General features: G+C 55.9%; 18 protein-coding genes across 18 annotated transcripts; 9 read left to right on the top strand and 9 right to left on the bottom strand.

Moving 5' to 3' along the window:
- Nucleotides 1-8,874: 8,874 nt before the first annotated feature.
- Nucleotides 8,875-10,602, bottom strand: PHYSODRAFT_529593 (hypothetical protein; the record flags this gene model as incomplete). The annotated part of the gene is made up of 1 exon (XM_009539502.1): nucleotides 8,875-10,602. One exon carries the CDS (start codon nucleotides 10,600-10,602, stop codon nucleotides 8,875-8,877), a length of 1,728 nt encoding a protein of 575 aa, XP_009537797.1.
- Nucleotides 10,603-11,282: 680 nt separating this feature from the next.
- Nucleotides 11,283-13,367, top strand: PHYSODRAFT_529901 (hypothetical protein; the record flags this gene model as incomplete). Its single annotated transcript, XM_009539501.1, has 3 exons — nucleotides 11,283-11,514; nucleotides 11,576-12,249; nucleotides 12,324-13,367. 3 exons carry the CDS (start codon nucleotides 11,283-11,285, stop codon nucleotides 13,365-13,367), a joined length of 1,950 nt encoding a protein of 649 aa, XP_009537796.1.
- A 1,268-nt stretch (nucleotides 13,368-14,635) lies between these two features.
- PHYSODRAFT_353035 (hypothetical protein) lies at nucleotides 14,636-18,322 on the top strand (the record flags this gene model as incomplete). Its single annotated transcript, XM_009539500.1, has 1 exon — nucleotides 14,636-18,322. One exon carries the CDS (start codon nucleotides 14,636-14,638, stop codon nucleotides 18,320-18,322), a length of 3,687 nt encoding a protein of 1,228 aa, XP_009537795.1.
- A 301-nt stretch (nucleotides 18,323-18,623) lies between these two features.
- On the bottom strand, nucleotides 18,624-20,082 carry PHYSODRAFT_319613 (hypothetical protein; the record flags this gene model as incomplete). Its single annotated transcript, XM_009539499.1, has 5 exons — nucleotides 18,624-18,758; nucleotides 18,841-18,944; nucleotides 19,022-19,652; nucleotides 19,749-19,829; nucleotides 19,954-20,082. 5 exons carry the CDS (start codon nucleotides 20,080-20,082, stop codon nucleotides 18,624-18,626), a joined length of 1,080 nt encoding a protein of 359 aa, XP_009537794.1.
- Nucleotides 20,083-20,436: 354 nt separating this feature from the next.
- On the top strand, nucleotides 20,437-22,518 carry PHYSODRAFT_251900 (Leishmanolysin metalloprotease M8, Zn-binding site; the record flags this gene model as incomplete). The annotated part of the gene is made up of 1 exon (XM_009539498.1): nucleotides 20,437-22,518. The coding sequence occupies one exon, from the start codon at nucleotides 20,437-20,439 to the stop codon at nucleotides 22,516-22,518; it is 2,082 nt and encodes a 693-aa protein (XP_009537793.1).
- A 374-nt stretch (nucleotides 22,519-22,892) lies between these two features.
- On the top strand, nucleotides 22,893-24,863 carry PHYSODRAFT_251852 (Leishmanolysin metalloprotease M8, Zn-binding site; the record flags this gene model as incomplete). Its single annotated transcript, XM_009539497.1, has 1 exon — nucleotides 22,893-24,863. The coding sequence occupies one exon, from the start codon at nucleotides 22,893-22,895 to the stop codon at nucleotides 24,861-24,863; it is 1,971 nt and encodes a 656-aa protein (XP_009537792.1).
- An 885-nt stretch (nucleotides 24,864-25,748) lies between these two features.
- Nucleotides 25,749-27,242, top strand: PHYSODRAFT_530709 (hypothetical protein; the record flags this gene model as incomplete). The annotated part of the gene is made up of 1 exon (XM_009539496.1): nucleotides 25,749-27,242. One exon carries the CDS (start codon nucleotides 25,749-25,751, stop codon nucleotides 27,240-27,242), a length of 1,494 nt encoding a protein of 497 aa, XP_009537791.1.
- Nucleotides 27,243-28,532: 1,290 nt separating this feature from the next.
- PHYSODRAFT_405736 (hypothetical protein) lies at nucleotides 28,533-31,525 on the bottom strand (the record flags this gene model as incomplete). Its single annotated transcript, XM_009539495.1, has 5 exons — nucleotides 28,533-28,961; nucleotides 29,052-29,180; nucleotides 29,247-30,380; nucleotides 30,446-31,269; nucleotides 31,363-31,525. Coding segments are annotated over 5 exons (2,679 nt in total), but the record flags the coding sequence as incomplete, so codon positions are not given.
- Nucleotides 31,526-31,629: 104 nt separating this feature from the next.
- PHYSODRAFT_341187 (hypothetical protein) lies at nucleotides 31,630-32,064 on the top strand (the record flags this gene model as incomplete). The annotated part of the gene is made up of 3 exons (XM_009539494.1): nucleotides 31,630-31,785; nucleotides 31,868-31,933; nucleotides 32,008-32,064. 3 exons carry the CDS (start codon nucleotides 31,630-31,632, stop codon nucleotides 32,062-32,064), a joined length of 279 nt encoding a protein of 92 aa, XP_009537789.1.
- A 166-nt stretch (nucleotides 32,065-32,230) lies between these two features.
- PHYSODRAFT_307050 (hypothetical protein) lies at nucleotides 32,231-33,811 on the bottom strand (the record flags this gene model as incomplete). Its single annotated transcript, XM_009539493.1, has 2 exons — nucleotides 32,231-32,967; nucleotides 33,181-33,811. 2 exons carry the CDS (start codon nucleotides 33,809-33,811, stop codon nucleotides 32,231-32,233), a joined length of 1,368 nt encoding a protein of 455 aa, XP_009537788.1.
- Nucleotides 33,812-34,014: 203 nt separating this feature from the next.
- PHYSODRAFT_251825 (hypothetical protein) lies at nucleotides 34,015-35,450 on the bottom strand (the record flags this gene model as incomplete). Its single annotated transcript, XM_009539492.1, has 2 exons — nucleotides 34,015-35,220; nucleotides 35,376-35,450. The coding sequence occupies 2 exons, from the start codon at nucleotides 35,448-35,450 to the stop codon at nucleotides 34,015-34,017; spliced, it is 1,281 nt and encodes a 426-aa protein (XP_009537787.1).
- A 353-nt stretch (nucleotides 35,451-35,803) lies between these two features.
- PHYSODRAFT_450696 (hypothetical protein) lies at nucleotides 35,804-38,785 on the top strand (the record flags this gene model as incomplete). Its single annotated transcript, XM_009539491.1, has 4 exons — nucleotides 35,804-36,056; nucleotides 36,162-36,280; nucleotides 36,323-38,542; nucleotides 38,585-38,785. Coding segments are annotated over 4 exons (2,793 nt in total), but the record flags the coding sequence as incomplete, so codon positions are not given.
- Nucleotides 38,786-38,816: 31 nt separating this feature from the next.
- PHYSODRAFT_251823 (hypothetical protein) lies at nucleotides 38,817-39,713 on the bottom strand (the record flags this gene model as incomplete). Its single annotated transcript, XM_009539490.1, has 2 exons — nucleotides 38,817-38,831; nucleotides 38,943-39,713. The coding sequence occupies 2 exons, from the start codon at nucleotides 39,711-39,713 to the stop codon at nucleotides 38,817-38,819; spliced, it is 786 nt and encodes a 261-aa protein (XP_009537785.1).
- A 112-nt stretch (nucleotides 39,714-39,825) lies between these two features.
- Nucleotides 39,826-41,038, top strand: PHYSODRAFT_565850 (hypothetical protein). The gene is made up of 2 exons (XM_009539489.1): nucleotides 39,826-40,144; nucleotides 40,218-41,038. Exons 1-2 carry the CDS (start codon nucleotides 39,835-39,837, stop codon nucleotides 40,994-40,996), a joined length of 1,089 nt encoding a protein of 362 aa, XP_009537784.1. The 5' UTR covers nucleotides 39,826-39,834; the 3' UTR covers nucleotides 40,997-41,038.
- Nucleotides 41,039-41,854: 816 nt separating this feature from the next.
- PHYSODRAFT_307047 (hypothetical protein) lies at nucleotides 41,855-43,147 on the top strand (the record flags this gene model as incomplete). The annotated part of the gene is made up of 1 exon (XM_009539488.1): nucleotides 41,855-43,147. The coding sequence occupies one exon, from the start codon at nucleotides 41,855-41,857 to the stop codon at nucleotides 43,145-43,147; it is 1,293 nt and encodes a 430-aa protein (XP_009537783.1).
- A 108-nt stretch (nucleotides 43,148-43,255) lies between these two features.
- On the bottom strand, nucleotides 43,256-44,551 carry PHYSODRAFT_530768 (hypothetical protein; the record flags this gene model as incomplete). The annotated part of the gene is made up of 1 exon (XM_009539487.1): nucleotides 43,256-44,551. One exon carries the CDS (start codon nucleotides 44,549-44,551, stop codon nucleotides 43,256-43,258), a length of 1,296 nt encoding a protein of 431 aa, XP_009537782.1.
- Nucleotides 44,552-44,975: 424 nt separating this feature from the next.
- Nucleotides 44,976-45,212, bottom strand: PHYSODRAFT_530627 (hypothetical protein; the record flags this gene model as incomplete). The annotated part of the gene is made up of 1 exon (XM_009539486.1): nucleotides 44,976-45,212. A coding segment is annotated over one exon (237 nt), but the record flags the coding sequence as incomplete, so codon positions are not given.
- Nucleotides 45,213-55,117: 9,905 nt separating this feature from the next.
- PHYSODRAFT_463680 (hypothetical protein) lies at nucleotides 55,118-55,381 on the bottom strand (the record flags this gene model as incomplete). Its single annotated transcript, XM_009539485.1, has 1 exon — nucleotides 55,118-55,381. A coding segment is annotated over one exon (264 nt), but the record flags the coding sequence as incomplete, so codon positions are not given.
- Nucleotides 55,382-67,102: the final 11,721 nt, after the last annotated feature.

Raw genomic sequence — 67,102 nt, 5'->3', positions numbered from 1 at the left:
GGTGCAGTTTGTCGTCGTGCATCTGGAGCAATGTCGAGCTGAGTGCCCATTCGTTCGCGTAAAGCATCACGTGCACGTCCTTCTTCTTATCGAAGTGCCGAAGGATCGGCGCCGCCGCCACCTTCTGCTGAAGTGCTTGGAGGCTGCGGCGGGCTACAGCGAGGTCACTCCCGGGCGCAAAGTCGTCGTCCTTGAGCTGGTACAGCGCGGCTCCATAGACTGCGAAGTCTTGGATAAACCGGCGGTAGTAATTCAGCGCTCCGAGGAAGGACTGCATTCCCTTTTTTGTCCGAGGGAACGACAGCTTCGTGATTGCGTCCAGTTTCTTGGGGTCTGCGTGCATCCCATCTCGCGAGATCTCGTGAGACAGGAAATCGACGCGTCCTTGCACGAAGATGCTCTTGGTGAAGCTGACGCTGGTCCGGCACTCCTCAAATCGGCTCAAGAGCCGGTCCAGCGTGGCAAGACAGTCTTCGAAGCTCTCGCCTCCGAAGCATATGGCATCCACAAACGATCGGCGATCAAACACCGGAACCAGTGACGAGTCGTCGGGCTCGTTGGTCGCAAACATGTCCGCATCCGGGCTGTTGATCAGCAGCAAGACAGGATCTAGTGCCTGCGAGTCATCGTGGGCGGCTGCAAACTTCGTGCGGGACGCTGCGGAAGGGTTCTGCAGGTATCCCGACGACTCGAGTCGTCGGAGACGTGCTGATTCGGCTTCGGCAACTCCCATCCGTTCCGCAAACGCCTTCCAACCTCCCTTCGGCTGGACATGACCCCACAACGCGTTGTCGATCATGCGCTGGTAGATCATCGGCGCGTTCTTGAGGCCGAAAGGCATGCGAAGCCACTCGAAGTGTCCCAGCGGGCAGACGAAGGCCGAGATCTTGCGCGCTCGTAGCGTCATCATGATGGCCCAGAATCCACTCGCAGCGTCGAGTGAGCAGAACCAGAGGTATGCTTCTAGGTCGGTCAACAAGTCATCGACGAGTGGCATGGCGTATTCCATGATCGCTGTGATGGCATTGACCAGCTTGTAGTCGATGCACAGCCGAATGTCGATCCCGTTCTTTTTCATGACAATGACGATCGGCGATGCCCACGGGCTGTCAGAGAAAGACACGAGTCCAGCCTTGAGCAGCCCCCTCAGCAGCTCATACAGCTTCTTGAGATGCCATAGTGGTATCCGCCGGGCTCGTTGCTTGATCGGCGCGTGACCTTGCACGTCTATGCCACAGACCACCCCATATGCTGGTGGTGGTAACGCATTACCGCTTGCGATCATAATTGGCTCATGGTTCTTGAGCACCTTGATTAGATCGTCCTATCGTGTCGCCGACAACTCGGGATTCCGCACATTGTCTGCGTCGTAGTCCAGAGTGGTCGTAGCTGCTTCGGACAAGTCAAGAAGGAACGCCAGCTCGTGCGCGTAGTCTTCCAACCCGATACCAGCCGCGAGATGCTCGAACGAGTCAGCGGCGTCATCATTCGCGGTCTCTGTACCTTCTGTGCTCAAGACCCGCAAGACACACATGAACGCCTGCTCGAGTCGTGTCAAACCGGCCTCGATATCCGAGTTCGAGCAGGATTGAGTCGTCGGGACTTCATCCTCAGCACTCTTTGACTCCGTAGGTTCGTCCAAGCCGGTTCCCGACGACTCATCTCCCCCAGCAGGGCGCTCAGACGTTTCCAAGGCAGCTGCTTCCACTCGAGTATTGAGGGTCACCCCTGTCGAGTCGTCGACGGCTGCAACTACCCGTTGCGCAACTTCTTCTGGTGCGGATTCTGGATCATTGCCCACTGGCAAGCCGTCAGAATCTTCACCTCCATCACTGTCGGACGACTCCGAGCTGTGCTCGTCTTGAGAGTCTTAGGGAGGCCGTCAGAGCAGCCCTTTTGGAGTGGGATACTCGGGTCGATCCACTGCCGACGGCTGGGCAGCTAACCATTGAGCGTAAAGCTCGGCTTCCCACTTGAGCAGCGTCTTATCGCGGGCGGCCTCGTAGGCAAGGACTTGCCATTCCCTATACTTGTCAGAGTCAAGCCGCACATATCCCTCAGACTTCGGCAACGACCCGATTGGTACCCACACCACGAAGGTTGTGTGAGCCGGACAGACCGTGAGCCGGTTGTCAAGGTTCGTCAGTCGGATCCGCTGCGGATGTCCCTTGTGGAACCACTTCACCGTAGGGACGAGCTTGTCGGTCCGTCGGATCCACGGCACGTGAGTCGTCGGGGACGGACGTTTCCGTTGCATTCGGAAATCTTTCCATTCTCGGCCGGGAATCTGCAGCACGTCGACCGGGCCCCGTGGACATGGACCCCTTCGGCCTCGTCGACCATGTTCTGCGTCTTGATCAGCGGGACCATCACTTCGTCCGGGAGCTTGGCCGCCGCGTTGAAGAGGTCCAACCGGATCCCAGCCGGGATCATGAAGTCGGTGCCTAGCACCACGTCGACGCCTGCGTTGTGGTCGATGATCCACAGCTCAAAAACGTAAACACGCTCCCATCCGAGCGTAATCTTCACAGACGCCCTCCGAGTCGTCGTCGCCTTGCCCTTGGTGATACCCTGGACTTCCATACACCGACCATGGTCTGGAATGTCCTTGATTCTCAGCCGGTTGGCGTACTTCTCGGAAATAACACTGACGTTCGCTCCAGTGTCCAGCAGGATCCTCGTTCGCGAGTCGTTGACCGCTCCGTTCATCAGCGTCCTCATCCGTACTCGTCGGTCGAATTTCTGCGCCGACCACCATCCCATACGCTCTCCGGGTAGAAGGCGTACCTCCACGTCGAGGCGTCGGCGCGATGTTTCCTGCACTGCACTCGTCACCCAGTCTTCGGCAGTGTCTTCAATCACTTCTTCATCACTCTTCTCGCTCAAATCACCTCCACCGAGGCTTTCGCCTCTCTCCTTTTCAAATTCCGTCGTGTTCACCCATGTACCTCGTCCTTCATCCGACCATTCGCACTTGCCCACAAAAGCGTAGATGCACTCCGCTTCGACGGCAGGCTCGGCTAACTGTGGCAGCCCGATTGGGACCAACCCAGTTTCAGTTGGCGGGCTGCCTAGTTTAAATGTTCCGTGAAGAGGACGTTCTGGAGCTCAGGAGTGAGGTCCTTCTTGTCCACCTTGTTGCGGACAAGCTTGGTGAGTTCTTAGAACACTTCGCATCGGCCTGCGTCGTGCACTTGTTTGCACAACTTGCAGCGCCGGTTGCAGAAATGGGCCGAGTGGGAGAGGCCACCACAGGCAGCGCAGCGACCGTACTGGCGTCGTCGATTGTCACGGCCATCTCGGCTCTGGTATCGGTTGTCCCGGCTGGGTTCCCGACCACTCTGATCGCGTCGGGAAGGCCGATTGTCGAACCTGGCGTACGTGCCGTCGGTTGTCGCGCGTCGTTCGCTCTCGTTCGCCGCAGCCACGTAGTGATCGCTGTCATCCGTTGAGTAACCATCGTGTCCGCCTTCCTCCGAGTACCACGAGTCATCGGAGCCTCGATCACTGGCGGCGTCGCTGTCATCGCTGAACTGCTGGCGCGTACTGACGCGTCCGGTCGAGGTGCTCCTGGCGTCCCGTCCTTGCAGTTCAGCGACTATGTCTTCCACTGATGCGTCAGCCAGGGTCACGCAAGGAACGTTCCTAGAGTCGTCGCGACGACGCTCATAATCTCGTTCGCGTCGATCCCCACGGCTGTGGCCAGTTCGCAAGTCATTGCGGCGGTACCCGTCTCGGGTGTCTTGGCGGCGCCGGTCATCTCGGCGACGCGAGTCATCAGGACGCCTGTCATCACGCCGGCGGGACGGTTCCTGAGCCTTGGATCGCGACTGCGAAGACTCGCGCGAACTCTGTCGCTCTTCAACCTTCAGCCTTTCGATGATCATCTCCTCCAGCCCATGGATGTCCTTGATCCGCAGAGGAGCGAGTCGTCTCTCCAGCTTACGGTCGCCGCAAGTCTCCAGGAAGCGCTTGACGTGGTCCTACGCCTTGCGGCCGCCGTTCTCGAACTGGACGCCTGCGTTGCGGGCGTAGCCGTTGAGTCGGTTCAGGTAGTCGCAGACGTGGTCCTTGTCGTCGCGCTTGGCAGAGTAGTGTCGGGTTTCCGCTGACTGGCTGAACTGGGAGCAGTAGTAGCGGATGAAGGCTTCGCTCAGCAAAGTCCAGGTTCGCTTGGTCTTCTTGGTCAGTTGTTGGTGCCAGTGTACCGCGCCGTCTCTCAGGTGGAGCTCGAAGGGTATGCACCATTCATTGAGCGGCGCGTGTGTACCTTTCATCTCGTACATAAACGCGCGCAGCCACTGCATCGAGTTCTCGCTCCTGTTGCGAGCGCCCGAGAACGTCGGGACCTGTCCCAGTGGTCGGTGCATCGCCACCTCGAGCCTCAGCGTCGAGTTCACTGTCTCTGCGTCGCTCACCTCTCGGATCTGTCGCAGATATTCGTCCATTTGTGCACCTCCGTCTCCCGTGAAGTCATCGTCGCCATCAGATGAGTCGTCGGCCTAGCGGGACTTGCGACTTGAGCTCCGTCCGGTGCTTCGTAGACTGCTCCTAATCACTCACGAGTCTTCGGCACCACGCACAACTCGTTCAGTACGAGTCGTCGCGGGTGGAGTGACCATGTGGGAGTCTTGAAAGTACGGCGATCGCTCGCCCGACGCACTGAACACTCCTCCAGTCGCAGCCCGGGCTGAGTAACTGCACTCGGTCTTCTTCGGAGTTCGCGGGAGCGGGACGCGCGCTGGGTCAGCGCCGCCCTTGTTGGTGCGAGCCGCCTTCGGCTGTTCCAAAGAGAAGGGGGTCACCCCGAAGGCTGTATACAACTTCTTCTTCCATTGCCAGAGCTCGGCTCCGGCTTCCGCAGGCAGGAAACTCTCCAACCCAACGCTTTCAGGAACGTCACCGTGTCCTTCGCCACTTGCTCAATTGTGACCGCATTCACCGGTCGCGCCAACTCGTGGCTCAGGTCTGCCCACACCGCTTGGCGGATCATGCGCGGCTCGAAGGGTCGACCCCATTCGCTCGCACGCATTGCTTTAAAGCATCGGCCGAGTACCTTGTTGGCTGCCGGCGTGTTTCCATTCATCGGCGGTCGGTTGCCCGAGGTTTGCTCGGATACTTGAGTCGTCAGCACCGGCGATCGTGAGTCGTCGGCGCTATCTTCAAACTCTTCCATGTCATCATAGCTAGCTCAGGGCCATCCACATCATCCAGTTCGTCCGCGAGGTTGCACGAGACGGGAGGCGCGTCGTCTACCAACTCGCTCGCGAGACTGCGCGCCAGAGAGCGCGAGCCCCCGCTGTGCCCCGCGGACATCACTGCATCTTCCGGAGTCTCGGGTGTCACCACCGCTGGCGCAGGCGCCTTCTCCTCCAGGTAATCGTCGTATTCTTCATCCATTTCTTCGTCCTTGGCGTCGGATCCAGTCATCGACTCGTCGAAGCTGACGTGGCGCTGAGCAATCGGGTCGAGTTGCGGCGTGATCAGGGCCGTCATCGAGTCGTCGCCTCGCGTTCCGCCGGACTTCATCGGAGTTGCTGGTACCGCCGATTGAGATCCTTTCACCATCTTCTTCTTCTTCTTCTTCTTCTTCTCAGGTGTTGCTCGTAAAGTCAGCTGACCTGTAGTAGCACGAGACACAGAAGGTCACACCAATCCCGGGTCGCGGCACCAGTTGTCGTGTAGGAACACGCACTAAGTTATATGATAGCACACTTTCCCCACCAACAACACCCACCAAGTCCCAATGACTCAATGGGCTTGTAAGGGTTAGAACCTGAAGGCCCAGGAACGTTCCATTGCACCTTGTTGATGTTTCCTCTGTGCACCGTGTTTCCGCTTTGTCAACTGACGGAAACCTAGCGTCACCAGCCACGAGCAAAGGCTGACACGCTCTCACACACAATATAAACCTCGCAGGCCCTCAGGAAGGAAGTGTCCCAGCCAGTCACGGCTTGATACGAGGGTTCCGGAGCTATACTCCGACGGGAAGGATAAATGGAGTGCGCTCTCGCTCCTCCACTACACGGCGATGACTCGCCCTTCGTATACACGGCCACTTCTTCACTACTCTTGGCCTGACCACGGGTAAACGCACGCTACGATACTAGCAGGCGCGTCCACCGACAGTCATAATCCTACCAACAGGTTTATCCAATTGCTACGGGAACTCACCGATAGCCCGGACGTCTTCCTTGAGTGGTTGGGAGGAAAAGCTGTTTTGTTCTTGTTGCCCAAAGGGCTTATCTGTTCTATCTTCTCTTTCCTATGGTTCAATACAAATATCTAGTCTAGCCGTGTCCGTTGTGGATCTTCCAGGTAACCACCGACCCTTCAGAGCCTCCTCGACGCCCCAAGAGGCCTCTCGATGACTCTATTGGACGATGAAGGGGTTCCCTGACTTGGAGCAGTCACCGGGGCTCGAACGGTCGTCTTAAGTGCGGATCTCGGGTCATAGTTCGCTGTAGGTTCGGATCGTACTTGAAGTCCTGGATCTCGAACTTGGGTGTCGACGAGTCTTCGGCACCGGTCCAGAATGGCCAATCAGCATCCGCCGAACATTGCTGAACATGTCCCGACGACTCGGGTCGCCACTGAAGCTTGGTCGTCAGCTCGATTCTCGTTTACCGCCAAATCACTACACCACACTAGTACTAGCTCGAATGAAGCGGCTTCGGCGCTGCGAAGAAAGCTGGAGAATGAGTGGTGCTTGAAACCCTCAAAGAAAGTGGAGGTGGTCATCTGGACCACCATTTTTCTGTTCGTGACTGAAAGACAGCAGGCAGAGCCTGCAACTCGTTTTCATGTTGCCTGCAGAGGGTGTCGCGGTCATCGCATCACCCTGTTCACGCTGTCGGGCAAAATCTCACAGACAAGTGCTTTCAAAAATTATGCGCGACTCCCTCGAATCGTAGCGCCACCTTAGTACTGTATGACTGACGTAGGATATCTGGTTGTACATGGACTCGTAGAATCGCTTTCGAAAATGTTGGAGTTTTCACCCAAGTCCGAGGATATGATAACTTGTCCTGATTCAGGCGGTTGCCGCGCTCCGGTAGGTATAAGCTTATTGGTACCAGAACGAATGGCTCACTGGACAGATGCCCGATTGGAGAAGCTCAATCAATCTACTGCAGGTGTTGCTCATAGTAATCCAAAGTTTGACACTGAAGCAGTCGCTTGGCGTTTCGGCTGGTTTGCAGCGAACAAGCTGTAGGTTGCCGCCAGCCAGCAATGCTGGCCAAACATATCCACGGTGAACCGTGCAAAGCTTCGAACAGCCCCAGGCACTGACACGGCGAAACGATGCACGCTCTCAAGATGGTAGTAATGCCGGGTAGAAATGCGAAAAGCTGCACTTTTGTAAATTCTGCGTCACGTTGCAGGGGCTTTCAAAGCCGAAAGTTGATCCCGAGGCGAAAATCTCGCTGATAGAGCACTGCCAGGTGGCGCTCAGGAAGGGAGTCCTTCAAGGTGGTAGCCCTTCTGTTTTGGCGGTTGGTCTAACGGTGGCTACATCCTGACAAGATTCTTACGCCTCGGTGCAAAGCTCACACAAAGCTCAGAGAGCATTTGTTGCTCGCTCGTAAGCTGCTAAACTTGGAGCGGCGACAAAGTGCACCATGATACAGTACCATGGCTTGGCTTACCTGCAGCAACGGAGCGGCAGTGCCGCACATAATAGCTGCATTAATTTTTCATAATTTACATGTATTATCAATATCACGTGAACGAAACTGTCAAGACCTGCAAGCGCCGCTAGCCTTGCGGTACATGCATCTTTAAAATGTCCTCTCGCAACCGAGAACTGAGCAACACCTCAATCGGATACTTATACATATTTCTTGATCAAAAGTTTTAGGTTTGTTAAACAAGTGCCAAATATAAATAATAATGGTATGTACATGTACTACTTAAAAAGTAAGTATGTACAACACAGCGACTACTTTTTATTTTAAAAAAATAAAGTAGATATCAAGCGCTTTCCCGAAGTGTGTATTAAGATGCCTAATTTTCAAGTGTGAAGGAAGGCATTGATAGCGTCGGTATTTAGTGTTCGCCTGTACTCGGAAGATAGGTAATTAACAAAATTTACAAACCAATCAGACGATGAAATCGGGAGTATCTCACAAGCTGTGAGTCACAGTGTGAATTCATCAGCTGCAACCACTGTACAGCTCAAGTTTTCCTGTGGAATCCGCTCGGGGAATAGCGCAAATAAAAAGTAGTCTGGATGACTGCTTCGAGCGTGGAAAGGAAACTCCTGATGTCACGACAATGGGGGAGTTATAAAATCTTATTTTGACTCTATTGGTGTCACACTATTATACTCATGGTGCACTTCAATGTACTTCTCTGGCCCACATAAGAAACAGCACTTCGGTTTTCTGGACATAACTTTTTACAAAACAATCGTTTGGTGACTCGCAATACCTCAACCGAAAGCTGCGCATTTGCTCCGTTTCACGCTATGATTTAAAAAAATCTAGCAGCAGAAAGAAAAGAGAAACAGCCTTTTATCTGAAGTCCGTTTTAGGCAACATTTAGGTTTTTTAGCGAGGTGCCGTCAAAAATTAGCGATATTAAAAAATAAAATATCACCGTAATCGCGAGTGACTGCATTACCCTTTTGTTCGGTTGTCGATGTTGTAGCGCCTGTTGGAGACGAGTTAGAAGGGCTACGGTTTTGAGGTTTTTCTACGCGATTATCTCGACATGCGCAGACCCATTTATTTTGGCCAATAGTAAGATGAAACAGTTGATTATACCCAATCATATGTGACATGTGGTTCACATCAAATTGAGGTGTAATGCCGAATGTTGTTTCTTAAGTGGGCCAGAGAAGTATTTACTTGACATATTATTTTCTAAGTTTCAACGGCGCGCATGTACTTCGCGGCGCACTACGGAAGCTGCAGCGATTGAAAAAATATTGGACAGCACCATGTGGTCTAGTGATCCCGCCATCGACGATGCACCATGCTCCACGACGCTGAGAAACGCCGCCTTCAGTTGAAGCGGTGTCTTGTAGCGCAGTACTTGCCCGTGGAACGGTTTGATCAACGCCGCCGCAGTTTCGTCAGCCTCAGCAGATAACAGCGATAGATACACACAAGTCAGCGTGGTATTAGTCGAGACAGCACGCTGAAGTCCGTTCCAAACGTCCACCTCGGTAGGATCGTGACCGATGACTTCAAGTTGAAGCATCTCCAGGGGCTTGCTGCTCGAGTTCAGCAACAACGATGACAACTGAGCGCCAACAGTAGGGGTAATGCATTCCACGAGAACACCCAGCCTAGCTATATGACAGCGGCCCTCTTCGTATGCTCGCAACAGTGGCGACAAGTCCGTCATCAGGTTGCGGGTCACGTTCAACTTCGCCAGATTCGGACAGACATGAAGAATTGTGTCCAAATCTTGAGAATTTAACCCACACGCCGGAACGTCCAGTGATACCAGGGATCTACCCAGTAGCCGCAGCAAAGCCACCATACCGTTGCTTTGTTCCTCTGCCCCCCGATAAGTTAAAGAGTGCAATCCGGGTCGTACTCTTGCTCCAGACAATTTCGACACGCACGATGGCTTAGATGTTTCGTACCTCACAGCGCTTCTAACCACCCAGCCGAAACCGTAGCCTGGAATCAAAATGCATAACCAATCAACCAGCCGCACCATGACCTCGTACTCAAAGTCATTCGCTTGAAGTGTCCCCGGCAGCAACTGGGGCCATGCCGCAGAATAGCCAGGATTCGTCCACGCTTGAGACCCGCCCAGCAGCCGAACGAAAAGCCGCTCATTCGGAGGCAGTTCACACTCTTCGCACCCTTCACCCTCAGGCAGACGCCCGTCCTGCAAAAGCACCAACGTTCTCCCGGGATGAGGCGATTCTAGCATTGCTACAAGGGCCTCCATGTCCTCAATTTGCAGCTGCAATCCAGAGACATCGAAGTGTTCCAGTGCAGAGCCCGAGTCTACGTGGAAGACAGCTAAGAAGATCCACGCCCACAACAACCGAGAGTTTGAATGCGCACCGCGAGTCGTGTACCCCACGGACAGTTTCGCCAGAGGCGATGAGTACCGAAGCGCAGAACAAAGAGCTGCCATGCAGTTGCCATCGACCCCCACTCGGGTCAGGTCCAATGCCCTGAGGGGCGATGACGGCGCCAGCACTTGTCTAGTGAACACCTGGAAACTCTGGAGCCCCGAAGGATTTCTCAGCGAGTTGAAGTACACCCCGGGCAGCATCAGATTGCGGATCGTTGACGACGGGAGCGTGACCAGCTTGGCCAGCAGCATCACGTCCTCTGATGCGCTTAGAAAGCGGCAGTTGTCGAACCAGAGCGACGTGACCTCAAACTTGACGTGCCGAAACCCCTCCTCCTCCTCATCCGTCGAAGTGTCCACCTTGGCAAAAAGGTCCTGCATACTGTCCACCATGCTGCGAAGAATAGAAGTGTCCACGACGTTGTTGGATAGTCGCAAACAAATTTCAACCGGTTGTCTCCTCCGCCGACTTCCCGGCACCTGTAGACACTGAATGAGATGTCTGTCCTCCTCGGCCAACAGCCCTTGAGGGTCCATCTGCAAGAACTGGAAGAACATTTGCACGCCCTCTAGCGTCGGCCTCCCTATGGACAGCGCGAACTTGGGGGCAGCCCCGACGTCTCGCACCGTCTCGAGGTACTTCTCGTCCTTGAAGTCCGCGGGTCTCAGCAGCGCCGGCCACCACAGAGACTCGAAGCTCTCCTCCCACCGACACGACGGCGTCGCGCTCAATTGGCCGACGAGCTCCAGCAGCGCCCGACGTGTCTGCAGCTGCTGGGCGATCGACGGCCTGCCCGGTTGGGACAGCGGCACGTTGATCTGGCTCAGCGTGACGATGTCCAGACGCACCCAGCACTCGGCGGGGGACAGCGGCCACGAGCGGCCGACGGCGGCGCCGAAGCCGCAGCGCACGAGTCTACACGGGCTGCAAGCGGCCAGCTCCGCGCCTTGCGAGGACGCGCGGGCCGCGTACTTGGCCACCAGCTCCGTCGCGTCCTGCAGCGCCAGCGTCGTCGTCAGGAAGCCGTCGTGGCCATCGGCCGTCTGCATGGTCTCCTCGGTATTCCACGCACGAACTCAGATGATGGTACCAAAACTTTGGTACGGTACCGAAAGCATGGTACGGTACCAAAACCACGGTACCACCAAGCCCAAAGCCAATTTCCCATCGGGATCGATGCACTCGTCTTCATACTGGAATCAAGTGAGTCAGCGACGTCGGAGTAGGTAGCAGCAGCATGTCGACCCCCAAGGCGCGCAAGTCCGTCAAGGTGGGCGGCAACGTGGGCGTGCTGACGGGCCGCCGCAACCGCCAGCAGACCATGCTGTCCATCCGCAAGGCCAAGAAGGAGGACGCGTACGCCACGCGCCGCAACCTCAAGGCCAACCACCCGCCGGCCGCCGCGCAGACCGCCAGCCGCAAGGAGCTGCTGCTCAACCTGGCCTCGCGCTCCCAGGCCCTGCTGCTCGGTGCGTCATACCACCAATACCCTCATTCACTCTGTTGTTCTCTGACTGACTCAGCGCACAGGCATCCAGCGGCCGGATGCGCTCACGAGGCAAAAGTCCATGCGCGCCTTCGTGTACCTGTTGTCCAGCGGCGTGCCACCGCTCTTCGACGAGAGCGACTCGCAGCACGAGGGTCTGTGGCGCACCATCCTGGCCGCGCTGCCCTCCTTCGTGGCCATCCTGAACGAGGACCTGCCCGACGCCAACGCCGCGCAGCTGCACTCTGACGCGGCCTTCGCGCTGCGCTTCATCTCGTCCATGGACAAGGCCAGCGCCGTGATCGCGTCGGGCGCCGTGCCCAAGCTCGTGCAGCTCTTCCAGTCGGGCATCTCGGAGCTGCAGATCCAGGCCGCCTGGTGTCTGGGAAACATCGCGTCCGCGTCCGCCGAGAGCTGCCAGGAGATCGTTAAGGTGTGTCCGCCCAGCGTGGTGCTGCCGCACATCCGCATGGCCACGCCGTCGCTCCGCCGCGCAGCAGTGTGGCTGCTGCGCAGCCTTGTCGAGTTCCCCGACGTCCTGGACAAGAGCGGCGTCATGGGACCGGATACCAAGCGCGAGATGATGGAGTTGCTCTCGAGCATCATCCTGCAGCTCTCGAACGAGAAGGTGAGCAACTTCGTCTCGGCCAACGGCCAGGCGGGCGAGGCGATCAAGTTCAAGAAGGCGGCGGCCATCGCGCCATGGCGGATCTTCGAGGTGCGTTTACTTGTTGTTGTTGGTTCGTAAGATGTCAACCTGAGTTATGCCTAACCGAGCCCCTTCTGACGTAGATCAACACGGGCAAGCCCGCACCGAACGATATCGCCGTCGTGCGGTTCGTGCGCGAGGTTGATGAAACGACTGTGGAGGTCATGGACGTCGACGTGAACTTCGAGACGGGCGAGAACATGGTGTTCCAGGCGAAGAAGGCGGATATGCGGCCACTGCAGGTGATGGACGACGCCATTGGCGAAGACGACGAGCTCGAGGACGAAGAGACCGACCTGCTGGATGAACAAGTACTGACGCTGTGCGATAGCTGCTGGGCGCTGGTCGAGATGACGCTGCACGACAGCGACGTCGTGGGCGGCATCGTTAACGCCGGCCTGTGCCCGCGGCTGGTGGAGCTGCTGTACATTTCACAAAGCAGTGTTATCTTGGCACCAGTGCTGAGACTACTGGGTAACATTGTGTCCGCGGAGATTTCCTTCTCCCAAGCCGTGATCGACGCCAAGCTACTAGAGGTGATCCCTAGTGTTATGACGACAACAAGTCGAGCAGTGCGCGAGGAGGCGTGCTGGATGCTGTCAAATATTGCTGGCGGTCAGGAGGAGCAGGTAGTCGCGATGATGAACGCCCCTGGAGTTATCAACGGACTGGTGGAGCAGATGGCGTGGGCCGAGTACGGCGTCAAGCGCGAGGCTACATGGGCGATGTGCAACATAATCGTACGAGCGAACCTCGACTTTATCAAGGAAGTCGTGCGGATGGGCGTGCTGCAGTCGTTCTGCCCGCTCCTGGACGAGTGGGAGGACCCGATGGTGGAGCTCGTCATCTTGGAGGCGATCGAGAGCCTGCTGCAGAAGGACCCGCAGGTGGGGCGCATAGCTGTCGAGGAGAGCGGCTGCCTGGAGAAGATAGAGGAGCTGTCCTATTACCAGAACGACGACGTGAGCAGCATGGCGTCGCAGCTGATAGACACGTGGTTCGACAACGCCGGCGACGAGGCGGACGCCACGCTGGCGCCGGCCGTGGTGGGGTCCGAGCAGACCGGCGAGGCGCTCAACTTCCAGCCCGTGCAGGGCGACGTCCAGTTTAACTTCACGCAGAGTTGATCGGCCTAGCACAGCCCAGCCTGGCCGAGTCCGCGTAATTTGCGAAGATAGCCATAAAGTGAACTCGCCCCTTGTTTCTCTTGACGAATTTCGTTCGTGGTTGCAGGTCGAAATGACACGCGCGACCTGATTAATCGACCCTTCCGACCGACCGACCAGCTGCGGTCGCTGGCAGCGAGTGACCTGCCCGCGGTCTTGCCCCACGCAGCACGCGCGATCTCGAAGCGTGGCATGATGTGTCAACAGTGCAGAGCCCAGCGCCGTCGGCCGCCGCGAGGCCAGCGCTTGCAAGTGTACGGAGCAGCGACAGCGGAGACCTCTCCGACGCAAGCCGCTTCATGCGCTCGCGAGACGACCGGACACATCATGACTCGTGGCGTCGCCCGGATTCCATTGGCAACGAGCGCGCATGTATCCGAGCGGAGCAGCAACGTCCGCCAGCAGGCCGAGCAGAGCAGATCAACTTGCCTTTGCTCTTGCAGTTGCAATGAGGACCATTGAGTCGTCCGGCCGCACCTGCCAAAGATACAGCGACTGCAATTATGCCCCACCTTGGTTTTGTGCAGTACGCCGCTGGACAGAGTATCGCGGCGGTCAGCGCACACGCATGCGCCGAAGCAGGAACATGCTGCAGTGCAGGAATTCAACGGCAATGACGCCAACGAACAGTGGGACGCGCCCGAAGGGACCCGAAAGATAAAACAAAGCAAGCGAGCGAGTCCTGCGTTGCCCATAGCGGCGCTACTGCTGCAGCAGAGCTTCGACGCGCACACATGGTCGCCTCTGTCTTTCTCGGTTGCGAGGCGAGGCCATCGTGAAGGCGACCATGTGTGCGCGGCCATGTGCCTCGTCGATTAAAAATCGCGCGTCGAAAGGCATACCATATAATACTATAAATAAGTACTCAGAATGTAAACAAACATAGTTACATGTAATTTTTTCACTATAAGCTGACTTACCGCATATCTTACCATTTTGTACTGCATCGTGATAAATTGTTCGAAGACGGATTAAGCCCAGAAAAGAGGCTTTTTGTCTGCTGATTAGTGTACCGCGGTAAACACAAATAGACTTGGCTTTTGTATGGCCGGTATCAGGACGCACCCACAAACAGCGGGAATGCAGGCCCTCGCCGTCTGGGCGATCACTTTGCAACTTTCCGCCTTGCGCGCACTCCAGCAGCCGCCGCAGTCTCCAGCTCGCCAGCCTTCCAGCTCCGCCTCGCCCGCCCCCCTCCCCAGCCCGCCCGCGCCGCCGTTCCCCCTTGAATGGTTGACCCCCCAGACTTATATGGCCGAGACTCATGCGTGGACCCGAGCGAACTGAGGCGAGCGTCGTCTCTGCAAGACGCGGCCGCGGCCGAGGAGACGCCGCCCTCCTCTTCTTTCTCCTACGCTGCAGCACACACTCCTAGAGCCAGCGGCGCCGCGCGCCACAACAAGCAACAACAACAGCAACAACTCTTACTGAATGAAGACGACAACGCCGACGACGACGCGGCCGAGCGCTCGCGCCGCTCCTCGCACCGCGACCGATTCATGAGCGACGCCGAGCGCCTCGTGGCCATGGATCCGCGCAAGACCCGCGATTCCTTCGCCCTAGTGGACCACCGAGAGGACCAGTGGGCCTGGTACGAGAAGCCCGTGGCCGCCATCCTCGAGGACTTCCAGGTCGACGCCGAGCGCGGCCTGGACGCTGACGACGCGCGCAAGCGCCTCGCCCAGAACGGGCCCAACTCGCTCGAGGCCGAGAAGAAGGCCCCCGTGTACGTCATCTTCCTGCTGCAGTTCACCAACGTGATCATCGGTCTGCTCATGGCGGCGGCCGTGGCCTCCATCGCCCTGCAGGAGTTCGTGGAAGGCCTGGCCATCATCGCCATCGTCACGCTCAACGCCGTCATCGCCACGATCCAGGAGCACAACGCCAGCAACGCCCTCGAGGCGCTGCAGAAGATGACGTCCCCGCAGTGCGTCGTGCTGCGCGACGGCGGCCGCCAGGTGCAGATCCCGAGCGAGCAGCTGGTCACGGGCGACATCGTCGTGCTCACGACTGGTGACATTGTGCCGGCCGACATCCGCCTCATCTTCAGCTCGGACTTCAAGGTCAACGAGATGATCCTCACTGGCGAGTCCGAGGACGTGCTCAAGAAGTACGACGCCGACATGAGCCGCAGCGAGAAGCTCACGGCCGACAACATGGTGTTCGCCTCCACTTCTGTCGCCACGGGCAACGCCACCGGCGTGGTCGTGGAGACGGGCATGAAGACCCGCGTGGGCTCCATTGCTGCCCTTCTCAAGGGAGGTAGGGGCGCCGATGGCTCGCGCCCCAACTGCTGGCGCCGCTTTGTGGACAAGTACTACCCGAAGATGACTCCTCTGCAGCAGAGCCTCCACCACTTGGGTGTCGTCATGGGAACCGTGGTGCTCGGGATCTGCGTCATTGTGTTCGTGGTCGGAATGGTCCGAGACAACGCCGACCCGAAAAACCCGTCACGCCCCGTGTGGCTCAACATGGTGATGGTCTCCGTGTCGCTGGCTGTAAGCGCAGTTCCTGAGGGACTGCCCATGGTGGTCACGATTTGTCTGTCCACCGGCACGGCCGCCATGGTGAAGAAGAACGTCCTCGTTCGCAAGCTCGCAGCAGTCGAGTCGCTGGGTGCAAGCTCGGTCATTTGCACCGACAAGACGGGCACTCTGACGGAAGGCAAGATGACGGCAGTGAAGATGTGGAGTGACTCGGTTGTGTACGACATCACCGGCACGGGCTTCAACCCAACCGGCGACATCCTTCGCAACGGCGTGAGTCAGACCAAGGCTTCCGTTCCGGTGCGCACGACACTGCTGTCTGCGGTGCTGTGCAGCAACACGAGCTTGCAGCAAGAAGAGAGCGAGACTGGTGCCCCCTTGTGGGTCCCTATGGGTAACTCGTCGGAGGCACCTCTTGTTGTCGCGGCCGCCAAGGCGGGTATTTGGCGTGAAGAAGCTATGAAGGCGTACCCACGAGTGACCGAGGTGCCGTTTTCGTCTACCAGGAAGATGATGATCACAGTTAACGAGGTCTCGGCGGGTGAACCGCACCTGGACATGCTACAACTTCCAGGAATGACCAAGTTTGTGGCGAACGTCAAGGGAGCCCCCAACTACATCGCTCAGAACTGCACCCAGCTGCTTCGTACGGATGGATCCGTCACGAAGATGCACGAAAGCGATCGCACCAGGATCTTGGAGGCTGTAGATGAGCTTTCGTCTCAAGCGCTGCGAGTTCTTGCCGTAGCCATCCGCCCGCTGGACATTTTGCCATACGCCGAAGACGAAGATGACATTGAAGCCAAGTTTGAGGCGCTCTGTGCCCCGCTCATCTTCGTCGGCCTTGTCGCCTCCATCGATCCTCCTCGAGAGGGCGTCAAGGATGCCATCAACACGGCTCGTCAGGCTTCGATCCGTACTGTGATGATCACTGGTGACTACCTCAAGACTGCTGTGGCTATTGCTCGCGACATTGATCTGCTGCAAAATGGTGCCGATACCGAAACGCAAGCGGTGGACTGTGGTGTGCTGCGCCCGCATCAGAACGTATATCTTCCCGATGCGGAGCTGGACGAAATCACTAGCCAAGTGTCGGTCTTCGCGCGTGCGAAGCCCGAAGACAAGATCGAGATTGTGAAGTCTCTGCAGCGTCAAGGGCACGTGGCCGCGATGACTGGTGATGGTGTCAACGACGCACCTGCACTCAAGGAGGCTGACATCGGTGTGGCGATGGGAATCACAGGAACTGCTGTTGCCAAGGGTGCCTCAGATATGATCCTGACGGACGACAACTTCTGCAGCATTGTTTCCGCCGTCGAAAAGGGCCGCGAGATCTACGGCAATATCCAGCGCTTCGTGTGCTTTCTCCTATCAACCAACTTCGGCGAGATTACGGTAATTTTCACGGCGATCGCCGTGGGAATGCCGAACCCGCTGGAGCCGCTGCAGATTCTAGTGCTCAACCTGTTCGCGGATGGTATGGCTGCTGTGGCTCTTAGCCTGGAAAAGGGCGATGGCACGGTCATGTCTGAGCGCCCTCGCCCTCGTTCGGAGCACATTATCCATGGCCGTCTGTGGGTGCTTGTGCTTTCAAACGCATTCCTGATCGCTTTCGGTGCATTGATCGTATTTACTATCGGTCTATATTGGAACTTCGAGAACGTTTTGCTGGACGATATCACCGCGGACATCGATGCTAATAGCGGCGAAGAAGCCTACAAGAATGTGGTGTGCTCGCGCTGGATGGGCATGGGCAATGGATGGCAGGCGTACAGCAATTGCGGCGCTCGTGATCTCGACGGAACCTACCTCTTCAACGAAAACATCCGCTCGCTGGACTACTACGAGAGCGACGAACTCCTCTGCTACGGTGGCGACTACGAGTGCGTGTCGGAAGGCACGTCGCGCTCGCAGACCATGGCGTTCATCTACATCACGACAATGGAGATGCTTCGTGCCTACACCGCCCGCAGCTTTACAAAGTCTGTTTTCAAGGACATGTTCAGCAACAAGTGGATGCAGATGGCTGCCGTGGGCTCAATCACGCTGACGCTATCTGTGACCAACATCCCTGTTATCATGGACGACCTCTTCGGCTTCGCGTACATCGAGTGGTACGAGTGGATGTTCTCGATGGTGTTCGCGCTGGTGATGGTTGCCTTCGGAGAGACATTGAAGTGCGTCTACCGTCGTCGTGATCGCGGAAAGGCTCGCAAGGCTGCTGAAGCCGAGTACGCGGGTATGGTGGAAGAGATCCGCAGTCTGCGCAACCACATCGAGCACCTGGAGGGCAAGTGGGAGACTGAAATGCAGCAGCTCCGCATCCGTGTGGGCTACGACGAACCCATGTCACATTCGCCTAACGGCAACTCGACTCTCACGTCGTCTTCCTCGTCCCGCTCGAGTGAAGAGGGCACAGTGCCGCTATAGGGGGACCATCGATTCTCTGTCGCCCCTGTTCTCGTCGTCGAGGCCCGAGGTGCAAATGCATATATTGCGTATGAATAGGCAGGTAGTGATCGACTGCGAGGGAAGTCGGTAGGTATATTGCCTGGAGGCAACAAAGCTAATGAAAATCCTGTTTGGATGGAACTCTTATCTAGTTTTTGCATTGAAAAATGTTGTTAAAATTGTTTGAACGGTATGCAAACAGAGGAATGGGAAAACATTCGCGTGACACGTTTGGGTCATCAAGTATCCTACCAACGTTGACCCTTGCAGGCTTGTCCGATCACATGACAATGGTGCCGGGGTCGGGGATACTGGCGGAGATGGCTTTATGCGGCAAGATGAGCCCGCCGTTGATAAACTTCTCGTCCTTTACCTGCACGTCCTCGCCGACGACGGTGATGCCCTCGATTCGGCACTAACGATCAGCAATAGAGCACACGTCAGCATCTTCCAGGCGACAAAAAGCTACCATGATGGTAACATGAAGAAGCACGTACCCATCGCCCAATAGTTGACCCCCATCCGATAATGCTCGACTGGATCCACGAGTTCGCGCGCACCGTCACACCGCGAAGCAGCGTAGTCCGGCTCAGTCGAACGCCTATCGACAGAAGTACATCGAGGGAAAAAAATGAGCACCTTCTACCCATCATGTGTTGACCGATCCAGCTTACATACCGTCCTCAATAACACACCCTGGACCAACGACAACGTTGGGGCCAATCAGACAGCCCTCGCCGATCACCGCCGTGGGGTCCACCATCACGTTACCGATAAACTTGGAGCCCGTGGACAGCGAATCCGAGTTGGAGCGCTCGAGGAAGTCGAGGTGCAGGCACATGCCCGAGAGGAAGTCCTTGGGCTGACCAATATCCATCCAGTAGCCGGGCAGCACCATCGAGAAAAGGTTGCCCTCGGCCGCCATCTGCGGGAAGATCTCCTTCTCGATGGACGTCGGGCGCAGCTGGATGCGGTCCAGCACCTCGCGGTTGAAGATATAGATGCCGGCATTAATCTTGTTGCCCACGTACTCGCGCGGCTTCTCCACGAAGCGCTGGATCTGGCCGTCGGCGTTCGAGATGACCACGCCGTACTTGGAGGGCTCGTCCACGCGGGTCACCATGAGGGTGCCCTCGCCCCCGTGGGCCTTGTGGAAGTCCAGGAAGTCCTGCAGCCGGTACTCGCAGATAACGTCGCTGTTGAACACGAAGAACGGGTCACCGTCGTCCAGCAGCTCACGGGCCAGCGCCAAAGGCCCCGCCGTGCCCAGCGGCTCGGTTTCGTGGGAGCACGAGATCTTGATCTGGTACTGTTTTGCATTATCATAATCAATTACATGTCAAAAATGATGTCCGTCAGAGACACGTGTCAATAATGGCTTGATCGCTTCGTGCAGCCTCCGAACCTTCTTCTCCATGGACTCGAGCGCCGCCAGCATCACCTGCGGCTGGTAGTTCACGGCCAGGATCACCTCCGTCACTCCGACCTGCGTTTTCGACAGAATAGCATTCAGTTATTGACAAATGTCAAAAATAAAAATCCTTTGACAAGATACACTGCGGGGAAGCTTAGCATGCTCTCTGTCGAGCACCAGCGCCACGCCCACGCACCGCCACGAGCGCCTCGATCTGGTGCAGCACGATGGACTTGTTGCAGAACTCCACCAGCGGCTTGGGGCACGACAGCGTCAGCGGCCGCAGCCGCGTGCCGAAGCCGCCCACGAGGATCAGCGCCTTCATCTTCGCACCTCGACACTTCGAGTTTGTATGGGGACGATCAAGCTGGATCATTGGAACCGACTAAGTACGACCATAAATATGTACCCAAATAGGGGTACATACGTAAAAGCTTCAACTTCAAATGATGAATAGTATCCACCTGGACAACTATGCTTGCTTGCTGGATAAGGCAGTAGCTAAGCTTAGGTCGTTGGGATCGGGACGCACGCAGACGCTGGTGATGGCCGCCTCCGAGATCTGAGTCGCGTCCCGATACTGAAAATAGGCGGCGGCGCTGACATGGGCATGAGCAAGAAGATGAGCAGGACGGACAAGCTCGGCGGTAGCTCTTAGTTGCCCACTGTCGGTGTATCAATGAAGCTGGTGATGATGAGGTGTACGGTAGTTAAAGGGCTCATCGCACTGCTGCTGCCGCTGGCTCGCGCCTGCATCCACGACCGACTGGACCACCGGGTGGTCGAAAGTCTCCAGCACTACGCCGACATCCACCCGTTGGATGTGAACGCGACGAACTTCGAGTCCGCGACGGCCGAGGACGTCTACCAGCCGATCCGCATCACGCCGTACTACGACGAAGACACGCTCAACCTCATCTCTGCGGAGAAGCGAGCGGTCATCTACAAGGTCATCCCCGATGCCATCGAGCGATTCCGGAATGCTCTGAGCGTCGTGCCCGTGCAAGGCAAACTGGCAGCGCAGCACTCGTGCTACTACCAATGGGATGCCACGCCTCCAGTCTGCGTCAATTTTGTCCAAGACGAAGCTTGCTTCGAGATGCCGATGCCCGCGGAGCATTTCGGCGCCACGCGCTACTGCAGCACCTGCCCCAACATTAAAAATGGTTGTCTTGGTGGCGATTGCGCCTATACGGCCGCTGGAGGCATGGAGGACACGGACTTCCTGCTCTACGTCCGGTCCATAACAACCGATAATTGCGAGAGCCGCACACTGGCCTACGCCTCGACGTGTCAGCTGGACCAATTCGACCGCCCCACCTTCGGAATGGCCAACTTCTGCCCCGAGATGATCAGCACGGCGGACGAAGACTACGACGCGCAACTCGCCACCGCCCTGCACGAAATAACGCACGCGCTCGGGTTCTCCGCCATCTTGTTTCCGTACATGCGCTACCCTGACGGAACTCCGCGCACTCCACGTGACGCGAATGGGATGCCACCCACGTATAAGTCAGGAACATGCCCCGACGGCTCGGAGATCAGCTACTACGTCGAACCCAGCGCCGACACAGTGCAGTACTCAACCGAGCGAGGCCACTCAGTCGCCAAGATGGTCACGCCCAATGTCGCCGCGTTTGTGCAGTCGCACTTCGGTTGCGAGTCACTGAGTGGAGCTGAGATCGAGCAGCAAGACGGAACTGGTTGCTTGGGTTCCCACTGGGAAGAACGTATCTTCGAGTCCGAGTACATGACCCCAGTGATCAGCTACCGCAACGTCTTCAGTGCACTGACCCTGGCGTACTTCGAAGACTCAGGATGGTACCGAGCGAATCTGTCTACAGCCGAGCGACTGCATTTCGGAGAGAACCGCGGATGCGCGTTTGCCACGGAAAAGTGCATCAATCCAGCGACTGGCGTATCCATTGCAAGCGATCACTTTTGTACCAGCAACACCGCTGAAAGCTGCTCCGTGGACGCGACGTCGCGGTCAGTCTGTTCGATCAGCTCGGGTGAAACAATCCCAAGCGAGTATCGATACTTTCCAGGCGCCCCGACCAAGGGAGGAGACGTATATGCCGACTATTGTCCGATCAATACCGGCTACTCGTACGGAGACTGCAGCGATGTCAGTAACGTGGAATTGGCCGATACTACAGGTATCAACATCCTGGGCGAGTCGTACGGCTCCAATGCCAGGTGTACAGCTAGCACGTTGCGCAGTGACGACGCGATCGCATCAGGGTGGAAGATGCCTCCTAGTCGTCCAACAGGGTGTTATGCTATGCGCTGCTACGACGACGGTAGCAGCAACGACCCGAGTCAAAGTATCATCGAGGTGACGATCCCTCGCAGCAACACAAATGATGTGGTTCAGGTGAACTGCTCATTTAAGGGAGAACAGGTATCGGCGCCGGGCTTCACTGGGTGGTTGACATGTCCGGATCCGAATGTCATCTGCGACTCGCTTGAAAGCTACGACTTCGTGGACGACTCGGGTACAGGAAGTAGTGGCTCAAGTGCGAGTGCAACAGGTTCAAGCGGCTCAAGTGCAAGCTCGAGCGCAACAGGGTCAAGCACTTATTCAAGCGGGTCAAGCGGCCATTCGAGCGGAACGGGGTCAAGCGGCACAGGATCAAGTGACACCGGTTCAGGCACTGCCAATTTGCGCACCACTAACGCAGCACACGCGTTACACTCAGGAGCGACTTGGATTGCGCACCTGCTAGCATTGACTTTGCTGGTTTGGATATTTTATTAAGCACGTGCATTAATTCATCAAGTGCAAGCGGCATCAAGGCGCTCGAGTATCATCATCGCTTCGACAGATTAAAAAAACAATAAGTCCCTATCCGATAATCATAAAAATGAATGGACTTCCTAAGCTTATCGAAATTCACTAGAAACTTTACGGATGCGCTCCCTGCATATTGAAGGAGGCGATCGCTATCAGACTGAGTGAGGCCTTAACTTAGCTTGGATTGCATTTCCGCTTATCTTCGAGACCTGAGTCTGACACTGAAAATAGGCGAGGAGTGCTTCAATTCTTCGAATGCGACACCCATGTCATGGAACTTGGTGGATCGGCAACGATGACCTTACTTGTCGATTTCCTCTGCATCAACGAGGCTGGCGATGGCGGGGAGCGTCAAAGCCCTGGTCATCCTGCTTTTTGCTCTGCTTCAGCTGGCCCAAGGGTGCATCCACCACAAGTTAGATCACAAGGTAGTCGACAGCCAGCAGCACTACGGAGACATCCACCCATTCGACGTTGCCAACAGGAAGCGGAGGCTCGATGGGGAAGACGTGACCAACTTCCAGACGTACGAGTCTGCTGTAGCTGACGACGCCTACCAACCGATCCGCATCACGCCGTACTACGACGAAGCCACGCTCAGCCTCATCACGGAAGACGAGCGAACGGTCCTCTACCAGGTCGTCGGCGACGCTATCGAGCGGTTCCAGAATGCACTGAAGGTCGTCCCAGTCCAAGGCAAGTTGGCTGCTCAGCACACGTGCTCCTCCTACTATCCGTCAACGCCTCGCGTCTGCAGCGGCTTCGTCAAGAACGAGAAATGCCTGGAGATGGTGATCCCCGCTGAGCATTTCGGAGCCACGCTCAAGTGCAGCACCTGTCCTAGTGAGGATGGCTGCAAAGGTGGCGACTGTGAATACTCAGACGCTAACGGGGTTGAGAATACCGACTTCCTGCTCTACGTCCGGTCCGCGGATACCGTCAACTGCGGCTCTCGGACACTTGCCTACGCCTCGTCCTGCCAGAAAGATCAATACGACCGCCCTACCTTCGGGATGGTCAACTTCTGCCCTACCCAGATCAGCACATTGGCTGAAGACTACGAGTCGCAGGTCTCTACGGCCATGCACGAAATGACCCACGCGCTTGGGTTTTCAGCGCAGTTCTTCCCTCTAATGCGCTACCCTGACGGCACTCCGCGGACCCCACGCGACGAAAAAGGCAACCCGCCTACTTACAGGTCAGGAACTTGTCCCGACGGCTCGGAGATCAGCTACTACGTCGAACCCAGCGCCGACACAGTGCAGTACTCAACCGAGCGAGGCCACTCAGTCGCCAAGATGGTCACGCCCAATGTCGCCGCGTTTGTGCAGTCGCACTTCGGTTGCGAGTCACTGAGTGGAGCTGAGATCGAGCAGCAAGACGGAACTGGTTGCTTGGGTTCCCACTGGGAAGAACGTATCTTCGAGCCTGAGTACATGACGCCGGTCGACAGCTTCCGCAACGTCTTCAGTGCACTGACCCTGGCGTTCTTCGAGGACTCTGGATGGTATCGCGCCAATGTATCGGCCGCTGAGCGGATGCACTTCGGAGAGAGCCGCGGATGCGCGTTTGCCACTGAGAAGTGCATCAACCCAGAGACTGGCGTGTCCATTGCAAGCGACCACTTCTGCACCAGCAACAGCGCCGAAAGCTGCTCCGTGGACGCGACGTCGCGCTCCGTTTGCTCCCTTCTGGACGGTGAGAGTATCCCAAACGACTATCAGTACTTCCCGGGTGACCCGACCAAGGGAGGAGACTCGTACCCCGACTACTGTCCGATTAACGTCGGATACACTTACGGAGACTGCAGCAATGCCAACAACCTGCAGCTAGCGGGCCAAGCGGAGGTCAACATCCTGGGCGAGTCGTATGGCTCCAGTTCCAGGTGCACAGCTAGTACGCTGCGCAGTGAAGACTCGACCAATTGGGTTGTGAACGCTTACCGCCAAACGGGATGCTACGCAATGCGCTGCTACGCCAGTACAGCCAGCAACGACTCGAGTCAGAGTACGATCGAGTTGACGATCCCTCGTAGCAAGACAAACGACGCGGTTCGGGTGAACTGCACGACGAAAGGCGAACAACTGTCGGTGCCGGGGTTTTCAGGCTTGCTGACGTGTCCGGACCCAAATGTTATCTGCGATTCTGCTGCTAGCTACAGTTTCGTACACGACTCGGGTACGGGAGGAACCGGTTCAGGTACTGTTAACCTGCGTTCCCCCAACGCGGCAACCACACAACACTCAACAGCGTCTTGGGTCGCACACTTGGTTGGGCTGTTCGTGGCTGTCTACGCGGCTGCGCCCTAGTTTTGATGAACACCCTACTGTAAATTCATTAGAAGAAAGGAAAGATTAATTATTTTGACGAAGTACATCATTATGTTTGGGCTTTTTCCGATCGATACCTTCGAGCTTGTTTGTATGTTCTTATAGAAGTACAAACTGAGTCAAGATTTTCAATGGCACCGGACGATTTTTTTTTCGCGGTATCGGGTATTTCACGGAACGGAGTGCCCGTTGTTGAAGAACTGCTACCACAAGTTCTGTTAAGAGCTTAACTTAGCCATCTTTGCGTTCGTGCACCCTCATCCTCATCCTCACGCATCCACCTTCCTCCTTCTCCAGGACCTTAGTCGAGTACTGAAAATAGTCAAGAGCAAAGCGCCATGACGCGGATCGGCTCAATGGAGCGGAGGGGGGTGGTGATCTTAGTTGCCGATTGCCTTCACGTTGGCAATGGCGAGCTGTATCAAGGCAGCGGTTGGTGTCTGTATAGTGATCGCGCAGCTGGCCCAAGGCTGCATCCACGACAAGCTAGATCACAAAATCGCCGAAAGCCACCAACACTACGGTGACATCCATCCGTTTGACTCGCACAATCGGAAGCGGAAGCTCGCGGCCGAAGACTCGACCAACTTCCAGACGTACGAGTCTACAGCTACAACGACGGATGATGCCTACCAGCCGATTCGGATCACTCCGTACTACGACGAAGATACGCTCAGCCTCATTTCGGATGAAAAACGAGTAATCATCAACAAGATCATCCCGGGCGCTATCGAGCGCTTCAAGAACGCCTTGAAGGTCATCCCGGTTCAAGGCAAGCTGGCTGCCCAACACACCTGCCGTACGCAATGGCTCACGGCGCCTCCGATCTGCAAGACGTTCGTGCAAAACGAGAAGTGCCTCGAGATGCCCATTCCGACGGAACATTTCGGAGCCACGCGCAAGTGCGATTCCTGCCCCAAGGAAGGATGCACCGGTGGAATCTGCACGTACACGGAGGCTCAAGGCGTGGAGAATACCGACTTCCTGCTCTACATTCGGTCGGCGATCACAGACTACTGCGGAGCTCGCACACTCGCCTACGCTTCATCCTGTCAGAAGGACCAGTACGACCGCCCCACCTTCGGGATGGTCAACTTCTGCCCCTCGCAGATCAGCACAGCGGCCGAAGACTACGACTCGCAAGTGGCGACGGCCATGCACGAGATCACCCACGCGCTTGGGTTCTCCGCGCAGTTCTTTCCTCTGATGCGCTACCCCGATGGCACCCCGAGGACCCCACGTGACGCTAATGGACGACCGCCGACTTTCAAGACGGGGACGTGTCCGAATGGCTCGCCCATCGACTACTACGTCGAACCAAGTACGAACACAGTGCAGCACTCCACCGAGCGAGGCCACGTTGTGTCCAAGATGGTCACCCCCAAAGTGGCTGCGTTCGTCAAGGCCCACTTCAACTGCAGCTCTCTGACTGGCGCTGAGATCGAGCAGCAGGACGACTCGGGCTGTCTGGGATCGCACTGGGAGGAACGCATCTTCGAGCCCGAGTACATGACCCCAGTGGACAGCCACCGCAACGTCTTCAGCGCACTGACGCTGGCGTTCTTCGAAGACTCGGGATGGTATCGTGCAATCCCGTCAGCAGCTGAACGACTCCACTTTGGAGAGAACCGAGGGTGCGCCTTTGCCACTGAGAAGTGCATCAACCCGGACACTGGGAAATCTGTGGCGGCCGATCACTTCTGCACGAGTGACAGCGCTGAAAGCTGCTCGGTGGACGCCGGATCCCGCTCTGTTTGTACGATATCCACTGGCAAGTCGATCCCTCGCGACTATCGGTACTTCCCGGGTGCCCCCACGAAAGGAGGCGACGACTTCGCCGACTTCTGCCCCATGAACGTCGGCTACACGTACGGAGACTGCAGCAACCCCGCCAACCTCGTCTTCCCGTCCAAAACCAAGATCAACATCCTCGGCGAATTCTACTGCTCCAACTGCAAGTGCACAGCTACGACGCTGCGCAGTGACGACTCGACCAACTGGCTCGTCAACTCCAGACGCCAGACTGGATGCTACGCGATGCGGTGCATCGCCCCCGCCGACGGCAGCAACGACCCCAGCAAGACTATAATCGAGTTCTCGATCCCTCGCAGCAAGACGAAAGACGCGGTTGCGGTGAACTGCACTTCAAAGGGGGCTCAGCTGTCGGTCCCTGGGTTCTCCGGCCTCCTCACGTGTCCAGATCCCTCCGTCATTTGCGATTCGGCCGAGAGCTTCACGTTTGCTGACGATATTACCACGTCGACCAACTTGCGCTCCTCAAGCGCAACACATGCAGCAACATCTTGGCTCACGATGCTGCTGGGATGGGCCTTTACCGCTTATGCTCTGTGGCAATGAGCACCAATTTTTGATAGCCAAACATTATTATTCTAGCCTTGCCTCGGCTGTACATACCAATAGAAACTTTTGTAACATTTCAGCTCGTGTTAACCCCAAAAGTATTCGAGACGATCATTGAGCAGCCATGTATTCACAAAGCAGTGTTGGAAAATGAGCGCGTACTGCTCGAATTCCACGGCACCAACGTTGGAAAGTTGCTGGACGGGAGGCTCCGCTGTGCGCAATTGCTGGAGAGTGAAGGATACGATGAAAGTGGACGGGGCTTTGGGGAAATGGTCGCGGAATTCCGATGATCCAAGGCGATGGGCAGTTTTGAACGACGCAGCAAGTGCCTCAGCACAAGCTTTCGCATTTGATAGTGACACCAAGCCGTCCACGAGAACAGAACTTCGCTGGAACGAAGCTTGAAGCTCACTCTCTTGCTCGCGTAGGTAGGTCATACGGCCCTTGACTTGCTGTTCTTCTGCCTCGGTCGTTGCTTGCGCTAAGAGCTGCAGATTTACAAGCAACGCAGGGATTAGTACACTCAGGTATCAAAGCATTCTCAGATCTGACGAAGTAGGTTACCTCTCGAAGCCACACGGGCAACACTGTCGGGAGCCTCCAGGAGCCAGCCTGGCAGTATCGAATTTGTTCCTGGGCTTCGCTTGAAACAGCTTTTACGTCACTGGGCCTTGCATCTGATTGAATCGGATCGTGTGAAATGAAGCTGCATATCCCAGAAGAGGAGGGCATTTCCGTGGCTTCAAGCTCCGATGTGTCCGTAGGACTCTTGTCGCTCATTAACAACGATAGATGAACTAATTGGTTCGTCACTTCCGTAGTAGTGATCCTTTCGTTGGGCTTAGTCTCTTGAACGTTTTCGTCACCCGTTGTAGGCAGACCTGGCGGCACTTCTTCCCCTGATGGTAGAGCTTTCTGTATGAAGCCGTGATGATAAGTGTATCGCTCTAGAATCGTTCCTTGCGTGAAGAACTTCCTTGACCGAATATCCGAATTCGAGGCATGCAACGGACCTACCACGTACTGGAACAGCATCAGTTTTTCTGCTACGGACAAGTTCGGGAACGTCGAGTTGATAGGCGCTCTCTCATTGTCGTGAATTTCACGAATAACCGAGTTAAAGCTTTGGTAGCGACTTCCACTGAGAAGAACGACGTGCTTCCTCGCGTCGGATTCTTTGCCAGTCGTCGGATCTACCCGTTGCCAGTTGAACAGAATTTCCAACAAGCGCTTGACGTCTTTCCTGTAAAATCCAAACTTTCTGCGGTAGGCGGAATCCACACACGCCTTCTCCCTGATGTCCTCAAGAGATTCATCAAAGAGAGCCTCGGTCGACACCAGCAATAACGTTGACAATGCCGGCGTCTCCAGCAGCATCTGAAGAGCTCCCCACGTGGATTCGTGAATAGATGAGCATTCTAGTTCCTCTGTCGGGAGAACAAACAGCCCGAAGGCTCCGAAGCAATGACTCAAAGGTTTGCACCATCGAAATTCATCACCACGCAGACGCTTGGAAGGGGGCAGCAGCAAATTCTGGTATCGCACATGGAATTTCGCCAATAGTTCGCGAACATTGACGTTCTGCTGGTCTTCGCCCTCTTGGTTGTTCGCTGGGAGTTGGTCGTTTTCATTAGTCAAGATGAGGTGTGCACCGTGGGCGAGACTCTCGCGGATACCAGGCGTGTTCCACGCTGATCGGTACATCTCGCGGAACTTCCTATGAATCATAGCGGTGGTGAGCACTTCGCTCTCATTGATCCCGTCGACTTGAGTGGGAGAGGCCATGTTGCTACCGGCGTATACTAGCGCCTCGTGGATGTGAGGGTTTGACTCAGGGAAGAACTGTCCGCCGAGATGAATCGCCAGATTTAGACCGACAAGCGGCATCTTGACTGTGTTCTCCTGGATCGTTTGCCACAAATTGGCGGCGTCCTTCTTGTCTTCAGACAATATTTCTGGGATATTGACAGCGCCATTTTCGTTTCCAAGGGCTACAACGTCGAATTGTTGCGGGGATTTCGCCACTGTTGTAAAACTTGCTTGAAATAGTTCGGAATGCTGGACATTCTCAAACGACAGTCGATAGTAGTGTCCTGAGCGCAAGTGCGTGATGAAGAACGAATTGGCTTGGTCGGCGAAGAACCGCTGGAACACGCGACGGCTCTCCCGAGTGAGTGGGTTCTTCACCAAACACACAACGTCAGCGTATCGGTCGACCTCCAGAAGCACAACCGCACAGAACTCGTCCACCCACCCAACCACTGGCCCAAGCAGAACCTTGGGAAGGTTGTAGAACTGCTTGTCTTTCCCTACTCGACAAGCCTCAATGGTGTTACCCTGTCCACTCTCCACTCTCAAGTCGAGAAAGCACTTCTTGTTGGCCACTTCTTCAACGTGTTCAAACTCAAATCGACCATGGAGCAGTCCGCTCCTCCTTGGTATCACAGAGTCATAGGGTGTGGCTGAAATTGCTCCAATTGTGAATTGCTCGGAGTCCGTCCTCAGCTTCGTGTCCTTCACGCGCATCCTGGCAAAGCAGCGCGCTGGGTTGGCACCACCAAGCACGATGAACTGGCGATTGGGCTGCTGGAGCTTCCAGTCGAAAAGTTGAGAGAGTAAGCGCGCTTGGGCCGATTTATTCGCGCTCCACGCCGTCTCAATTTCCTCGGAGGTGTCAACCACGGAGCTTTTTGCGTCAGGAACGAGGTCGTCTATGAGCGGAGCTTCGGAGCACAGCAGGAGGAGCTGGACACTAGCGCGCGCGAGCGTCTCCTCGATGAACCTCCACTGCACGTTGCTCAGCAGCTCATTCTCTCGCGCTTGAGACCCGCCAGGCTCCAACCTGCTACTACGTAAGTCAAGAACGAGGACGCAAATGCTCCCAACCTCAAACACAAACTCTTCTCCTCGCTGCGGCGCCAGCACTTGGTTGTAGCTTACCAACTGCTTTTCCAACTTCGCCTTCTCCGCCTCCAAAGCTCGCAAATTTTTCTCCACGCGTCTGGCGCCTTCAATTTCGTGTCGTTTCTTCTGAAGCTCCAGTTCCTCCGCGGTTTTCGGGATCTGAACAGACAACGCGAAGATTTGAGCTGTCGACGCCAACGCTGTCTCCGCGAGCGCTAGTAACTCCACCTAACCAAACCAGTAAAATCGTTAGACCACTCACCGTTTGTTCGGAGAGCAGCAATTGCACTCACCTCCCGCTCGACGAGCTGCTTGAAACCATCGTCCCACAACTGCCGCTGGTATTCGTGAAACAGTCGTCGGGCGCAGCGCGTAACAGTTCGAACCACTTGCATCCGCAGCGTCGGCTGCTCGTGGTCGATGTAAAACTCGTCACGCGTGGTGAACCGCGGATAGATGTCAGCATCGCTCCACATCATGAGGTTGCAGGCGTTCGCCAGCACGAACTGCAGATGGGGCGAAAGCGTCCACTGCGACCGGTACGCAGAGCGAAGCACCTCCAGCGCCTTCATCTCCACCAGCGCCCAGTCTGGCTGCGCTGCAGCATCACTCGATGCTCCCTGTCCATAGAGCAACAGCAACTGCACCGCCTTGTCGAACATCCGCTGCATCGCAACCTGTCCGCCCAAATGCAGCACGATCTGCGTCTCGCCTCGCTCCACGCGCTCCCGAACGTCCTGCCACAAGTTCGCCTCCCCGCTCTCAATATCAAACACGTCGTCCCCACTAACCACCGCGACGTTCAGCTTGCTGCCGTGCTCCAAACTCTGCGTCCGAAACGTGCCGCGCTTTAACTCGACGTCCTTGCTCCGAATGCCTCCAAAGGTGACAGTATAACTTTTGCCAGGCACCAGCCTCTCCAACACGAACACCACGGGGCGATCGGCTTCACACTGCACTGCGACTCGATGCTGCGGCAGCTCCACCATGGAGTTCGTGGCCGTATCCAGCGTCGACACGTGCGCCGTCACCAGAGCGCGTCGATCCACTTCCAGCAGCACCCGCGCTCGCTGGAACTCCACCTTCCCCACCACCGGCCCCAGAACCACCTTCACATCTGTGAACCCATGGCAAAACAAGGAGAACCCCCAGCGTTAAACCACTCATGTAGCATCAAAACTGAAGGGCTATCGGACAAGTTGATCGATACCCTCTCGCGTGTTAATTATCACGTTATCCACTGAAATTTGGCCGGGCCGGAGAGCGGGAGGAGGGCGACAACGAAGGCTCAGCGCTTGCAACGACCGATGCATGTCCGCCAGCTCCTCTTTGAGCCTGGCGGGCTCCATCTCGCCACTCGGAGCATTCCCCATGATGATACACCGCGACTCCCCAAAGGTCAACTTGAAGTGGGTCTACTGTGAATATTGGGTTGTGTACACCACATCGTGCTGCTCAGTGTTGAATATCGAGCCCAATGCTGCTGGACAAGAGGAAGGAGGTGCTGCGGCTGTACCGCGAGATCCTGCGCACCACGCGCATGTTCCCGCACCGCAACGAGCAGGGTCAGCTCTGGTCGGACGTGCTACAGAAGAATGCGCGCATGGAGATCGAGCAGAACCGCTACGAGACGGTAATATACCCATTTAGTCCAATGCAATTATGACAATAACTGATCCGTAATGTTATATTCGTAAAATTATTTTTCAATGTAGGACGGAGAGACCATCTCCAAGCGCATTCTATTCGGCTGGAAGTGCTTGCAAGAGGTCCAGGAGAAGGTAATACGGCTTTCCAAATGGGGATATCAAAGCTAGCTGCTCATCTTTTTTTATTTCTTGTTGTTTTGCTGTAGGTGATGGAGAAGCACGAGGAATTGTCCAACAACTTGGATAATGACAAGAAAAAGTAGCCTGGAGAGGATTGCCACCGGTTAGAGCCAAGTCAGCACTGTGCTGTTGCTTCATTATCAACAGTGGGGGGACTTACCTGCACATTGAAGACGGGTTCACTTTGTTTCCCTGTCGATTTTCTAGGTAAAACATTGAAATCAGAAGGTTCTATTCACGACTTAACGGTCACAATAGAGGCATGAAGTGCTGGTTACTACGGAACTCGAGGTAGAGCGTGAAGAGCACGTGCAGCGACTCGTAGACGTTCTTGTGTACGGGGATATCCAGCAGCGCGCAGATGACGCGCACGTACTGTTCGAGACCCATGTCCAGGTCGGCGCTGGGCAGCGTCGTCTTGCTCAGCAGCTCCTCGAACTCTTCTGGCCAGACCTGCATGAGGCTCTCGATGTCGGGCATTGTCTTGGTGTAGTGGACCTGTGGCGGTGGCTTCGTGCGATGCAGGTCGGCGATGGATTTGATCCAGCGGTCGATTTCTCGCGGGGACTTCTCGGCGTTCTCGATGCTGCGGACGACAATGTCGCCGTGTTTCTTCTTGGACGTGGAGCGCAGCTGTAAGTCCAAGACCGTTGCGTCAGATTGAGTCAAGCTCGGCTCGTCCAGCATTTTCAGTCCAAGTTGGTCCGCTTGGCCGTCGGGGCGTGGAATCTTCAAGAAGGCGTCCATATCCCCCACCGCTGGGATATACTCAGGGATGAAGCACTTGAGTCGCGTCTCCAGCTCGATCTCTTGCGCCTTGAAGCGTCCAATGTACTGAAACAGCTCGCGGATTTCGTGGGAAACCTTCAAGTGTGCGTAGTCGCTCTCCTTGTAGCCGCCAGCGTTGGCCATCATGGCCGCGTGGTTCGAGCTGCCTCCACCAGCACTAGCAGCTCCCGTTCCAGCGCTGCTGCTCGCGTGTGGAGCTGCAGCTGAAGGCGCGTGAGACGTGGACTGGGACTCTTCTCCTTCGTCGTCGTCATCATCGTCGTCGTCATCGTCGTCGTCACCACTCTCCGAGTCCTCGGAGGAACTAGCAGACTCGTGTGCAGGCTTTCGCGCCGGCTCCGGGCGCTTGTCTGGAGCTGCAGCTGCAGGCTTCGGTGCTGGAGCTGCCGCCTCCACGCTAACCTTCTTACTCTCACTCTGCATTGGCTGCGGTGGCTGACGCGCTGGCGCTGCGGACGGCGTCGGTTGACTCTCCTTCGTGTCGTGTCGAGCCTTGGGGCTCGGCTGGCCGTTGGTGTCGACGCTGTCGCCCGAGTCGCTCAGATCGACCTCTTCGTCGAACGGTTTGTTCTTCATCTCGTTGCCCACTGCAGTCGACGCCGACGACGCGCCGCCCTTTGCGTCCCTCGCGTTGGTGGATCCTAGTGCGGGTTTCTCGGACGCAGCGGCCGACGTCTTCTTGGGGCTCTCAACCTCCTGCACGCTCTCGGACAACTCGACCGCCTCGTCGAACGGTTGATTCTTGAGCGCTTTGCCCGCGCCCGGCTGCCTCTTGGGCGAGTTGGGGTCTTCGGACGCGATGCTGCCCTCCGACTCGCTCAGGTCCACGGCCTCGTCGAACGGTTGGTTCACCAGCGTACGCTCCGAGCCTGCGGCCTTGACGGCCGAGGCCTTGGCTCCGTCCTTGGCTTTGCCCTTGCGGTCGTCGTCCGACTCGGACATGTCCTCCTCGCTCGAGTCCTCCTCGCTGCCGCTGTCCGAGATGTCCTCGTCGCTGCCGGAGTCGTCTTCGTCAGCGTGCTTGGACTCGCGCTTCGACATGGTTAGAGGTAGAGTTGCTTAAGGCCGAAGGTGGTGAGGTGGGGTAAGACTGGGCTCTGTAGCGTCGCGCGTTATGATCTCTCTCGTCCTTTTGGAGACTGCTCGAGATATCGCGTCCGTTCACGATCACGAAAGCCCCAAAGTAAAGTTGAATGGGTCAGTGCATGTGCTTCTACTTGAAGAGTTTTGCTTTGTTAGTGTGTTTAGTTGGCTCTTGCGACTCTGGTGTCGCAGCCTTCACTCTTGACAAAGCTCTTGGCAGCGAACGTCGCCAGCTTCTGGACGCCGACCTGTGCGTACGGTAGTACAAAGCTCGGGAAGACGGAGAAGACGTGCGGCATGTCGTCGTGCACGTCCAGCTCCCAGTTGGTCACTCCGTCCGCCTTGGCCTTGGCTGCTAGACGATCGCCATGCTGGAAGATGTAGTCGAGTCGGCCGAGCTGCAGCAGCACAGGTGGCAGGCCGCGCAGATCGCAGTGCGCCGACGACGCGTCCGCCCACGTGCGCGGGTCAGTGTACGTCGGGTGGTAGGCGAGGGTGAAGGCCTTGCACATGGGTCGAGACAGGAAGCAGTGCGGCGCGTCCGGCTCGTCGCCCGTGAGGTCGACGGCCGGGGCCAGCAGCATGGCGGCCAAAGGCAGCAGCTCCGGGCTCGAGTCGCGCACGCGCAGCATTGTGGACATGACGAGGCCCCCGCCAGCGCTGTCGCCCGCCAGGATGATCTGCGACGGCTGCAGCTTCTCGTGCTGCAGCAAGTAGTCTCGGTACAGCGCCACGGTGTCCTGCGGGGGCGTCGGGAAGCTGCACTCGGGCGCCTTGCGGTAGTTGCCAAGGAGCACGTCGACGCTCAGGTCCCGACCGCTTCGCAGCTTCAACTCGCTCTCGATCGTCGCTGCCAGCTCCGCGCCCAGCGACGTGTAGAGTCTCGGACTCAGCACTGCGAACCCGCCGCCGTGCAGATACAGCACTACCAACCGCTTGGCGCCGCGCGGCCGAAGCTGTTTGTTGTGCAGCCAGACGTGCTCCAGTCCGTTGAAGTGCACGGCTTCGAGGCTGCGGTTGAAGCGGTGGCAGGAGAAGCAGCCCAGTAGAGATCCCAAGAGGTCGCTCTGAGCACGGACCCACTGCGCGTGGCTCTCGATGGCTATGCGTTCGCCGTACGTCTCGGTGCAAACTCGGAGTACAGTGTGGAGGAGCTCGAAGCGGAGCGACCAGTTGGGGAACTTGGTGGTACGACCTCGAGCCACGTACTGCATGAACGTCTTGGAAACCACGGTAACAACGCGCATGAACACGAAACCCAGCTCCCATGCGAGTTGGCGCAACACAGCGACGATGGAATACACCACGGCGGCAATGAAAGCCACGCAGAGGAGTTTCTGGCGGTGGGCGCTGTCGACGAAAACACTCTACAGTATGATCGCCAGGACGAGCAAAGCTGCGTGACGGTGGGTCTCGAGCATGGCCATGTAATACTATCGTGAGGGGGGGGGGGGGCAGCGACGCTTTCAGGCAGGAAGAAGACCAACGTCGTGGGCCGAACTGTCGTAGGCCAAAGACGAACACTTGTGCAGCCGAACGCAAGGCGTAGAATGAGAGGAGCGCTGAGAAGAACGAAGCACAGCTTCGATGGAGCCATATCCATCCCAAAGTTCCAAGCCGTGAGGTAGATATCACATCTGTGTTGCATTCGAATACCGCAGTGCCTCTCAAAGCCTCCTTCCCGCAGACTACAGAGCGCAACGATGGACCGCCATTATTTCCCCTTTCGCGTAAACTACCACCAAGTACAGTGTAGTGCTGATGCTAATAGGAAGCAGGGTCCTTGTGTAGCTATGGCATGATCCGGCAGCCGGAGCTTTTTGCTGTAACGTCACTGTCTTGGAGAGAAACTTAGTGACAGGTGCAACCGTCAGCTGACTTGACTTGACTATGGCTGGCGTCGTCAAGGCCGAGCCGGGCGTGAAGCTCGAGGCCGCGGGCGGAGAGGAGGAGCAGCCGCCGCCGTGGGAGGACGCGTACGCGCGGCACCTGGCGCTGGTGCTGTCGTCGCTGCTGTTCGAGCGCGCGGACTTCCGCGAGCTCTTCTCGGCGCAGGAGCTGGCGCGCGCGTCGTGCTTCCTGACGGACCTCAAGCCCTTCGAGCAGCAGCTCTACGCGCGGCTGCTGCAACGCCGCGGCCCGTGGTTCAAGACGACGTCGCTCTTCCGATACTTTATCCGAGAACAAGATATCAAAAGACAGAGTGAGCTACAAGAACGAGAAGGTTTAGAACAAGAAGAACAAGAAGATCATCAACAACAAGATAAAGGTAAAGATAAAGAAGGAGAAGAAGAAGAAGAAGAAGAAGAGAAGCAGCTCTTGCCAGTCAACGAACAGGTGCAGGACGTTCTCCACGTGATGATCGAGGCTGGGTTCCTCCAGAAGTTCCCAGTCACTGCAGCCGCGTCGCCTAAACGCACCAAAACCGTCGCTACAACTAGCCCCTTGCCCCCTGGCAGGAAGCAGAAGCAGGAGCTGGAGAGGCTGGACGCGGCGCTCGACGCCATTGAGCGCTGTGCGACGGCTCCGGAGCTAGCGACGCTGTACAAGAAGATGACGGGCAGCAAGAAGCACATCGCCAAGGCGGACCTCATGGCCGCCATCAAGAAGGTCGTCAAGACCCAGAGGCGCATCGACGGATCGAGGATCCCAGTGGCTCAGCTCATGCAGCACATTTGGCTCGAGTCGTATCCTCTGGCTGGACGGAACAGCTCCGACGTGATGGTAGTGCGCTTGACGCCTGCGACGCGGGACTTGATGCTGCGGATGCATCGATTGTTCTACTTTGTGTCGACGCCTCCGTTTAACGCGACGTCGTTGATGCCGCCTCAATCGGAGGACGCTGGTCAGTTGATAGCGTTGGCTGCGCATAAAATTCGACAGGAGCCGACGCAGTGGCCGGGACTCATGGTGTTTTTCAAGAAGGTCGCGTACCCAGAGTACAAACTGTCCACGGGCTCAGACGCTGCTGCTCAAAGGACCAATTCTCATCGTGTGTTCCCATCGTCGGAGGCGTATGTGAGCTACGAGGTGGCGCATCAGCTGCATCGTATTATGAGCGTCGTGGAGCAGTGCATCCAGGTCGTGACACCCGAGAAAGAGTACCGGGAGCCAGACCTGGAGCTCAAGTTGATGCTCTCGGACGGCCCGCCGGTGTTTCTCGCGTATCAGAGGCTTTTGTACATTATTTATGAAGATGAGGAGGCTACCGAGAGTGAGGAAGACGGATGTGTCATTGTTGAGGGACATTCAAGACAAGGGGAAGACAACCCTGCGACGGATTGGCAGACGCGCAGCTGGGAGCAATTCTACTGCGAGATTGATAAAATGCAGTCGCTGGATGACCTGGTGCTGGCTAGCAGAGGCTGTCTTCAGGCGTATCTGAAGTGGATGAAGGCGGCTGCGTACGGCTTGTCGGGGGTTCCCGTCTTCTTTTCCAAGTGCAACGCTGGATATCACTTGGTGCGTATACTGCACACTGCAGTTGGTCTGTACGAGAAGATGCGCAAGTATCAGATCGCTACATTGCTGCTGAACGAGTTGCTGGCCGCCCCATTTCTCGAGCGCAAGCGCGGCTACTGGTGGGATCGGCTAGCCCTCAACTTGGAGCACTTGAAGTGTACAGACCAAGCTCAAGATGCGTGTGTTAACGCGCTGGAGGACCCGCACGTGCTGGCAGCAGACCGAATCGCGCTCGACAGACGCTTGAATCGGTTGCAGCGTCAAAAAGACAGGATCGAGTCCTTCTCCACCACTGAGATGCTACTGCAAAACACCGGCACGAGCATGATCACTCCGTGCAATGAGCACAATGACGACAACGATGAAGAGAAAGCGGTGTCCGCGGAGGCACGCACTACCTACAACTACAGGCAAAATCACATCGTGGGCCGTCCACTGAACCGCCAAATGGGCGAGAAATCGCGGTTCGTGGGTTACGACGACGAGCCCTGTACAGTCGAGCAGCTTGTGCTCCAGTACTACCGGGACCACTACAATGGTGACAACCTCGGTGACGAGGTGTCTGCTGAGAAGGTGAAGACTGGAGGCTGGTACGGACTCCACTCGGAGGGGTCGGTGCTTAGAAACTTGTTCGGCGTTTTGATGTGGGACGTGCTGTACGCGAGCATCCCGGACGTCTTCCAGACGCCGTTCCAGTCCGCGCCGCTGGATTTCGGGTACGCGGATGTGTTTTACGAAGTTCGACGTGACCTGATCGAGCGCCGGATATCTCAAGTGAAGGAGGAGTGGTCATTCGAGAAGCTGCTAACAGCGTTTGTGACGAGATGGTGCTCCGAGTACGGCAAGGTGACTCGGTTTGTGGGCTGGCCAAGCGACCAGGTGGCGTCGCTGCAGTATCATTTGCTCGCTATCGCGGCAATTGGGCGGAAACAACTCGCCAGCCTTTTGCGCTACATGGCGACGTCGAAAGAGTATCATCAGGCGCAGAACGGTCTGCCCGATCTGCTCCTGTTGAGGATTGAACTGCCAAGACCTGACGATGATCCTGTACCGCTGTCTCCCGAGTGGCCGGTTGACAGTCACGACTGTCTAAACGTTCACGCGTTTTGCGGCTTGGATGAGCAGCTGAATATGAACGAGAAGGTTCTGTCGAGCATTCCGTCGCTGGAAGACGATGAGGGGAAACTGATAGAGGAGAAACTGGAGGTGGAACCGCTCGAGCGTGTGGTGCAGCTGCTGAGCGGGAGCCGCTACGTTGCTCGGATGAAGTTGGTGGAGGTGAAGGGCCCAAGAGATCGTCTGAGCGACAAGCAGCTCCTTTGGCTCCAAGTCCTCAATGAGGAGGTTGGTTTTGATGCTAGCGTCATGCACGTGGAAGAGCCCGAGAAGCACGCCAAGCGGAAGAAGAAGGAGGGGGCTGCTAGTACACCAAAGTCGGCGCCTAGAAAGCGGCAAACCAAACGACGAAAAGGATGAACTGGGGAGCAGAATGGTACAATATTTATGCCGGTCTGGCCTGGAGATATAAGGAATAGAGCTGCTAGTGTAGTAACTTCATCGCTTTCATCTCCTGTCGAGTCCGTTCCCAGTCTTCTTCATCCTCATCGTCGCTGCTGTCTTCAGCTACGCAATTGTCTTCACCCGTAGCTGGCTCTGTCACTTCCTGCCGGTGCGAATGCCTTTCAATTGCGGTCGGCGCTGGCGCCATCAAGTTGGCCTCCTGGAGGTCCTGCAGGAAGACCTGGTAGTTGTCGTCGTCGTGCTTCTCGGGGCTGCCCATCAAGTTCTTGGCTTCGACATCGACACTTGCGATCGCGTCCGGGTCCGTCAGGAAGGCGAGCACCCACTGCATCTCACTCCGAACGCCCGACGACTGTCGGTCTTTCGCGTCGGCAGAGCTGCTGGCTTCGGGCCCCTCACTCGGCGGCAACGTGCTCAGCAGCATGTCCAGCTCTGCGTCCGACAAGGACAGCTCGAGGCGGGGTCCTCCGTCCGGAATGACAGCCGAGTCTTCTTCATCATCATCTTCATCGACCTCCGGCGGTGCTGTGTCATTCAGCTCCGATGCTCGAGGACCGAGGTGGTCGTCGGCCTCTGTCTCCGGACGCTCAGCTTTATCCTCGTGGTCGTGGTCGTCGTCGTCGTCTTCCGTCGGGTTCAAGGCCATCCACTGCTCCTGGCACTGATTCGCCGTCAACTTGAGCTCCTCGTCACCGCTTGCAGCACACGCCAAAGAGTGAGCCACCTCTACGTCGGACACGGCAAACGCCAGGGCAACACGAAACCTTCGCAACTTGGCGGCCTGCCGGCAGAAGAGCTCGCTGGAGGCGCCAAAGTCGTAGCCGCTGGCGAACACGCACTGGTTCAGCAGCGCGTTGAGCTCGTCGGTCCAGTGCATGGCTCGGGATCTACCACGTACGTCGCTTCGCCCCGACTGCGTGGTCCCGATCCCCGATCACGAGATCAGCCGCCACTAAGTCCGACCATTTGACAACCGACACGAGAGGAAGGAGGGCGCAATGGCTGGCGAGCGCATGCGATCCGTGCTGTGGACCGACGGCGGGCTGCAGCTCATCGACCAGCGCAAGCTGCCGACCGAGCTGGTGCTGATGCGCTGCGAGACGGTGGAGGCCGTCACGCAGGCCATCGCCGACATGGCCGTGCGCGGCGCCCCGGCCATCGGCGCTGCCGGCGCGTTCGGCCTGGCGATCGGAGCCAAGAGCTTCCCGGCCACCGGCAGCAGCACCAAGGAGGACGTGCTCAAGGCCGTGGAGCAGGCCAAGGCCACCATCGACGCGGCCCGGCCGACGGCCGTCAACCTCACGTGGGGTGCGTCCACGGTCTCAGCTAGCGACAATGTACATTATTGTAGCTGCGGCTAACGCCTTCTGTGTTTCTGTAGCAACGGAGCGCGTGGTCAAGGAGCTGCGCGCCAAGGTGCAGCAGGACGTGACGGTCGCCGAGCTGGTGGCGTACACGCTAACGGTGGCGCAGGCGCTGGCCGAGGAGGACGTGGCGATCAACAAGCGCCTGAGCGAGTTCGGCGCCGAGGTCGTCCCCCAGGGCGCCAACATCCTGCACCACTGCAACACTGGCGCGCTGGCCACCGTGGACATCGGCACCGCCATCGGCGTCATCTATGAGTGCCACGCGCAGGGCAAGAACGTCCACGTGTGGGTGGACGAAACGCGCCCGCGTCTGCAGGGCGCGCGCCTCTCGGCCTGGGAGCTCATGCGCGAGGGCGTCCCCATCCACCTCATCGCCGACAACGCGGCCGGCTACCTCATGCTGGCCGGCAAGGTGGACGTCGTGCTGTTTGGTGCCGACCGCGTGGCGGCCAACGGCGACGTGGTCAACAAGATCGGCACGTACAAGCTGGCCGTGGTGGCCAAGGAGAACAAGGTGCCGGTCTACGCGTGCGTGCCCACGAGCACCATCGACCTCAACTTCCTCGAGGGCATGGGCATCCCCATCGAGGAGCGCAGTGCCGACGAGGTGGCCTGCATCCGCGGTGTGCGCGTCGCGCCTGAGGGCTGCCCCGTGTACAACCCCGCGTTCGACATCACGCCGAACCGCTACCTGACGGGCATTATCACGGAGGAGGGCGTGTGCTACCCGCCCTTCGAGCAGAGTCTCGCCAAGGCCGTGGCCGCTGCCGAGAAGCGTCGCGCCCAGGCTTAATGAGATCAATGAACGTGGACTCTGCGGGGAGGGTCTAAGGACCTTGGTTGGTTGTGTTATTGAATGCTGTCGTTGCACTCACAACTCCCCGCTGTATTTTGAATGCTTAGGTTCACAGTACTCGACACCTGAAAATGCCTTCAACATGGGCCAAGTGGCTGCACGCACCGTCTCCAAGCCTCAAAGCACGAGATCAGCATCAATCGTCCACACGCGAGGTATCCATGAACAAAGTGACAGGGATGTTGCGTGACCATGAAGACGAGACCATGACGTCACAATGGCACCTGGCAACCATGGGCGCCGCTCAATGCCCTCCACCCAGTACGGCAGCGCTTGGACCCCGTTCAAACGTTCAAGTGCCACAGCTCGCCTGACCAACTTCGCAAACCTGAAAAGCAGCTCGACAACCGACAACTTCATCAATGCCAATTGCTACAGGAAGAAGCGTCGGCTATACGGACAACCACCACCAACACACTGGACAATACCTCTCGAAGGGATCAAGTACTGTACCAAACGAGGCGTGGGTGACCCACGTTGCAAATTGCTGGTCAGGCGTGAAGACCCACCCGGTCAGTGACCAGCAATTTGTAACGCTAGCATTGCACGCTCCCTCCTGCTGTCAAGCGACTCGATTGAAGCGCGACAAGCTGTCAGCATACGTGCGCCCGCCCTGCAGACGAAGCAAGAGGTCCGAAGGCATGGCTTCGCCCACCGGCTGTCGGTCTTGGGATCTCGATGGCGCGGCTCGATGCAGTGCCAATGGAGGCTGACCACCACCAAGCCCGACGAAGTCATTTGCGTTTTCGCGAGGTCATCACCAAGTCTCCCGACTCGAAACCCATTGGCACCACTATGCTCGCAAGTGTCGGTCGACTGCAGTCGCCGTTGCCCTGGGCGTTGACGGCTGCGCTGTTGCTGGCGTGGTCGGATCCGCATCGTCGCTTCCTGCTCGGCGGCGTCAGTGGCGCGGTCGTGCTCAAGGTGCTGCACATTGCGATGCGGGGGCTGTGCAACAACCCACTGGAGGGCGTCTACCTGCTCGGTAGTCTGCTCTACGCCTTCGGCAAGACGGTGGTGCAGTACATGGCTCGGGGTTTCAAACCCATTTTCCCGCAGTGGACACTGCGCTTCGAGCTGTTCCGCGTCTTCATTCGCGTGGGCATGGAATTGCATGGTGAGCGCGTGCTCGGAGACGAGAGCTATGCGGCCATCGTGCGTGAACAAAGCGAGTGGTTCGGCACCTTTTGGGGTCGCCGGGCTTGTCGTAAGGCTGGAAAACGCTACCAGCCCGTCAAGATCAACGACCTTGAGCATATCTGGCTTCGGTCGCAGGCACCACGGAAGCCCAACACTCAGAGACTCGTGGTGATGTACGCGCATGGGGGCGGCTTCGCCATCATGAGTCCGAGGCTGTACATCCACTTCAGCAACGCCCTGTGCACCTTCGTCGAGAAGGAGCTCGTTCGTCAACTCGGCCCCGAGGCTGCGAGCAAAGTGCATGTGGAAATCTTCCTGGCCAACTACCGCAAGGTACCCAAGTACAGCTACCCGACCCAGCCACTGGACATTGTCAAGGTCTACGAACACTTGCTGTACCACGAAAACCTGGACCCCTCCCAAGTTGTGCTGGCCGGTGACAGTGCCGGCGCCGGGCTGATCATGTCGGCCATGCTGAGAGAGCGTCGCAACAAGCCCCACCTCTTACCGCTCTGTGCCGCGCTGGTCTGTCCGTTCGTGGATTTAGCTGGAGACGAACGTCCGTCGCCCAACTGCATCCTGACCCAGGAATGCTGCAACGCCGTGCTCAAGGCCTATCACCCGGAGCACGACGACCAGAGTAAATGGGGAGATGCCTCCTCCGTCCACTGCGACCTGCGCAACCTGCCGCCCGTGTTCCTGCAGACCGGAGACCTCGACAGCATCCACCAGCACGCGGTGCGCTTGATGGCCAAGGCCAAGGCGGACGGCGTCACCAACTGGGAGTACGACCTACACGAGACCATGTCGCACGTGTTCCCCATTTTCCCGGCCTGGTTCCTGCCGCACGCCGACGTGGCCATCGAAAGGATGGCGGCGTTCATCGTCCGACAAGTGCAGCCGACGCCCAAGACCAGCGGCTTCAGCCCCGCCGCTATGGCCGCCTAAGAAGGTGCTACTCGATTTAAGGCGTCCGGCGCAGAACTAACTCAATTATCAATCAATACATGTATGTACATTGAAGTCACCCCCCCCCCTCCCCAGTAGGGACAATAGCTACGCAGCGCTGGCATTGACAGTGTCGTCGTTGCAAGACTTTGCAAAGGTGTTCGCTGCGAAGGCTGCGACCCGCTGCACACCGACCTGTGCGTAGGGCAGCACGTAGGACGGGAAGATGGTGAACACGTGCGGAAGGTCTTGGTGCACGTCCAGCTCCCAGTTGGTCACGCCATCGGCTTCAGCCTTCTGGGCGAGACGCACCGAGTGCTGGTAGATGTAGTCGAGAGTAGCGGCTTGGACGAACACGGGAGGAAGTCCACGCAGGTCACAGTGCACGGACGAAGCGTCCGCCCAAGTTGTCGGGTTGGACGCCGTCGTGTGGTAGCCCAGTCGACCGGCGGCGATCATCTCTGGAGACAGGAGGCAGTGCTCCGAATTGCTGTGGGTCTCGATCTCAGACAGATCCACCGCGGGGCAGATCAAGATGGCAGCCAAGGGTAAGTGCGCTTGGCTCGCGTCTCTCATTCTTAGCAGCGTGGACATCACCAGCCCACCCCCAGCACTATCACCCGCGAGGATAATCTGCTCCGGAGGAATGCCCTCTGTGTGGAGCAAGTGCTTGTACGCAGCGACGGTGTCTTCCGGGGGCGTGGGGAAGCAGTGCTCGGGTGCCTTCCGGTAATTGCCCAAGAAGATGTCGACCTGAACGGACTCGTCTGTGCCGAGTTGTCGACGCAGCTCCTTCTCGATGGCTACCGCGAGCGTGGATGCAAAGGCGATGTAGAGTCTGGGACTCATGACAGCGAAGCCGCCGCCGTGGACGTAGAGCACCACGAAGCGCTTGGCCGTGGGCGTCCGCGGAGCTGCAGACCGAAGCCACACGTGCTCCAGCCCGTTGGCGTGCACTGGTTCCAGCCGTCGTCTGTGCTGTCGACAAGCGAACCACCCCAGGACAGTGCCGAAGGCAGCGCTCTGCGACCGGATCACGCGCGCGTGCTTGGCGTCGATCACCATCCGCTCACCGCGAGCACCTCGCGCGCACTCCCGGATGACGACTCGGAGGATGTCGAAGCGCAGCGTCCAGTTCTTGAATCTCGGCTTGCACCCGCGCGCCACGAACTCGACGATCGTTGAGGCGACGACGGCAGCCAAACGCGCGACTAAACGAACAGCTTCCCACGGAGTGCGGCACATGCCCTTGAACGTCTCGTGGAGAAGCGCCAGCGTCAGCGCTCCAGTCGCACCACCGAAAAGCAGTCGAAGGATGAGGCGCCGGCGCTCAGGGTCTGCCCACACGCGCGTGAACCCCGTCCACTGGGCGTGCGCCGCGATCGAGTTCGACAGCTTGACCATCTCTCCACTGCACGCGTTGCGTTCGTTGGCTGCAATTCTCGAAATGAGCTTTGGTCCACAGCCTATGGATGCACTTCAACTTGACTTGACCAGCCACCGGTGGGATGTTGAAGGCAGGCCCCAAGCACCACGACGAGTCGCGCGTAGCGAGTTGCTCGAGTGACGCTAGCGACGACGGCGTTGCAGCGGCAGTGGCAATGGCAATGGCTTGGGTGTCGCTCGAGTTGTGATGGAGAGCACTGCGGCCTCTTGTTCGTAAGCTTCCTCACGACGAGGCAACGGGCCACGAACAATCACCGCCGCTGCTTGTTCGCAATCTCAACTGCCTGCAGACAGACACGGCAACGACGAACAAGAGTCGAAGGCGTTCAGGAATGCACGAAAATCTATATTGCTCGGTCGCGGAGCCACTTTCACGCTTAGTCTAGTTGCGTCGTCTCTTCTTGCGGCCCGTGGTGGCGCGCGCGGCCGGGATGTTGCTGGCCACGCGGTGGGTGTACTGCACCACGGCCTCATCCGCCATGATCTCGTCCGTGAAGATTTTGCGGCGCTGCTTCTTGGTGAGACGCGCCGAGTGGAACTCGTGCGCGCCCTCGACCACCACGCCCATCTGGAAGTGCTTGGGCAGCGCGCGCGAGTGGTCCGAGCTCTTGTAGAACTTGTATTGGGCTGCGGTGATTGCGGTGCCACTGAGTTTGTCCGCGGTGAGCGTGGCGATGTTGCCAATGTTGCGGTTACCATCAGCAATCAGTGCCTTGCCGCCGACAGTGATGCCCGTGCTGGCCCCCTGCAAGTAGTTGATCTGATCAGCAGTGGCGAAACGTTTGGAACTTGCCAATGTACATCGCCGAGGTGTCGTTCGTCTTGAAAAGCATGCTGCTGTTCATTTGATCAGCGTCCACGTAGATGCCTGTTTGACCATCAGGGCCAGTAAAGCTGGTAACCACTGATGGGTCGAAGACAAGCGTGGGATCCAAGGGTTGGAAGCTCATTGTTTTAGGTGTTTGTCACTGCGAGCTCGACAGCGTGGCGTCGGCAAAAGCCACGTATAGTATTGAAAAAGAAAAGATCAGCGACTACACCAAGCTGCTGAGCATGGAGAAAACCCGTATCTTGGCACGGATTGATCGAAGAAACCGCATCGGAAACGATCATGGTTGGCGCAGGGGGACTGAAAATGTCCACATTGTTGTTTTTTCTTACAAAAAAATATTTTTCAACTGAGGTCGCAAGCAGAGCGAGATGTTTGTACTCGTTTGCATGATATGAGCACCATGCTCCAACAGATCGCTTAGGCGCTAGAACGTGGATGAAAAAAGTCTGGAGAGAAAGTCTCTCGCCCAAGTGAAACGTGGATATGGCAGGATTAAGACATGGGCGTTCTCGCTGTAACTCGTAGTATGCAGAGTTTTCTTTGTCGTTTTGGAAACTTGATTCCAGCAACGTCTGTGCGACATGATTGGTCAAACGCTTGCCGGCAAAGCACAGCTCTCTATCGATTGAAGGGTAACCTATCGTTGCGGTCAGATACAGAACGGACCTGATCTGTGGTCGGGTTTCATGCATTCTAGGCATTCTGGGGGGGGGGGGGCAACCCCCAGACCCCCGCATAAAGAAAACTAACTCCGAGTTGCGGCAACGTGTCCGCTAGAACATGTGTTTTTATCTGACCAAAAGCTTACAAAAACTCATATAAAATACCAGGTCCGTTCTGTATATGTGACGGGGCACACAGCACTTCTTAACAGAGGAAGCAGGAGTATACAAACTCCAAGTGAACAGCCCTTCACGTGTCCCTGGTCTGAAGGGGACGACTTGACTTGAAAAGCGGTAGATCTAAGACTGAATGTATTTATAGGTTGGTACAGATTTGGCATACAAATCCTAAGTTCCCTATAGTTTGTGTCATACAAAATGTATCTGTTGGCTCTGAGGCCACTTGGGTCACTATCCAGGGGAGTGACCGATGTAGCCACCCCGGAATAGTGACAGGGTCACTATTTCATGTAACCCCGTTACAGTATACGACCCATTTGAGATTCGATCTTATCGACCAATCAGAGCGAAGTTACGCCGGCGACTCACATTTCACTCGCAAAGTCGAAATCCATCGACAACGGCGCGAGCTCTGGCGCCTCGGCTCCCGGGCCTCACAGAGCAACTGGCGCATCGCCGAACAAGCCGCAGGGTCTCCACGTCGACCGGAAGCATGCCTCCAAAGCGCAGTGCGCGCAGTGCGAAAGCACCTCCGAAACCGCCGGCCGTAGGGCCGAAGACCAGGGCGGCCAAGGCCAAGAACGAGTCGTCCGCGCTGATGGAGGCCACGAAGGCGGCCGAGGAGGTGGTGCGCTCTCGTAGCAGCACGCCGGAGAGTGGCCGTCAGGCCGGGGCTCGGAGCAAGTCTCCTGACGCCGCGCAAGGCAAGGAGGAGAGTCCTCGGGGCCATAAAAGCCCGGCTCGCGACTGGGAAGCCGCCGTCTTTGACTGCACGATGGTCCAGTACTCCGGTGAGAGTTCACCCGACGACGAGAACGTCTCGGAGGGCAGCACGCACGCTGCCGAAGGCACGGAGCTGGCGGCAGGCGACATGACCAACGCCTCGGCCGACGCAAAGGCCTCGTCAGGGAAGGAGGCGGAGGACGCCGGCGACAGCAAGCAGTCGCACGACGAAGTCGCCATGGCCGACGCTGGGGTCGTGGCCGAGAAGTCGCCGAGCGACGCGGGCTCCAAGCCCAAGGAGGTGCTGGCATCCAAGCATCTGACGCTGGCACAAGGTCGTGAGCGTGCCCAAGCGTCGAAAGCGGCTGCCGCTGCGAAGGCCGCCGAGGCCAAGGCGAAGAAGCGTTCAGCTTTCAGGTCGCCTCGCGGCTCAAGCTCCAAGCTGTTCATCGACTCGGAGTCTGAGGATGAGGAGGGTGCCGTCCACGAGCCCAAGGAGCTCTCCAACAACCTCGACGAGCAGCAGCAGCAATACCACGCTGCTAGCTCGGGTGCGTATGCCAGGCAGTCGACTGCCACGACTGCCATCGAGTCTTCTTCAGGCGGGGATGCCACGTACCCGCAGGGCTACTTCCCACCCGAGCCTGGCACTGGTGCGCCAGCGCTGTTGGAGAAGCTCTCGGCTCCTCGTGGCCTTATCGGCGGGTACACCTCGAGGGGTTCCTATGAGCGTGCTCTTGTTGAGAAAGAGCCACTCTTTCTTGGCGACGTTGAAGTCGCCCGGTGTGTGCTACTAGCACCACACAAGCTCACACTGAAGGAGTTCACCACGCTTCGCAAGAAGCCGGAGGACAAGGGTGGACTCCATCCTGTGTGGGGTTTCCACTGGGTCAAGCCGAATGACAACATGACCTGGAGCGAGGTGGAAGACCTCTTCTGGCGCTACGTCCAGCGCAAAGGGTATTCCGACCAAGAGTTCAAAGAACTCCGTGAGGATCGCACTCTGTCCGCAATCCTGGACGTGCGCGAGCTCCGCATCGAGTTCGCTCAACTCGTGAGCAAGCGCAAGCTCCACTCGAAAATGGACGAGCTGAAGCAAGAGGCGAGAGCCAAAGCTCGTGAAGAGCGTGGGCGTGGTGCGACTACGTCTGCTACCGTGCCCCGGGTACCGGCCAAGAAGCCAAGGACTACTTACGAAGCTGCCGCTGCTTCTCGTCCCATATCGCAACAGCCTTCGGGCAGTCTGCCTGGAGCTGCTCAACGGGCTCCCACGAGTTATCCGACTCAGGGTAACCCCTCCACTTCACGAGCAGCTGGCGCTTGCCATGGAGCCGCCGCTCCCGGACGACTCGTTCCACGTGGTAGTGGATCTGCCCATTACGATCAAGGAGGGCCGGCGGTGGCCTCGCACGGCCATGGCTACGAGCCTGAGGCGACGCAGCCGTATGCTGGGGCCCCGAGTCAGGTGGTGGCCCTGCAGCAAGAGGAGATTCGTCTTCTCCGGGACCGTGTGTACGTCCTCGAGATCGCGCTTGGCGTCGGCCTTAGTGGCGAGGCTGCCGCTCGTGCTGGTAAGCCTGGTGCCGTGGAGCGGCTCCGTGTGGATGTTGCCTCGCTCTATCAAGAACCTCGCAGTCTCCATGGCCATGTGGATCGTCGAGCCGACCTGTCGTCTTACGACTCGCTGCGAAACCAGCTCGCTGGCCTTCGGGCCGAGCTTCATGGCCACGCGCCGTATCCGGAGCAGCAGCAGCCCCACTCGTATCAGGCCCCGTTTGACCAGGGCTCGTACGGGGCCCCTGCGTATGCTTCTCCGATGTACGCCGCGCCGTCTTACGACCAGCGCGCGTATCAGGCGCCTTACCGCGACTCGACGCCGCGCTACGAGGAGCTGCGCTCTTCTCCACCGGGCCACCCACCGCTTCCTGCGGGGCAGCCAGAGCCAGAGGGTCATGGTACCTCTTAAGCCGACCCACGTAAAACGTCGGGTGAGTCGTCATCGACTTGGGCAAGTCTATGGTGTACGCCGCGGCATGCCGGCTGAGGACCGTGAAGGGTCCAATGAAGCGGGGCTTCAGCTTGTTGCTCTCGACCGAGCTAACAGTGTTTAGCGGTAGGTTTCTAGTATCTAGGAGAACTAAATCCCCAACCTTAAACACGTTCATGTTTCCTCTTCCATTTCGGTCAGAGTACTCCTTCTGTTTATCTTGGGCTTGCGCCATGGTGTCTCGCACCCTGCTGATTATGTTCAGCCTGTCTTCGGCAAACGAGGACAGTTGCTTCCGCAAGGGGCTGGACTCACGTCCGAGACTTGGGAGGAAAAGGTTTTCCGAGCCTCTCCCCCACTTAGGACCGAAGCCCCGGTACTGCCTCGTAATGTGAGCGACACCTGAGGGTGGCGCAACCCGTTTAGGTAAAAGGGCGTAAAGCCCGTCGATGCATGTACCGCATTGTTGAGTGCGAACTCAACCATGGGCAAGCGATCAGCCCAAGAGCGGGGCATCTCCGCGCAGATACTGCGGAGCGTGTCTTCGAGCACGCGATTGACGCGCTCCGTCTGGCGGGTGGTCCGCCGTCGACATCGACATTCGTGTGCTGAGAAGGCGAAACAGCGTCTACCAGAACGTAGCGGTGAACCGCGGGTCTCGATCAGAGACAATGGTCTCGGGCAGACCGTGGTGTCAGAAGACACAGTCTATGAACAGGCGAGCGACCTCGTCGCCAGTGACGGTGTCACGAACTGGAGCAAAGTGGACCATCTTGCTCAGACGGCACACGAAGGCAACAACACCAGTGTTGCCACGGTCATCGGCCGGAAGTCCGAAGACAAAGTCGAGACTCATCGACTTCCAGCAGTCCGCTGGGACCGGCAGGCTTTGCAATGGTGCCGAGGCGTGACCGGCAGGCTTCACGCGCTGGCACGTCTCGCACGTACGGACGTAGGTGGCGACCCACTTGTACATGTGACGCCACCAAAACATCTGCGAGACAGACGCGTACGTCTTCTCACGGCCGAGATGGCCACTGGATGGAGCGTCGTGCGCCTCCATCAGGATGTCGTACTTGATATTCTCGTCGTTGGGCACGACAATACGGGGAGGATCCTCGGGCTCGACCCTATAGTGGAGCAAGCCATCAGCCCACTCATAGCGGTGCAGCCTTGCACGTTGTCGGGGCGTGAGCCACTCGGCCTTGGCTTCCGAGCCAGCGGCCAAGAACCGTACAAGAGGTTCGAGACTGGCATCGTCTCGGTACCCCAGCCTGATGCGATCATACAGATCCGTCGTGACCCGACTAATATGAGCAAGCTCGTAGTCGGGTCGGCGCGACAGCGCGTCGGCAAGCACGTTCAACTTGCCCGGCTTGTACTCGACACGGAAGTTGTATTCCGCGAAGAATGACAGGCAACGCGCCATCCGCTGTGAGAGATGCGGCGTGTTGACGGCAGTCCGCAAGGACGCGTGGTCTGTATAAACGACAAAGGGCGTCGAGCCCACGAGGTGCACTCGGAACTTGACAAGAGCGTACTTCATGGCAAGTAGCTCCTTGTCGTGGACTGGATAGTTCCGTTCGGCTGCCTTGAGCTGCCTGGACTGGAACGAGATGACCCGTTCGCGGCCTTCATCGTCGGCCTGCAATAGCGCACAGCCAATTGCGTAGTCAGACGCATCACAGACTACGCTAAAAGGCTTCGTCTCGTCCGGCAATGCCAGGACTGGCGCGCGCTGTAAGCTCGCTTTGATGTCGTTAAAAGCATCTTGATGGCGACGCTCCCAGCGCCAGTCGACATCGTTCTTCAGGAGATCCGACAAGGGCCGTGCCAGCTCGGCGTAGCCTGCACTATACTTGTGCAGGTAGTTGGCGAGGCCCAACCACTGTCGTAGGTCCTTCTGCGACCGAGGTGGCGGCCAAGCCGCGATGGTTTTCACCTTCTCCGGGTCCGCCCGGACCCCGGCGCTGCTGACGAAGCAGCCCAGGACCTTGATCTCCTCAGCTGCGAACACACACTTGTCGATGTTGGCGTACAGCTTGTTCGCCCGCATGACTTCGAACACACGTCGAAGGTGCTGGAGATGTACCTCCATGACCGTCTGGCCTGCCTCGGCACGGCTGTGGACGAAGATGTCGTCAAAGTACGTCTGTGTGAACGCACGCAAAGGTCGGAACAGTTGTGTGACCAAGCGATTGAACGTTGCCGGGGCGTAAGAAAGCCCCTGAGGCATGACCAGCCACTCCCAGAGCATACCGCTCGGCGTGCTCACAGCCGTGAATGGGATGTCGCTCTCGCGCATCAGGATCTGGTAGTATCCGTCCACCAGGTCCAGCGCGCTATACAGCGTGCAGCCGACCATGTTGTTGAGCAACACGTCCTTGCGCGGGATCGGTGTCTGCGCAGGCACTGTCGCGCTGTTCAGCTTGTTATAAGCATGAACCAGACGCCACTTTCCGTTCGGTTTGCGAACACAGAAGGTAGGCGTCGAGTGCGGGGACATCGACTCCCGCACCATGCCTGCTTTCGCCTTGGCGGCAAAGAAGGCATCAATGACTTCACACTGCTCCCGGGGAAGAGGCAATTGCCTCGTGACACAGTACTTCGTGCCCAGCACGAGATCGATCTCGTGCCTGATTCCCCTGTCCGGAGGGAGATTGGACGGTGGATCCTTGGACACCACGTCCTCAAACGCCTTCACCAAGGGGTACACCGGGTCCCGGGGGTTCTTAAGAATCTCAGAGCCCATGCACGACGCGCGCTGTCTCTGGAACTCCTCCAGGACTGCCTGGTCCATGACCGAGGACGAGTTCAACTCGGCCGACGTGGACTCCGGTCGGAGGAGAACCAACTCTGCGATCTCCCCGGCCTTTAGCTCGGCCAAGAAGTCCTCCATAGCGAGCTCCTCAAGGTTCAGCAACTCTGAAACCTCGGGCAGAGCTGTAAGCTCGACAGCTCCTGTCTTGACCCGACTACCGGTCACGCCGTCGAAGATGTGATAACACTCTTCGGCGGCTGGAGCCTTGGCTGGACGCTGGCGACTGGCGTCGTCGGCCACACGACTAGGCCCGGCTTACGACGTGACCCTCGGGTGTGGCGCCGCCTTGACGGCACCACCGATCTTCTCGATCTCGTGCGGAACTACGTTACCCGCCTTGTCCTTGAGCGGAACTTGGTTACCCGCCTTGCTGGGTGGAACTATGTTATCCACCTCGCCGTGTGGAACTTGGTTACCCACACCAGGAGCGCTTCCAGCGACTCCCGCATCGGTTATGGTCTGAGTGACCTCCTGTGGAACTATGTTACCCACATCGGAAGCACCTGCAGTGCCTTCCTCATCCGTTACGGTCTGAGTGACCTCGCGTGGAACTTGGTTACCCACGCCAGCGCCAGCGGCGCCTTCTCCAGCAGCCCTTGCTGCCTGCGGTACTTCGTTACCCGCGTGTGGACCTACGTTACCCACCTGGTAGGTGCTGTCCGGCACCTCCACTCTCAGGCCTTGTCCGGCCCGGTCGGAGTCGTCGTCAGTCTCGACGGACCCCAAGAAATCATTAGACGCTGCTGCGCCCTGGCGGCCCTCGCGGGCGCCCCAGCTGCTGCCAGAGGTGGGAAGATGACTCACCAAAGCTCTGTCAGAGCGTGGGGGACGGCTGGCCCCGATGGTCTTGCCGCGCCAGTCGATCCAAGGCTCGTGTTTCTCCAGCCACGGCATGCCAAGGATCAAGTCGTACTTGTTCATGTCTAGGACCAAGAACGGCTCCGTGCTGTCGAAGTCCTCGAACTTGACAGTGAGGTCCATGTGGACCCGAGGTACTTCTACCACCGTACCGACGGCCAGTCTTACCGAGACCAGCCCGTTGCCTTTGCTGCTTCGTAGCGCATCGGCGTACTTGTCGCGATTGCGTGCGACAGTCTGGCGGCGCGCAAAGTTCTTGGACGCCCCAGAGTCGATCAAGATTCTCAAGGGATGATCGTATCCCGGTACACTCGCGTGCACCACAAGCAGCCCACCGCTGCCCTTCTCCGCTTCGAGAGTACAGAGACTCTCAGGGGCTAAGTCCCCATGGCGTGCGCCACCCGCACGCCCCTCATGAAGACTTAGTGTTTCCCCAGTAGGGCGCCCCGCCCCTACAGGTGCCCGGCGTTCCCCTGGTTCCTGGGGCGCGGCTTCTGCCAGCGACCCCTAGAGCCAAAGGGCTTCGAAGAGAACTTCTTCTTCAGTCCTCCCGCGGGACAAGCACGTTTCATGTGCCCAAGCTTGCCACAGCCGTAGCAGCGAATGTCGCTCTGCTCGGCCATGCCCAGATCCATGGGAACCGGCCCGTTGATCGCTCCATTGCCGGACTTACCATTAGGCGCACCGCCAGAGGCAGGGTTGCTCTGCCATACTGTGGCGGGGGTACGAGCCTGCTTGTGGCTGTACTCCTCCTGGAGGGCGATCTGAATCGCCTCCTCCATAGTGTTTGCTTGCACACGGAACAGTTGCGTGCGGGCAGGACCGACACGCAGACCGTCCATGAACACGGTCACCTTGATGTGTTCAGGCAGGGGGTTCCCCACCAAAGAGGCAGTGAGCACTCGCATCTCCTGGATGTACTCATGCAGCTCGCGCCTTCCTTGTTTGCAGGCGAGGAAGCGCGAACGCTGGCGGTACTCGTAGTTCGCCGGAAGAAACGCGGCCCGCAGCTGCTCGCACAGCTGGGACCATGATGCGAAGCATCCAGGCGTCGTCGCTTCGCGCGTATACGCCCAACTCTAGCGCGACCACTAAGGTTGGAGAGCGCAAAGGCGACACGGAGTCGCTCGTCCGAGACGAGAGCCGCGTCCATCGCGAGCTCAATCTCTCGAACCCAGAAGTGAAGGTTTTCTCCTTCCTTCCCTTCGAAGGGGTGAACCTTCAGCCGCAGGGGCTTCGGTTGCACCGGTTTCGGCGCGGCCGCAGTGGCCTGCAGCCCTCGAACGTGGGCGATGAGCCCTCGCTCGTAGGTGTCGAATGCGTTGATACGCTCAACCTGCTCAGCCGGCGTCGCCGCCGCTAAGCTACGCAGGGCATCTGTCCCAAAGATGCCTGCCATCGTACGAACGGACTCGTACTGCGAGTCGTTCAGATGGGGAAACTCCGTACGATCCATCTTGGCTCACTCGATAAGACCACAGAGGATTCAGGTAGTCCAATCTACCCGCGTAGGCGTAGGATTGACTACAAGTGCTACCAAGTGTGACGGGGCACACAGCACTTCTTAACAGAGGAAGCAGGAGTATACAAACTCCAAGTGAACAGCCGTTCACGTGTCCCTGGTCTGAAGGGGACGACTTGCCTTGAAAAGCGGTAGATCTAAGACCGAATGTATTTATAGGTTGGTACAGATTTGGCCTGCATACAAATCCTAAGTTACCTATAGTTTGTGTCATACAAAATGTATCTGTTGGCTCTGAGGCCACTTGGGTCACTATCCAGGGGAGTGACCGATGTAGCCATCCCAGAATGGTGACAGGGTCACTATTTCATGTAACCCCGTTACAGTATACGACCCATTTGAGATTCTACCGATTGAAGGATCATTTCTACCAATCTTCTCTAGCCGACAAATTGTATCCACTCGACAAAGCAGGAGGTGTTATAATACTTTCAAAGCCTGGGACGGATGGCTGAGGCGGATTGCGACAATGGGAAAAAAGAGGATGTAGAGGGTCTGAAGTACTCCAGCGTCTGGATAAACCTCAGGCAGCTTGATAAGCGAACCATAGCCCGACCTCATGCAAAAATGCGTAGTATGCTGTTGTGCCAGACTCCACCAAAATCGGTGGTGTTCGTCACCTTGTTCTCCATTCGGTAAAGCTCGTCCCCCGAAAAGATTGCAAATAGTATTAATAATACTATTATACTACTAGTACGGTGCGTTTGTTGGTCCAAAGGACTCGAAATGTATACCCCGGGAAATATTTCCGTATGCAAAGTCGCATGGATCATGAATTATGGATGGTCGCTTCAACGCGGCGAACATTCCCTCACGGCCAAGCTTTGATTTTTTTTAGTATTTCTAGATTGTTGTCCAGAATGCTTTGTCCTGAAATGCATCACTTTTCGCAAGTGAAAGAAGATAGTCGCAGACTCTCTCTCCGCATCCGAACTACTTCTTACCGGTCGCCTTCTTGGCCTTCTCGATGAGTGCGCTCAGTTTGACACCCGATTTGTGGACGATCTTGTTAGTACTCTGGGTGATGGATTTCCATATCCCACCGTACCCGTTCCCCCTGCCGCTCTGGACAACTTGTTGGCCTGCAACCCGAAGGGATCTTTTGGCCGCAGAATCAGGAGATACCTTCGACGAGAGCGGAGAGACGTCAGGATTCGAGGGCTCTGCGACGACGGTGCTGCAAGCTAAAGCCGCAAAGGCAAGAGCAACGTAGAATAGACTGCACATGACTGTGGAGAGGGATTCCGCTGGAAAGAGGGGCCTTGTGGTCTTGAAAGACAAACGTGGAATGCCACTTGACCGCGTAGTTGAATGGTACAGACTGACGATACAGACATGTACCTCAATTGGCAATCCCTGGCCCCAGTCACTGTACAGTAAGCTTACCTGTAACCAGTGTATTGGTACTGTATCGTCAGACAAAAAACTGGAGACTTGTCACAATGTTTACTCTGTGCAGCATCAACTCCCCAGCAGAAAATTATATCACAGGTGGGTGTTCATCGCCGCGGCGCCAACTGGGGCGCGCGGGTGCAAGTATGTACATACCCAGGCCTCCCTAATTGGGGGAAATGCAGGAATTCCCCCAATTAGATTAATAGGGGGACGACTTGAGGATTTAAAATGGGTATGGTGGGGGACGATAGTGAAAGTAAGATAAATATCTTAGGGATTGACATAGCCGGTGCTAATTTGGATTCAACCTACGATATTCAAAGTGTTACGGTTCGTCCGCATACGAATGAGCTAGAAACCAATGTCAGCGAAAGAATTATATATCACTAATCGTGAAAAAAGTTTTGACTAGCTCTGTAACTTTGCTTGATCGGTAGGGCTTACGTATTTATATTGGCGCCGCTTTACTTAAATTAAGTATGTAATTTACTAACATAGCCTATGATAAAGCTGCTCCTAAACTTACATTCTTCTGTAGCATCGCCTACAGACCAACGGGCTCTTCCAGTTCGCGGTCAGCTCGCCGTCCGTTTGAGCTTAAATGCTACTTGCCAATACCACCAATTACGGAAATTTGACAATATTTGTGATGAGTGGGGATGGTTTGGAGGTCGATCATTTACCGGAGAAACACGCTTCCACCTGGGTATGTTCCTGTTTGTTTGGAGTCTGAGTGAGCTCGCTGCTTATCAAGCCACAAAATTATCTGAAAATAGCTTGCCAACATGAATTCACCTCAGAACCATAGTATTTTTGTGGGGGATGGGAACGGGTCTTAACAGGGGTATAGTGGGGGGAATGGGGACCATTTCCCCCAATTAGGGAGGCCTGTACGTACCTACCAAAACCCGCGCGGTATTTGCGGAAGCGGGCTCAGCGCCGAGCTCACCAGCAAGCCGGCAATTAACGTAAAGTTCCCGTTGGCAAAATCGAGATCAGATTTTTAGCGTAAATTTGACGAACATTAACGTCAACTGAAACCTCTCACACTGCCTTGTTCAATACGAGGTTTTCGATGAACGTCGGTACGCTGCGAAAAACGCTAACGGGAAAGTTATGCTAGTTCCCGCTCAACCGGTAACTGCGTTTACGTCCCCATCCCTAATGTATTACACTCTTCACCCGCATACTGTACACTCTCCAGGACATCGTCATATCGCGAGCATAAGGAATCACGGGGGTGCCGAAGGCGTCTCTAATCCTCGATTACTTCTTGCAACACACAGGAAGAAGTAAAAAGATTTGCTGTCGTCCATGAGGGGGATCGCCTTAGCGATGAGGCCCTCCATTTGGGTAAACAGATGACAGTACGCCCCAAATAGGTCAACACGCGAACCCAAAAGGGCTGAAGCAAACCAAACCAAATTGTTTGGTTCGAACGTATCATAAAAATACCGATTTCGAACCTGAAACTCTTGGTATACTGGTTCGTTGTAACCGATTAAACCATCGTGGCGGGCTTGAGTGTTCGGTTTGGGACACGAAAGATTCATAATCCCCTGCATTTTATTGGTTAAAACTCCGAATAGTCACCCCTCGCTTTATACCGCAGTTGCGTAGCCAACACCCATGCAAATTATGGAATGATGTTGAGGGTCAACTGCATCACTGACCTGCTTTCCCCGTTCTGGGTCATCTATAGCAATTATCGATGAAAAAGGGTGATTAGTATAATGTGATGCCTTGTTGTGGTAAGAACACAGCCGCACTCGATTCCGCATGAACCGCACGATCGGGTGATCCAGCAAAAATGGCAAAAAATAGAGTTCTGCGTAGGCTGGGATAGCTTGGTAGTTCGCATTACTACTTCACCATAAATCACGCCGCGAATAGAACAAGATACCTAGCAGGTCACATTGCCAAAGTGTCAGAGCTATACGTCCAAGTACGGGGACTGCTGGCAAATGAACAATGGTAGAGCTAACAAAACACAATAGAAGTTTGGTAGTTGACTATGGCAAATGAGCAGATAACCAGCGGGCACGAAACGCCAGTACGAGTACTGCATTCCTCCTGCACTACCCGATACTTACGTACCTTATATCTCCATCGAAGGGTTTTGGTTTCACCTGTTTAAGAAAGACACAAAAACAAAAAAAGCGTTATCAGGAATTCGGTAATTCTAACATGCAGCACACTTACCACCTTCTCAATTAACAGTAAACGTGTGAGAACTGCTTCTTCTTGTTTCGCCCGCAGAAGAATAGCGATATGTTTTGCTACGTTGGGTCTACAACTACGGCATCTAATCTTGGTTTGCAAGTGGAGGTATGAAAAGAAATATAGATCGACTGTGGTTTGATCAGTACTGCAAGTAAAACCTCACGCACGCTATCGTCATTATTCTTGCGCGTCTTGACGAAGGTTTTGGAGCGACTTGTCTCCCGAACGAGTCTAGTTTTTGAAAGCTTTGTAGGGCCTGTAAAACAACAAACAAAGTAGCGCGCTACACCATGTTCAACACCATTCTCTCTCTTCAAGATGATATGAACCCCCTACACCCATGGCTGTTCCGTCCAACAGCAAACAACACAGCGCTGACAAAAAAGATATCACACAACAAACGTTCGAATGAGCGGCGTCGCCTGCTGCTCCGTTGACACAGTCTTCCGACGTTATTATAATAATGGTACCGCAACATATACTTTTCGCTGTGCGACCACAGAAGGGGGGGGTCTTGATATGAAACTATTCTGCAAAATCTACAAAAGTAGTTTTTACAAAAATTAAGCTAAAAACTAATTGTGTAGGCGTCAAAGAATATTTCTAGCGATCGGCAGGCAACAGCTCTAACAGCGTCACGTGCGAGCGCGGAAAGAGCGGCAGCGACTGCTGCAGCACCTGCAGCAAGCTTCCTTTGCCCGTGCTCGCCAGGCAGAATTGCACGGTCCGATGCCTTCAACCCATACTGCATGCTCGCAATCGAAATGGCAAATTCAGGAATGAATCGCTGAATTGGGTGGGGTTTTTGTTGTAGTAGAAAGATGTTGATCCTAGAACTTCAACACCGTTGGATCGACCATTTAAGTACACAATATTGAGAGTGGCGAATGAGGCTTGTAGTCGATGTGAGCAGACGGAAGGAAATCCGAAAGTGAGTTTATTTGAGTTAGTTGTCTTTGTCCTGCTTGTTCCTTCCTACTCTTGTAGCTCTCCTAGCATCTCCCTCGTTTGACTTCATTTAACTATATGCATGTGCAGCGGTCACACTTGAGTGGGACAGGCACGGGCCGTCAGCCAATCACAATGTCCCGGGACGGGCACACTCGATTGGGACGGACACGGTCCATACTCAAACACAGTTGGGACGGTCACACCTGATTGGGACGGGCACGGTCTGTCTCGTCAATGCATGTGATTATCCATGCTAATCACAGCTGTTGATCCGACTTCAACTGTCTCGCCCAATCATATCAACGCAACCCAGATGATCCGCCAATCAGGTCACAGCATTCGCTTCACTACAACTTCAGCCCCCTAGAGGCACGCGCCACGCACGCGCAGGCCGTGAGGCTCGTAGCAGGGACCCAGTCGAGTAGACAGCGAAGTGCAACCACAACACACAAAGCCGTGCTTTGCACGGAGAAGCTCTGGATTTTCGAGTCTTTTTTCCATTTTTTATTTACATGTATTGTGCTTTGCAGACTTTTGGTACTTCGGACTGTAACTTGTACGACTTATCGAGCACGACTTATTGATAAATCGTACTCGAGTTCGAATTCCTGAAGTCGGGAATGGTCAATCAGCTCAGCACTAAGTAGTGAGCATACGCCATCTTCTGCATGATTTAGCACATCCAGCACCTTTTGGCAATTTTAGAAAGTGCCATTTCCGAACCAAACCGGGTTCGAGACTCGACTTAGCAACTCGCATTCAAGGCCACTATGATTTACCGCTAAGTGCGAACACTAAGTAGTGCACTACATACTGGATGCTAAGCACAATACTTGGGCTGTCTACAGGGCCGCTCGCTTGATTTGGGTCGTGCTGTTTTGATGAACGTTTACAGATACAGTATTGCCCCACTTGTGTTATTCACTAAACTTCGTCTTCAATATATTTAATAAAGTAAAAGGGATTGTAGGTTTCATGCGCATGTACAGTTGGCGTTTGTAGTAGGTGGCGGTTTTCTTGATCGACGTCTTTGACAAAGACTCTTTGCTCAATGAAGCCACCCAGTTTCGCCGGTTGTGCTTTGTCGATCGTTTAGATTGCTCGTAGGTGATCCTCTTTCCGCGCAAACCGATTATCACGCGGTGTTTAAGGTGTAAACCACTCACTACCAATAGGAAACCGGAGAGCACGCCAAGCAAGGTATCATTAAACATGGTATTGAGTTGACATGGTGTTCCGCTGAGTTTTGACTCGTCGATCTTAATATTTAAAGGGTTAACGCGAGACTCTGATTTGTTTAACACAATTATATAAAACATGATCATGGTTATTTTTAATCTATTGGAAGGGTGGGGGGCGTCGGCCTATATAGTACAGGTTGTAATGAATGCTCCACTGCAGCGTGTTCATTTACAATACAACTCATCAGAGCAACGCGATTGAGATCCTCCAACACTAGTCATTGGGCGAAAGCCCCATGATGGCGAGGTTACTTGCAGTGTTTCCGGCGTCCTTGCCGCTCAAATATTTACATGAGGACACGCTAGCAAAGTATATATTGGTGTGCTGATGATGCATTCATCTCACTTATATCACGTTCTGCTATTTGCTTCCACAGTTTAGCAAAGATCCTGCTACGGTTTCCGAATACGGTAGCATCGTTTCCTTTGGTAAGTATACCTCTAGTATTTAATACTCTGGTATGTGATATTACAGGTACATATGGTTGTTGCTCGAGTGAGTGAGTTTCATGACCATCATTATGTTCGATGTGTATTGAGGCACAAGCAACATTCAGTTTTGTCGTGAAATGATTGCGTCGGTTTAACGCAAACATAAATCTATTATGGTGCTATCATTTCAAAATTAGGGTTTTTGGGATTCACCCAACAACTCTGGATTAAAATCCAGAGAATACATTTCTGAATCCATGGTATTCTAATCTTTAGATGTTAACTTTAATCATCTGATCGGCTTCAAATAAGCTGCGCGAGCAGATTTACCGGTATCCCAGAATTAGCTGTATTTGTGTAATACAAGCATACTGAAAAAAAGCTTAATAAAAAGAGTCGATCGGGACAAGCTCAACGTGCTTGCCAAAATCAACTGTGGTACTATTGGCTCAATGTATTGTAGAACACCCGCGATGGCGCAATTAACCACGTTTCTCATCATTGAAAATAGGCTAGTTCTGATTCGATAGATTAAGTATTGAATAGCCACGATAGGTAGATGAAATATCAGACTGCATCTCATCCAGCTTTACCTGGCCAAACCTCGGCAGTAAGATCCAATCCAATTGTATAGGCTACCACAGCGATCAAGTCGGTGGCGCAGTTGGCCCGGAACGGCGCAAGTAGGGTCTACTATATATACCAGTGGTACAGTGGCGCAGTTGACCCTCAACACCGATACTAGGTCAGGACCTTCGCCTCGATATTAGCAGTTGAACCTCAACATAGGTCAGTGCACACAGCCAGTGGTGCTGTCGTGCAGTTGACCTCACCATCACTAGACATGTTGCAGGTGCTGCAGTAGTCGTTTGTGGTACCATTATTATAATAACGTCGGAAGACTGTGTCAACGGAGCAGCAGGCGACGCCGCTCATTCGAACGTTTGTTGTGTGATATCTTTTTTGTCAGCGCTGTGTTGTTTGCTGTTGGACGGAACAGCCATGGGTGTAGGGGGTTCATATCATCTTGAAGAGAGAGAATGGTGTTGAACATGGTGTAGCGCGCTACTTTGTTTGTTGTTTTACAGGCCCTACAAAGCTTTCAAAAACTAGACTCGTTCGGGAGACAAGTCGCTCCAAAACCTTCGTCAAGACGCGCAAGAATAATGACGATAGCGTGCGTGAGGTTTTACTTGCAGTACTGATCAAACCACAGTCGATCTATATTTCTTTTCATACCTCCACTTGCAAACCAAGATTAGATGCCGTAGTTGTAGACCCAACGTAGCAAAACATATCGCTATTCTTCTGCGGGCGAAACAAGAAGAAGCAGTTCTCACACGTTTACTGTTAATTGAGAAGGTGGTAAGTGTGCTGCATGTTAGAATTACCGAATTCCTGATAACGCTTTTTTTGTTTTTGTGTCTTTCTTAAACAGGTGAAACCAAAACCCTTCGATGGAGATATAAGGTACGTAAGTATCGGGTAGTGCAGGAGGAATGCAGTACTCGTACTGGCGTTTCGTGCCCGCTGGTTATCTGCTCATTTGCCATAGTCAACTACCAAACTTCTATTGTGTTTTGTTAGCTCTACCATTGTTCATTTGCCAGCAGTCCCCGTACTTGGACGTATAGCTCTGACACTTTGGCAATGTGACCTGCTAGGTATCTTGTTCTATTCGCGGCGTGATTTATGGTGAAGTAGTAATGCGAACTACCAAGCTATCCCAGCCTACGCAGAACTCTATTTTTTGCCATTTTTGCTGGATCACCCGATCGTGCGGTTCATGCGGAATCGAGTGCGGCTGTGTTCTTACCACAACAAGGCATCACATTATACTAATCACCCTTTTTCATCGATAATTGCTATAGATGACCCAGAACGGGGAAAGCAGGTCAGTGATGCAGTTGACCCTCAACATCATTCCATAATTTGCATGGGTGTTGGCTACGCAACTGCGGTATAAAGCGAGGGGTGACTATTCGGAGTTTTAACCAATAAAATGCAGGGGATTATGAATCTTTCGTGTCCCAAACCGAACACTCAAGCCCGCCACGATGGTTTAATCGGTTACAACGAACCAGTATACCAAGAGTTTCAGGTTCGAAATCGGTATTTTTATGATACGTTCGAACCAAACAATTTGGTTTGGTTTGCTTCAGCCCTTTTGGGTTCGCGTGTTGACCTATTTGGGGCGTACTGTCATCTGTTTACCCAAATGGAGGGCCTCATCGCTAAGGCGATCCCCCTCATGGACGACAGCAAATCTTTTTACTTCTTCCTGTAAGTAATCGAGGATTAGAGACGCCTTCGGCACCCCCGTGATTCCTTATGCTCGCGATATGACGATGTCCTGGAGAGTGTACAGTATGCGGGTGAAGAGTGTAATACATTAGGGATGGGGACGTAAACGCAGTTACCGGTTGAGCGGGAACTAGCATAACTTTCCCGTTAGCGTTTTTCGCAGCGTACCGACGTTCATCGAAAACCTCGTATTGAACAAGGCAGTGTGAGAGGTTTCAGTTGACGTTAATGTTCGTCAAATTTACGCTAAAAATCTGATCTCGATTTTGCCAACGGGAACTTTACGTTAATTGCCGGCTTGCTGGTGAGCTCGGCGCTGGGCCCGCTTCCGCAAATACCGCGCGGGTTTTGGTAGGTACGTACAGGCCTCCCTAATTGGGGGAAATGGTCCCCATTCCCCCCACTAGACTTATTGACGACAGCTGCCATCGCGCAACGTTTAGGTCTTCCTGCAGCCCGTCTCGTTCGCGACTCATGCGGATGCGATCCTTGGCCAGTGACCGACGCTGAGACTCAATCGCACTCACACGTTGTCCCAACGTAGTTACAGTCTGCTCGGAAGCGTCGAAGTCAGCCTGGAGATCCTTGAGTTCCGAACGCACTTGGGTAACCTCGTCCTGGTAGGCGTCACGCTCTCGACACACTCGAGCCAAGTCCGCGACGGTCGTCTCTTGAAGGTCCTGCAGACGAGTGAGTTCGGGAGTGTCACGCTATTGGACAGCGCGATCCAGATCCTCAAGGGTTGCCATGTGAACGGCTCTGAGGCGGTTCAGCTCGTCGTGAGCTTCGTTGTGCATACGCTGGTGAGCTCGCAGATCTTCTTGAGCCTTCGTGAAGCTGCGCGTAACTTCCACCAGAGACGCACGATCGCGATCCCGATCCCGATCCCGAGTCAAACCCTGGATCTGCTGAGGATCAATTGGAGGAACTTGGCTTCTGGACTCCAGCTCTTCCTCGACTCGCCGAAGTGCCTCTTGCGCCCGATCCATGCTATGCTCAGCCACATCCCGTTCGTCGTTAGCGTCCTCCAAGTCGCGTTCCTGACTAGCGTTTCTACTTTGGAGCTGCTGGATCTCAACACCGGCTAATGAGACTTCGGAGGCCAGGTGGTCGTTGCTTTCCTGCAGACGGTCGCGTTCGCGCTCAAGCCGTTCAATGTGACGCTGAAGATCACCGATCTCGCCCACCTGCTGGGCGACTCGACCTTGGAGCTGAAGAACCCGCGCTACACCAGCCACGGAGGCAGTCCCCTGGCTGCGGTGGACGGCGACTTCTGCTCGTAGGCTGGTCAGCTCCGAGTTCTGCTGCTGTATGTACGCCTGGGCCGCGTCCAGTTCTCGCGTCTGGTGCAGTAGCACCGCTGCCAGCTCTTCTTGGTAACGGATCGCGGCATCACGGGTGGCGACCAGAGCACGGAGTTCCTCACTGTGAGGGTCAAGAGGATCTGGACCGGGTGGATCCGGCGCAGGCTGGTTCGCGTGACGACTGCTCCGCGCCGAAGAAGCGCGGGATGGACTGCTCCCGGGATCGGACATTTCTGCGTCGCTAGAAAAAGGAACAAGCGAGCCAACGTACCCGTAGTGATGCCGTTGTTCGGCAACAACTACGGCCAGGAGGCGGTTGTGGAGAAGTGCGGGTCCCAGAAAATGAGTGACGGCAGGTGATTGGACGATTGATGGATCAGGATCTCGCCACAGATGCGGAAGAATGACCGACTCAGATGGATTCAGAATCAGATGGATCTGGATCTACGCTCGAAGGGATTCAAGATCCAAGATCCAATATGGGCCTGAATCTGCGCGATTAAGACGACTCGACGGGCAAGCAACTGATGCGCAATGGAGGTAAAGAGAGTCCATAGAGTCGGTAGGTACATTGGGAAGATAGGAACCACATGGCGATAGGACTTTAGTATAGGAACGAACTTAAGCGTAAATCAGACCAGAATTGGCCTTGTACAACGCAAGCGCTTCCTCCCTCGCCTGGAAACGGGAACGACATTGGCCCTACACGGCGTAGAGAGGTTAGCGGTAGCAGATCTAGTGTTGGTTGTAAGGCTGGAGTAATAGATTGGCCAGATCCAAGACCTTCCTAGTGAACTACCTGCAAGTGCACATCCAAGATCCACCGGAGTTATCTGTTTGGCCGGTGCGTCCCTCTCGTCTCAACTGTCAACGACACCGTCATTGGAGGCGGCAAACACGACTAGGAAGACCTGCGAAGGCAACGTAAAGGACAACAACCTCGAAAGGCAACAACCCGGCCGGATCCAGATCCAGGTCGCCAGATCCAAGTACAAGACCATTGGATTTGGAATGCTACCGCGAACAGAGTGAAGATTTCCACGCTGCTCCACCCACATCCCCGCGTCTCGCCCAGACTGTTCTCCCTTCAAGGCACGGACGCTTCGGAAGACACCAGAGGAGCAAGATCCAGCCATACCGACGGGAACACAAGGTGACCAAGTTCAGAACACATATCACGGATCATCGGGGGACCCCCTCCGTAAGTCGGTGTTCGGGCGCAGTTGGGGAGTTGGATTGGCAATCTCGCAGATTTTGCTGATCCCGCTACACCACAGACTATATGGGCTCTCTTTACCTTAATTGCGTGTCAGCTGCTTGCCTGTCGAGTCATGTCCACAACTTCCTGCTTACACCTGGGTGTAGATCCAGATCCACGCTGGATCTGGATCTTGGATCTGGATCTTGTATCTGGATCCTAGATCTTGGATCTTGGATCTCCGTCGGTGAAGATGCAGATCGACCCGAGTACGGATCCCGATCCATCCGGGTCCGTCTGCGTCGGTCACGCTTCCGCATCTGTGGCGAGGTCCAGATCCATCAATTATCCAATCACTTGTCGTCACTCGTTTCTGAGACTGGTGCTTCTCCACACAGACGTGAAAGTTGGTCCGCCGACCCAAGCACCAGCGTGCAATTTGATGCCGCTGGGTGTTCGCACTGAAGCAAGATGAGACGGGGAGGATCGTTCGTCAGAAGGCTCATCTCCTGGCAAAGGGGTACTCGCAACAGCATGGCGTTGATTACGACGAGACGTACTCGACTGTTTCATCGCTGAATTCGATCCGTGCAAATCTCGCGAAGTTCTGCGAAGATGGTGCGAGTATCGAGTAGTGCGACATCAACACGGCCTTTCTCTACGGTGAGCTCAACAAGGAGATCTACATGGAGTTTCCCGAGGGACCCATGGAGATTCTGGGCGGAACGGACGACGACGACGATTTGTGTGCCTACTGGACAAGTGTCGGTACGGCCTCGAGCAGGCGTCGCGCATGTGGAATGAGACGATTGACCGCCATCTCAAGTCGAAGGGGTTCAAGCCTACTGACGCAGGTCCATGCGTGAACACGCGAGGAGAAGGCGACCAAAAGTGCGTAGTCTGGCTCTATGTTGACGATATGCTGATTGCGTCGCGTGACCAAGATGTGATCACTTCGGTCAAGACTGAGATTGCTGGGAAGTTCAAGATCAAGGACCTCGGACGCGCGCGCTTCATTCTCGGCATCGAGATCCAGTACGACATGGAGCGAGGACTTTGGGCATCTGTCAGCGTGCATACACGGAAGCCTTAATCAAGAAGTTCGGACAAGCGAGCGCAAAGCCGAGCCTGACCCCACTGCACCCAAGCATCCATCTGACGAATAACGACGAACCGCAAAGCGACGAGGAGAAGGCGGTGATGAAGTTGAAGCCGTAGCGTTCGCTCGTCGGGAGTCTGATGTACCTGGCTTGTGGTACGCAACCCGAAATTTCGGTGGTTGTGGCCAAGCTCAGTCGAATCTTGGAGAACCCTGGCGAGAAGCACTGGGATGCTGGCATCAAGGTGGTGAGGTACCTGTTGAAGACCAAGGACATCGGCATCGTGTACGACCGACTACTCGGATCTGGACTCGTCGCGTACTCAGATGCAGACTGGGCTGGCAACCGCGACGATCGACGTTCGGTGAGCAGGATGATGGTGATGATGTGCGGAGCTCCGGTCGTGTGGCGATCGACGTTCCAGAAGACGGTGGCGCTGAGTTCAACTGAGGCCGAGTACATGGCGCTCAGCGAGTGTGTCAGGGAAGTGGTGTGGACGCGACTGCTACTGAAGGACTTGGGCGCGGAACAAGTTGGTGCAACGGTGATCTACGAGGACAATCAAGGTGCCAAGGCACTGGCGAAAAAAGTTGGCTACCAAGCGCGCACCAAGTACATTGACATCCGCTACCATTACATCCGCGAGAAGGTGTCGACTGGTGAGGTGTAGCTCGAATACGTTGAATCCAAGAACCAGCTGGTCGACTTTCTGAGGGAGTCAACGAAGAGTCTTCGCTACCTGCTCGAGCGCAGTAATGTTACCGAAACGCTCGAGT

The sequence above is a fragment of the Phytophthora sojae genome (assembly GCF_000149755.1).
Source record: "Phytophthora sojae unplaced genomic scaffold PHYSOscaffold_13, whole genome shotgun sequence".
NCBI lineage: Eukaryota > Oomycota > Peronosporomycetes > Peronosporales > Peronosporaceae > Phytophthora > Phytophthora sojae.
The sequence above is the reverse complement of the archived record's forward strand: the minus strand, read 5'-3'. Positions and strand labels throughout refer to the sequence as shown.

Bases quoted from the DNA above. Each gene is read 5' to 3' on its own strand.
- PHYSODRAFT_565850 (XM_009539489.1), top strand. From the start codon at position 39,835: ATGGCTGGCGAGCGCATGCGATCCGTGCTGTGGACCGACGGCGGGCTG. The intron at 40,145-40,217 runs GTGCGTCCACGG...GTGTTTCTGTAG, and splicing joins GGCCGTCAACCTCACGTGGG to CAACGGAGCGCGTGGTCAAG.